At 48.0% G+C, this 72,089-nt stretch overlaps 1 protein-coding gene and 1 pseudogene across 1 annotated transcript; both read right to left on the reverse strand.

The window, feature by feature from the left end:
• Positions 1–22,600: 22,600 nt before the first annotated feature.
• Positions 22,601–31,602, reverse strand: LOC149362439 (neprilysin-1-like). The gene is made up of 4 exons (XM_089568305.1): positions 31,432–31,602; positions 26,849–27,127; positions 24,926–25,279; positions 22,601–23,647 (listed from the first exon to the last, which is right to left on the reverse strand). Exons 1-4 carry the CDS (start codon positions 31,600–31,602, stop codon positions 22,601–22,603), a joined length of 1,851 nt encoding a protein of 616 aa, XP_089424431.1.
• A 1,899-nt stretch (positions 31,603–33,501) lies between these two features.
• LOC149362440 (uncharacterized) lies at positions 33,502–39,132 on the reverse strand (annotated as a pseudogene).
• Between the last annotated feature and the right edge of the window lie 32,957 nt (positions 39,133–72,089).

Raw genomic sequence — 72,089 nt, forward strand, 5'->3', positions numbered from 1 at the left:
ATAGACATGCGTCCCTAAAAGCTGTGGGGTGTATCTTGTGTAGTTTATGCAAGTTTAAGAAGCTGCCTGTCTGTAACCTCCGCAGATCGGTGGCCTCTTCAGTGTTTAGTTTCCTGTGTTAACGATGGAGGCCTTGACAAACGATTGCATTAGAGGGTCGTGTCGATTTATAGTTGGGTCGAATGAACTAAATACGACCTCCGCAGTTGGTCATCGCTCGCTGACTGCCGGAAGCGACGCGCGGCACACACAGCACACCCGGCACGACCGAGTCACCGAGCGACGCGACGGGGCTTTCTTTCATGCGCGCTCGCCCACGCCGTCTTTAAGTGGCACGTGTCTGCCAAGGGTCTCCCCCGATCGAAAACAATGGAAATAATGCCCGACTCGCGGCGGCGGTGGCAACAAGGATTCCAACGAGGCCGATCCCACGCGCTTCGCGAGGGCCACAACAACGGCTGAGGGAAGAGTGTTCCTGCTGGCCAACTCAGCTGCTGCCGCCTCAGGGCTGGCGTGGGTCGGGCCGGAAGAGGGCGGGCGGAGCGGCACCGCTTGGTCATCGGGACAGTCCATACACTGGGCGCGCTTCGCTAGGCCGACGCTTAATGAGTCGGTGGTGACGGCGCCCTCGGGTCCATGGTTGCGTGCTGGCAATCACTGAGAGAGCGGAGCACAAAAGGAATGTCTCACCCGTGAGAAGGCGAAAGTGGGGGTGTTACGAGAGTTTGCGGAAAGTGACGAACCGCGAAGCAATTTGCAAGACGCTTATGATGTGTGATTGTAGAGGGGTACTGTGACGCACCGGTGGTGGGGAAGCTAGTCTATTTCGTCAGAGCCCGCGTTGTGAATGCACATCGCATCCAAGCCTTTCTCTGCTTCACGGAAGTGCTACATTATTAAGCGTAGTGCAAGTTGACTGCGGCATATACCCCGAAACAATCTGTGATTCCGTGTAGCCCTCTCTGTCTCACGCGGGGGTTCCATGCGGAGGTTTCTGAAAATGTGATGCTGACAAAGGAGACAACAGTAATCATCGGCCTTACGTGGGTGTGCCTTTTGCTGGCGTCGCTGCAATCAGCCGCGGAACTATTCCTCGGAGGACATCGTTTAAGTCGCTGAGGCTTTCGCTTTGCAGCAATCCCTTGTCATATAGCCCTGGGAGCACTTTGTTTGTTTCGCCTTTCTGTATCCTGAACGTGCAACACATTCTAGTTGTAAAGGAAAAATACTTTCTCCTGAATTTACAACGGCATGCCGCCCAAAATGTGCTGGCGTTATCGCGTGTATATCGGTAAATAGCATCATTTTTAAATAAAGCCACGGTTAGGTAGCAGCCCCCTTTCACTGATGCTTCATTAATTTCAGTTACCCTCAGTTGTGCTTGACAGAGAAGGAAAAAGTAAGAAAGCAAGGAATCAGATTCAATGGCAGACAACAGCAGCGATACGTTAGCAGATAAAAGCGAAAAATAAAAGAACGTACAAAAGAAGTTTTGCTCTATCCAAAGCATAACGATCATTCGGGCGACGCTGCATTGCCTTTGAGCAAGCTGATAAGAATGGTGTGCTGCCAAAGCAAATCAAAGCTACACATTCAAGGTGCCGATGTTAATCGAAGGCGGACAGCCGTCACTACGAGGACAAGCGCAGTATCCAAATAAGGGTTCTTATTTTTTAAAATTCAGTTTTTCTCTTTCGTTTGTTTGGTCCTCTGCCATTGGTCACTTATCCCGGTGAGTTAGGTTATGGAGAAGGACGTCGCACTGGTCACGGAGAAGCACCCCCATAATGCTACTCAGCTGTACAAACGAACCACACGCCCATGCATCACTGGCGGACCGGCGCTGTAATGAATGACAGAGCACGATAAGGTCTTTGACAAACCCGATGAGCTTTCCCAAGCTACTTCTCTCTCCGGGAAGAAATTGCTTCGGGGGGGGGGGGGGGGGGGGGGGGGAGGGGGTTGTGCGACCGACTGGCGTAGCATGCTCTCCGTGACACGAAGGAGGCTAACAGTGGTGCCGCCTTAAGACCAGCCATGCATGCCTGGGATTATTCGTGTGCCTCTTAACCTCCCGTTGATTTCTTGACGGTTGATGTTGTGATTAAACGAAAAGGAAACGAAATGAGCGGTAACAGAGTACGGCTCCTAGGGGTTCTTTTCTGAAATGGAGCCTACTGTTAATTGGCTTTCTCGTTTGGTTTGGTTTATGGGGGTTTAACATCCCAAAGCTACTCAGGCTATGAGGGGCGCCGTAGTGAAGGGCTCCGGAAATTTCGACCACCTGGGGTTCTTTACCGTGCACTGACATCGCACAGTACACGGGCCTCTAGAATTTCGCCTCCATCGAAATTCGACCGCCATGGTCGGGATCACGAGATTTTCTCTTTACTCCTTGGAGTGTATTAAGGAGGCGATGAGGGTAATTGAAGTTGACCTGTATGGATAGATTACCGCTTTCTAACGACACAAACGAAACTTTTACTGAAAACGGAGCTTACATAAGACAGAAAAGTAAAAAGAAAGACGAAATAAAGGTATCGCCGCCACCGGCGAAATTTCGTAAGTAATAAACTCCGGTGCGTTGACGCAGTTTTCCTGGCGCGGGTCTCAGAGGCTAGGCTACGCCGGTATTCACTTCAAAATGGTAATCACGAAGTAATTTTCGTTGTGGACGTCACCAGTTTTATTCGAGGGGAGAACAATAAGTCGACGGAGTTGTCCTCAGCGGGGGGCTTGCGTTGTCGTAGTTGGGTTCGAACACTGGTTGTCGCACGCGTGGTGTCGCAAAGCGCCATGACTGAGAGAGAAGTGTCTGCTGTTTGTACTTACGCAGCAGATGAAATAGGAGGTATTTACTCTATTGTAAATGGCAGAGAGGATGCACTTGGTTGTGATATCAGTCATGGAAACAATACATATCCTATATGGCAGCTTACGCAGCTAACTTTCGCCTCTACTGACAGTGAAGAGCTTGCTATGCAGAGAACCCACTTAATGCTGCATTACCTTCACTTGATTTCTTTGTTATGGTTTTATTATGTTCCTGCGGTGTATTCGGAATTCTACTGCCGAAGTCATTTCGTGATTTTAAGGGAGGGAAAAAGTAATTGCTACTGACAGAGGCGCGAAAAATGCATTTGGCGATTAGGAACGTTTAGCGTTTACAGGCGTGGCATGAACTTTGTTCTTTGCCCTATAAAACTGTAAAATCCTAATCAAGCACAGGAAATCGGGAAAAGCGATTCTAGTTTGCACCGTTGCCAGCATGCGCCTCATGAGGACACCAAAATCACAGCGGGAATTTCAAATGCTCAGGGCATTCCGTTGATTTTCTATGGCAGTCGGAAATGATGGATGTCCGCACAGGATGCATTTTGAGGTTGGGTAAGAATCTGTTTAGTAAAAAAAGATCAATTTTGAGATTTTGCGATCATCTTCTAGAAAATTGGCTTTGCGTTTCGGAAAATATCTTACGCTTGGGTTATAACGATTTCAAAATAATTTCTTTGCCTTTTCTCGTCGTCACGTCGACCGGAAGAGCGGTTGCACCTCGACGCGGGCCCTTCGTTTCAGACACTGGCAAAAATTCAATGCTCTGAAATTTTTGATGAGAAACTTGGCCTATTTGGACTTTGGCCCTGTTCGTAGTACATTTTTATCCGCTAGGGCTTCTCCTGGAGCTCTTCTGCCAAGGAAGTTTTGGTGCATAAAACAGTTTTCAGAGACTTAACCGGAATTTATCTCAAAACAACATTTTTGGATGTTTCTGTACGTTTTTCTCGGGAACTATGTGGCATAAGCAAACTGAATTTTTCACATATATTAATTAGCGGCTTTTACATAACTGGAACTAGAATCAATAGCCTAGCTGCATTTTTATTTTTCTGATTACAGATAAAAAAAACATTCATATGTGGCAGTTTTATTCCATCGACGAAGATAAAAAAACACATGATCAATCTACCTTTTGTTGGAAGCGCATAATTTTAGTTCGACTTGTGTAGAGCGTTGGTTGCTACTTTCGTACAGCACTGCAACACTCTACGGTTAGTACATTTTGAGCACAAGGTACATTAGAGGAAAAATAAAAAAATAGAAAAGAAAATTCAAAACTAGTTTTGAGCTCTAATGCAAGCTTCGTCTACCTAAGATTCCTCGCAAATTTTATAGCCTTAGATTTTATTACGGCTGGTGTACAGGCAACTTTTCAAACTAATTTCCATTGCTGGACCATTGCTGGATGCTGCATATTTGTGAACGTAACGGTTTCCTTCGACCGTTGTTGCGGAAAAATTGACCTTCTGCTCCCCCCTAAATTCAAGGGGTAAGAATAATGCTATATGTTGCTCTGATAGTAGGCGGTACGGGGGCTCTTTTTCTTGACAACTTCCTCATCTCAAAAGTTAGCTCAATTCAAAAGACGGATGTGGCATGTGCGCCTCTATAATCCAGCTGCGCGAAGCCCCCTTGGAACCTGTTGCAACTCTACAGAGAGCGCGTTCCATACTTATAAAGGCAGCGCTGTCGGACGAAGTACAAGGGCAAGCAGTGGACACAACGGCGCTCAATGAACTTTATTTTCGAAGGAAACTGAACCAAACCTTTTGTACTGTGGCAGGAAATTCACATGCAAAAGAAGGCAGAGATGAAACGAGGCAATACCGTGTGAGAGTCGCCACCTATTTAATAGTTACACAGAAAGAGACAGGTCTGAAAGATCAAAAGGGCATGGACAATTTAAGCAGTCTCTGCGCTTTGTATCAAAGACTGCGCTCGACTGTGCCCACATGATTTGAGCAGCGTGTATGGATTAGACTATGTTTTTCTTGCTTTATTTAGAATGTGGTGAACCGTTAGGTAAGGCTGGTGTAAGGTATCGGTAGCGTTCGCGGGGGTCATAGGAACGCGGCTGGGAGCGCTCAAAGCGAAGCGTCCCCTTCTCGGAACGCGGCCGCTCGCGAACGCGCCAGGAAGTACGGGTGTCCACCCGCCCCGCGGTACCGATTCGCGCACGTGCTGGCACGAATGTCTATTTGTGTTTGTTTTTATTTTGTGGTGGAGAGAGTGCTTTACCTTGTTGAAGCCGGAGGGCTGGCCATGCCCTTGAAGAACCAATGATGTTAACAGCACAACATGATTGGAAGCCACGAAATGTGGGCCGGGCCTTTAGGGCTTTAAAACCGGGCCCCGGAGCTGGAAGCGGGGTTCTGGGCTAAGGTGAGATGCAACGCATCTTCGGCAACGCCGAGTAGGGGCTTCCCCTAGTATTAGCCAGTTCCGCCTTTTTGTTGTTTTGTATATTTGTGCCGTTACTTTGTCTCGAGTGCCTGAACTTGCATCTATTGTAAATTGCTGTACATAAACTGTACATAAGTTTTCCCTTTATCCCTGCGTCTCGAATCATCGAGAGACCGTCTCTGACGGGGCACCCCTGGTGCGAAGAGCTTCAGTCTTCGAGTTAGATAAACCGTCTCTGGCGGTGCACCCCTGGTGCAAGGAGAGTGAAAGAACCTGTGTGAAACTTTACTGCTGGCTTGTTGGCCCTTTGACCCGATGATCCAGCAAACTCGCTGGGACGAAAAGTGCAACTTCAATTAAAGAAAGCGGATGCAGCCATTTTCTGGTATTTCATGTGTTAAAACAAGCGGAGATAAAGATTCTGTGAAAACCTTGTTAGTTAGTTATTCTGGCTGCCTTTTTACTACTCTTTAACTAAATAATTACTGCCGTCTTCTAAGTCGTAAAAGCCAGACTTTGCTATGTTTTACTACGTAAAATCGCTGTCAGTACGTGGTTAGTAACCATTGCTTTAAGGCTGAAAACAAGTCGTAGAAATAAGTGGCACATGCTGTTGTGTGAATAAAATGGTTTAGTAATCAGTTCTGCACCATTGTGTGGTTAGTAGACTAACCTGTTTCAACAATTGCTGTTTCATAAAAAAAACGCTGGTATCCGAACTCAACGGGCAAGAGCCGTTGGCGCGTAACTGAGACTCAGATTTACTGAGTATATAAGACTGAGAAAGATTTACCCGTGCACTCGCAGTGGGCGTGTCGCACTTGTGTGACGCTTTCTGATTCCTGGTTTTCTTGCATCCTGAACCTTTGTGTGCGCCCGGTTATTTTTTTCACGCAATTCGCGACATGTATAAGCCTAAGTATGCCATTTACGGCGAGCACTCTCGGGCACTGGTTATATTTAACGTATCGTTCTTTTTTTTTATTTTTCCAGTGCACACTAATTTTACAAGCTGCGGCAACATATCGTAATATGAACTTATGAACATATGCGGTAAGAGCTACTACCCATTTTCTTGATGAATATTGCTACGTTTTGTTCATGAGTGCAGTGTTATTCAGTACCTTCTTTTGGTGGTAACTTTCACTAGTTCTACTTTGACTACATTTAGTTGCTAATAAGGTAGTGGTTTGTGTGACAGGTATTCAGTTAGTAGTTTCCCAGTACATTATCCGACCATTTTCTTAAAAATGCAGACAGCAGAAGCACGTAAGTGCCGAGGATTGCAAGGTACGAACATCCCTAGCAGCCATGGGTGTTCGTCATGGAAAGCACTGCTAAGGACGAACGTCTCTGATCATGCACAGGGAACAGGATCACACGCTGACTTCATGCTAGCTGCACTGCACAAGCTGTTCGAAAAGTTACTCTCGGGCTAACCGTGCCTGATCATGAAGGTGCGTCCGCATACTTCCTGCGTGATGCCATGTTCTGCATGCGCATAGCACAGAATATGGTGGCTACCGTATGCATTGGCAAGCGCGGGCGTTTAGTCGTGAATAAAACTGATCCTACTTTTGCCGAAGCTAGGTTAAGCAAATGATGCTTTCTTGCACCGAACCACCGTCACACAGTTTCCATGACAGACCGCAAGGCGTGTGCAGGGGCTTAGGCTACGCCGGCTCTAAACTAGCTTGGAGCAAGCAGACTGGCTTTCGATCAAAAGTTGTCATTTTCCTTTCGGCGCTCAGTCCTAAACGCAATTACAGCAGTGAAAGTCAAAAGCGTCCGGTGCCTTGAAGGGCACTCGCTGCACCTTCCACCGGTGCCACAGCTTCCCCATCACCTCGAGGCTCTCCGCGCACGAAGGACGACCCCGTTTTTAGCGTGGTCGCCGTTCGTGCGTGCGCGGTGAAATCGCAGTAGTTCCGCTCGCCGCGAGGGAGGGCGCAATTAGAAGCGCCTCCACGGCTCGCTCTGAGTCCCCGCATTCACCGTCGGCGCCTTTGGGTGCGCACGCAGCCTCGAAGACAGACAGAGGGAAGTCCGCGGCTGGTCCCTGCTCCCGTTTCGCTCTCCGTTATGCGTACGCGGGGCGCGCACCGCCAGAGGCGGAAGTGCGCTCCCTACTCGGTGTATGTGCGCGTGGCTTTACGCCGCCAGAGAGTGCATGTTTGTGTTTGCCTGTCTTGCTCCAAGTGTATCACTTTGTGTACGCGCTAGTATCGGTACGCGCGCAGTGGCCACGACATGGATCGGTAGCTCGTCGCGCTCTCAGAGCTGCGCGCATACGCCTTCGGCGAGGTCGCGGGTTTGGCTGTCGTCCTGAGCAACGTCCGTGGAGCAAGAGGGGAACCGAGAATGGCCCTCGTGTGAAGTATGCGAAGGCAGACTCTCTTCACCAACGTTATCGGCACGGTGGGGAGCGCAAAAGTTGCATGGAAGGCCAGGTTTAAAAAACAAACACACTGAAAGAACGTCTACCGTCGTCTTCCAGGGATTTCGCACTGCAAAATGGCGGGAAAATAAGCAGGGCAACTGTACCTTGCAGCGATGCAAACATCTTCGCAAGGGAAAACTGCGCATTGGGTGGGGGGAGTCCGACGATAGACGAGCGAACCGTTTAAAACAATAAGGTCAGAGGAAGCTTGCGAAGCCGGTAGGCCACGAAACGTACCTTTATGAGGCTGCGATACCTGTCCACTTAGTTTCTGAGGTGTGGCGGTGAGCACTGCAGACGGCTTTAAGAGTTCAGCACTTTTACATCCTTACTTTTTCTGAGCGATGTTCGTTGCCTAATATAACCTTTACAGACCAACAGCGTGTTTACAAATATAGGGACTCTTGCAGGCACCGGCGGCGGCCAGGGGTATCGCTTGTGCCGTCGTCTGCTATGGTGCGCGGTTGGCTTTCGTCCGCTTATGATGCCGTTTGAGAACTTTTCATGTGGAGCTGCGTACGCTTCGTAGTTTAAGCGACTTTATTAGTGAGCAAATGTAGGGCATGCGGCAGCAGGTCGGACTCTAAAGAAACCTTGTGTGAATGCGAGAAACACCCAGACGGTAGAGCGCTTGTTGGGGGTATGTACGGCTTCATAACATATTTATCATAGCCTTTTTGAAAACATGGCTTCTAAGTGACATGCATACTTTGCCGCACTCTTCTAAGCACTCGGCAACTGTTAAAGAATGGCCATAGTGAAGCAAGCAAAATTTTTCGGAATGTACTGTTTACATGTGTTTCTGGTCACACTCTCGCCCGGCACCCCCAAAAGGGACCGTCTACCATGCACGCGCATCGCGGCGTTTAAAGACTACGTCGCCTTTTAATTTTTTTTAAAAAGCTTCTAGAAGAAGCGATCATGTCTGAATACCTGTAGTTAGCAGAGCGTAATAGAATTCAAGCGCATGAGACACTCCAACGTATGCAAAGTGCAAGTGACGCAGGAAGCAAAGTTTCGTCCTTTTCATAAATTAAAAGAAAAAATCTCTGCGCCCAACGAATGATTTCATTGCTGGAAAAATCAAGCCCTATAACAATTGTTAAAACGTATACGTCAGCCCAAGGGAAGGATTCGAAAAACATAGAACTAGAAAATTGTTGTTCAAACAGCATCTCAGTTATGCGTTCAAGACGAGAGAAGGAATCCCAGGGATCTTAGATTAGGGGAACGAAACATTTTATAATGGTAGCACGTAAAGGAATAGCGCAAACGTTGCCTACTACAGACGCAATGGTGCTTCGAGGTCAATGAACAAACGTGTTTTGACCCCGTATACTAAAGACACGACTCTGTGCGTTTCTGCGACTACATACAAAGGAAGCAATTACGTCTGAGGACACGCACAAGGTTGCAGTGCAATGCGGCAGACATACAATAGAGTACAACAAGTTCATGTATCTTGTGTTACACCGAAACGTTCGGAGGGTATCGTCGATCTATCGAATGATCTCACAAGCGCACAGGCAAAGGAGAGGTCAAGAAATGGACACAATAGAGACGTCTGTCGAGAGTCCAGCGTATTTTCCCCTTTGTATGAACGACTCAGATAAGTTATTAAAATATGCATGGTGTTCTAGCTATTGAAGGTATACAATGAACAAATTTCGCGATTAGGATGGCTGGGCTATAGAAATGCGGATTCGATGAACCCATGGGCAGGTTCATGGGCGAACAGAGGGGGCAGCGGAAGCGGTCGATGAACGAGTGGAAGTTCCTTAGAGGGAGGTTACAAAGCCTCACCGCGTGGGGTCATCTTTGCTGGCACACATCGTGCGGCAGAGGGTGAGGGAGAACGCCCTGGTCGTACATGGAGTCGTCAAGATTAGGAAGGTGCAGCACGTCGGCGAAGTAGTCAACGCTAGAGGTGATGGCGCGCTTGTAAGCACGGCCGAAGGACTCCAGCGAGGGCACGTGAGGAAATAACTCGACCCGCTGGGCAGTGCCGCTTACCGAAGAACCGAAGCCCTCGACCAAATCAACGGACTCGAGGTCGCACTACAGCTACCTCATGTAAGCGACATCAGGTGCGAGCACCTTCTTGAGAGCCTTGTTCACTGCACTCAGAGAGTGTATTAAATGTAAAGGCCCTATTTCGTTTCAAAATACTGCGGGTGTATTCATAGAGGATATTTAACCCTTTTACAGTTTTACTTACAATCCACCTTTGTAACATTTTACGAGCAGTGTTTTCTGTAGAAAGCTGGCATATGTATAGGCTCTTGTGTTGCACCTGTTTTGTGTAATATTTTTTTCACAAATGGATCAAGTTTTGCTCCAGGTCTTACCGGCTAGCAGCGTTTTTAAAGTGTTCAGATATGTGGATGATTTTTTAATAATTTTACTAAGGACGGAAGTTTCAACTTCGACGAAAGTGTGCAAGGTGTTTTATGCTTATTTCGACAACATGGAAATGGCTTAAGTTTTACTTGTGAAATACCCGAAGGTGTTGCTTTACAGTTTTTAGATCTTAATATTGAGTTTTGTGAGGAACAGGTTTGTGGGGCGTATGCTCCGCGGCATCTGCCATATGACTCGGCTCATCCCAAGCTAATAAAAAGGGGGATTGCTTCAGTTTGCCTCGAATCTGCCCTCAGAAAATCATGCTCTCACAACATGCGCCCAAGTTTTCAAAACCAATTGGCCAGGCTGTCTTCAGCTGGGTTCCCTGGTTCACTCGTAACGACTATCGCTGAAAGGCTGCTACAGAAGATGAAGAGAAAGGCTGTGAGAGCAGCGGAAGATGTCCCTCGAGAAGAGGTGATGCGACCTGTCGTGGTGCCCTACGTGCACAAGTTAGCCCACAACTTGAAAAAGGACGCGAGAAGACATGGTGTGCCGCTTGTTTTTTCAGCCCCTGAAAAGCTCGGAAGCTTTTGCTCTCGTATTGAAAGGGGACGTAAAGAAGAGAGAGGGTGTGGCAGCAAACATGTGCGATCTTTCATGAGGTGCGCCGGAGGAGTTGCCTATGAAATTCCCCTCCCGTGCGGCCTCTCCTATATAGGACAAACTGGGCGTTGCGTTAACGATCGAATCAGGGAACACGAAAGAAACGTTGAGCAAAATAAAGAAGGCCCAAAAATGCCTAAGCATATTAGGTCCTGCACGTCATGCTCTTGTGAGCCATGTTTTTCCGGTGCACGAATTCTCTCAAAAATCAAAGATACAAAAGCTAGGGAATTAATCGAAGCTTTTTTTATTGCAGAGAAAGGAAGCATGTGTGTCAGCGATACGTCCAAATCTTTGTACAGATATAAGGCTGAGAACAATTTTTTCACCCGTTCGCTATCATACCAACTTTGAAGATGATAGTATTCCTTGCATCTAAAACAGCATATATTTGTGCGTGTTACCTTCGAATAAGTGACGTTGTGAGTGGCGCTTCGTTCCGTCTTTCTTCCTTGTGTTGTGTCTTTTTTTCACGCCTGTAACCAAAGATGTTCATCTTAAGGATACGCAACCTGACCACGTGACTTCACTTTTACTGACTGGCAACATGGATGCGTTCGTGAAGAGAAACTGAAGCAGCTGGCGAGCACAGGGGTTCAGGTTTCTCCTAGAAAATTCCAGTGAAACGGTGCTATAATTCATAGTCATCGCCATCATTATCGTCAGTCCGACTGCGCCGACTGCAGGGCAACGCCCTCTCTCAATACCACTCCAATTAATCCTGTGCTGTGCAAGCTGCGGCTACCCTATCCCCGCCAACTTTTTAATCTCATCCGCCCACCTAACTTTCTGCCGCACCCTTCTACGCTTGCCTTCTCTTGGAATCCACTCCGTTACCCTTAAGGACCATCGGTTATATTGCCTTCGAATTAGATGCGCTGTCCAAGCCCATTTCTTCCTCTTGATTTCGACCAGGATGTCATTAACCCGAGTTTGTTCCCTTACCCACTCTGCCCGCTTCCTGTCTGTTAACGTTACACCTATTATTTTGATTTCCATAGCTCGCTGTGCTATCCTATCGTTAGCGTCCACGTTTCTGCCCTATAGGTGAGTATCGGTAAGATACAGCTGTTAAACACTTTTCTTTTGAGGGATATTGATAAACTGCCATTCATGATCTAAGAGTACCCGCCAAATGCGCTCCACTCTATTCTTATTCCTCTAGTTATTTCTCTTTTGTGATTCGTATCTGCGGTCATTGCCTGCCGTAAGTAGATATTTTCTGGAGCCTTTCACTACGGCGTCCCTCATAGCCTGAGCCGCTCTGGGACGTTATACCCCCGTAAACCATCCACCTAAGTAGTCGTAGTCCCGTACCGCTTCCAGCCAAGGGCGTCCGCAGAATTTTTTGCAGGGGGGGGGCCCGTTGGTGCCCCGGGGGGGGTATGTTCTTAGCAAAAAGGCGCTATTTGCGGAGTAAATTTATTTATTTATATATAAATAAAAATTAAACAAAATGCACACATGAAAGAAAAATTGCAAACAGCAAATTAAAGCGCGGCTAGGAGAGGTACATTGGAGTTTATCAACGAAGAAACAACTAAAATTAATAAAAAATGCAAAAAGATGCTATATCACTTCGTGGAGAAGAGTGCTCAGTCTTCCTGCATACGGGTTCTCGACTCACCCGGATTGATGACCAGCACACAGCACAATATGTTCGCAAACACGCAACTACAGTCACTCAGTCAGTCTTCCTTGAACAGCAACTGTAGGCGCCTCGGATTTTTCTGGGCGAATTGCGTAATTACACGTGTGATAAATTCACTTCTGTGCTTCATTACACGCTCTCGGTGCACACTCATCATACACATTGATTGGAAAAACTGTTGAACGCGTACGTTGAAAACAAAAGATGACTATATATACAACGAAAACTTATTTACAAGATAAATGCACGCTCGCAGCTTCATACACCTCGCTCCATCTTGCTTGCGCATCCGCACAGTCGAGCAACCCCACACACACTGCTCGCCGCTCGTCGTTTTCTCGTCCGCTGTCTTGGTTGTTCTCAGCTTCGCTGACAACCGGCCACTAAAAACACCCAAGCACAAACACAGAGGGGCGCACACGTGCGAGGGCTTACTTGCCGCAGTATTCCCGAATGCGCACTTTGGGGGTGAAAGGAACGCCGCGCAACTTCCGAGGGGAAGGGACACTCGCCACTCCGGTCGGAAAATTTGTTTTTGTGTTTTTATGGGGTTCAGAGCCCCAAAATGACTCAGGCTATGAGGGATGGAGTAGTACAGAGTTCCGGGTAATGTCGACCACCTGGGTCTCTTTACCATGCACTGACACGCACAGTACATGGGCGCTGTTGTGATTTGAGGCCCAGCCAGAGGTGACAGGCGAGCCAGGCAGGCGCCATCGGGCTGCGTTGACCAAAGGCGCTGGTTTTCACAGAAGACGCAAAGAACGCTGGTGTGGGGGCGCCTCGGGAGACTGCGTCGCCGTGAACAAAAGCAGCTAATCCCCTTTGCCGGAGATTCTGAAAGCGGCGCTTCTACCGAACTGCGCTACACGTGGATCGGAGGAGACAGCGAGCGGCGGCGGCGCCAACTCATCGCCCGCTTGCCCCTGAGCAGCCCGACAAAACGGGGGTGGACACGGCTGATTTGTCCTTCCCTCCTTAAGAATTCATCGGTGACCGGCGGAACGACATAGGCGAAAACAAGATGCCCCGTGCACTGTCTGCCTCCGTGTCGCTATCTCTCTAGAGATCAAAGAAACAGACACCCATCTCAAGGCGGCTCGAAACACATGCTCGCCGGTGCCGCTGTATGTCTGGAACAGGTCGCCCTTCAGTAGAGCTAACGATGGCGTGGTTTGAAAACGGCGGAACCACGCACGCCCGGACGCGGCATTTCGCAGATGTGACCATGCGGGGCTGCTTTTACCCTTTTGACTGAGCGCACCACCGCCCCTGGTGTGCGGCCATCACTCACGGTTCGAGTGAGTGATTTTCCAGGGGGGTGCAACCGCCCCCCCCTTGCCCCCCCCCTCCGGACGCCCATGCTTCCAGCATATCGCTACCAATTGCAAACTGGTGTTCCCTTGCTAGACAGTTGAACATTACTTTGGCTTTCTGCACATTAATTGTCACGCCCACAGTACTGCTCCGCCTGTCTAATTCATTGATCATGTTTTGCGGTTCGTCATCTGAAGCAGTATTAATCCAAGTGTTCGGAAGCACGTTAGAGATTGGAAGGGAAGCGTTACATGCCTGGATGTCGATAGTTGAAACACCGAGGTGGCAAGAGCAGACCCCACGCATGTGAAGCTGCAAGCGGAGACGGACGTTGCCCTTCATCTTTGTTTTTTGTTTGTCGTTCTCTATGGTCATGCTTTCTTTTAATGCCATTGCATTTGGAGTGCCACGAGGGCTAAAGCTGTCCGGCGGCATCAGTATCCAGTGTCTGTGTTAAGCCTTCACCTGCTTGGTGGTGTTTTCGGGGATTTCGCTGTCTCCACCTGCCGCCTGTCAACCATCACCCTGGCCTCTTGTAACTCTTCCTTTCCCCCTCTCCAACAGTAGGGGTGAAATGGGAAACACCGGTCGAAGGATAAGTCAGAAAAAAAGAAAACAACTAAGAAGAAAATGAGTCAGACAACAGAAGCGCTTCATACAAGATATACAGCCTGCCAAAGAACTATGTGCAAAAATGAAGCTTGCGGGAGCTACTCCTTCAAGTATTGCTCGGCTTCCAATGGAGGGGTGCATCGCTTAAACCACTGCGCTGGTAATCGTGTGAGGACTCGCTGCGATCTATGATGGTTTATGGGCTACGGGGTTATAACGTCCCAAAGCGGCTCAGGCTATCAGGGACGCCGTAATGAAGGGCTCCGGAAATTTCGACCACCTGGGGTTCATTAACCTGCACTGACATCGCACAGTACACGGACCTCTAGAAGTTCGCCGCCATCGAAATTCAGCCGCCGCGGCCGGGATCGAACCCGCGTCTTTCGGGCCAGCAGCCGAGCTCCGTAACCACTGAGCCACTGCGGCGGGTACAATAAAATTGATTGCCCCTAATTGTTTTTAGGTTTCTTCCTAATTGTCTTTGTGAGCTCCGTCATGATCTCCGCTGCTGATAAGTCACCATGAAGGTAGATGAGGGCAACTTATAACGCCTGCTTATGGCACTCATTTCTAAGAGGACCGATGCCTTTAGGGACAAGTCGGCCGGTCTTCCTACCGACCTGGCGTCTGGCGTTTGAAACCGAGATAAATGACAGCCTCAGACATTCACTTCAGGTAAACGGCGGATGCTGGTACGATAAATTTTAGAAGCTGTTACAACGAAGAATATAAGTTTTGGACTTCAGACAGAACTCTTACTTGAGATTTTTCTTCAGCTCTCGCTTTGTTTGCAGTTGTCCTACGAAGAACGCGTTAATAAGAGTTCTACTCTGTATGTATTCTAAGAAAAATGTTTCGTTTGGCGTACAGAAAAGGGTACAGCTGGGTTGCGTAGTTTCGTTCTACTGTATTTCACTGCACATAGGTATTTACCGCAGCAGATGCATGATATAGCTATTTCCTTCACAATCGCCCTGCTTTGGAACTTTGAGTTGGATTGCTATTTTCCGGGAAGCTTTGGGCGCAGATCTACTCACGGCTTCTGAAGCTACTAATTCGTGCTCGAAAACATCGATGGCACTCGTCACTGCTTGCACTTTGAAAAACGCCTGTTGCTGCCTTTCTAATTCAAGCTGTAGTTCTGAACTTTGCGAAAATAAATAGCCATAAAAACTGACACCCAGTGACCACCGGGGAGCCATGCATGATGTCCACTGGTTACACCTGATGCTAGTTTCGTGTTTTCGTCTGAGCTGTAGTGACAGCAGCCGTTTCATACATGTGAGATCAGGGGCGCTATGCCGGAAGGCCCGAGTTTGGCGCTTACCCGAGTTTCATCCGAGTTTGCGATGACGGCAGTCAGTAAACGAAGATAGCGCGGAACGTGCGCAGGCAGCGGACAATAAAATGTAGAGATAAAGCCACGTAAAGGCGATACAAGCGCACCCTGCGCGCCTGTTTCACACTTCAAACACAATACACCGCGCAATACCAGGCCGCAGCGCTACCTGAAGTTATCAGCGCCATATCAGCAATCGCGAAATCGTGACTTCTCTGCTATCTATCTGCACACTCGCCGCTAGCTGTTTGACACGCCTTTTCGGGCGCGTCAAAGGTGTGTCTTCTCTTTCAGGCTCTCTCTGTCTCTCCATTTCCGAAGACGAACAGTGCGCACTAGGTGCACTCTTGTATCAACCCTTTCTCTTCTCTCGAATACGTTAAAAGGCAACAGATAATATTACGAACATTATCTTCATTTCTAAATGTATTTTAAAATCTGAATCCAATGGAGCGTTGTTGAAAAGCATAGCTTTAGGAAATTAACAAAGATTTGACACTTTCTGCCGCTAGTGGCGATAGTGAGGCCATTGCTTGCAGCGTGGCTTGCATACGAACTAGAGCGGCAGCCCACCGTGCCGAAAACGAGAGAGCTCCTGCGCTGACACGCCGCCGGTAGCGCTGCCTTCCACTGGAAAGACTGGGCAACTACTACACGCTGAATCTGTCTTATTTTTCGGCCATTGAGATAATATATTTTTTTGTGCCGTATATCAAAATATAACAGTCATGCATCTTTTGGCTTGCATAATACACAAAAGCAAAAAACTGAACTGCACTGCACCCCCGCGTCACTGCTGCTCTCTGCAGTGACCTCAGGTGGTATTCTCCGCTGCTACGGCCGCTGCCGCACGCCGCTATGGCCAACCATTGCTTTTAGTGCGCTCTTGGCGAATCTTAACGGTAGAAATTGGCCTGGCGAGCGGCTGTGATGCGGTGTGAGAAAAAAAATTGCTGTTTGGCTGTATTTAATGATTCATTACGTATGCCTGTTGTGTGTGACGCCTCTTTAGTGCACTGCGGATGGGAAGAGCGTGCTACACAGTGACACAACTCATCCTATGTAATCAGACGCTGACTAAAAGCTGTGAAGGTGGTGGCGCGTGTATGTGCGTAGTATTTGTTTACGTCGCGCACTTCAAGGTTTTGCGAACTGGTTTTATCACTAACGTCGATCGCCGTTGTATACCGCAGTGATATCGCAATAATATCGTTCGGACAGATGAGGGATCCTGTTTGTAATAATGGAATCGGACTTATAACAGAGAAAGGTGTTACGGTTGTGAAGTACGCAGTGCTTGCGTGCTGGAAATTACAAACTCTTTATTGCACTGGGTCTGGAGCAGCGACCGTTTGTCCATCCGGAATGTGTTTGACACATTGATGCTGAGCTTTATCACCGATGAAAGGACGGCCAAGCCAAACACCTGTGATGCGATGTTGTTGGAGTAGGACGTGCTCCAAGCACCGGTTCGTCGTCTTGCTCCGTGTTTGACGACTTGCAAGCAGGTGTGACGCGCCTTCAGCGTTGTGCTGTGTCCTACGTGGTTGCATCAGGCTATAGTGTTGTGCAATCTTGGTATGCGAGCGAAGAAACCGGCGGCTGCCGTCACCTTGCGTGTCCTTCGCAGAGGTGCTTAGATTAATCAGCGATGACGTCCGTTTTGCCTGTTATATTTCGGTGGTCAACATCGTCGATGTCTGTCAGCAATCAGCACAGCCGCGCAGCATACCTGTAGCCGGCAGTGATGTTGGGAGTGGCCCACCCATAGCGCGTACGCCTATAATTTATGTACGGCACGCCGGGGGCGTGACCAATGGTTTTGACTGACAGGTGAACTCGGAGCTAAACTCGTGTACGGTGAAGTGCCCCGAATTCATCTCGGGACTGTCATGGCGGCAGCAGCAGCCTGGGCCATCGCTTCCTCTGACGGCAAATGTCAGTACGGCCGGCTGGACCCGTTTACTGCCATGGCCGACGACGAATTCCAGCGACATTTTCGCCTCTCCAAAACATCGGTACGATGGTTGTGTCGAGTTAGGCGACGACCAACGCCTGCGGAGAGTGCGTACCGGACCTCATTCGCTTTCGGTTAAAGAGCAAGTCCTCTGCGCCCTCCGGTTCTTCGCGGCCGGGAGCTTCCAGGGGAGCGTCGGAGTAGACCGTTTTATTGGACGCCACCAAAGCACTGTGAGCCGCTGTGTGAGGGACGCCTCCGACGCCCTTATCGACGCGGCTGTGCAGAACCGGTAGCTCGCTTCGCCTACGACTGCGGCCGAGCGTGCGTATGTTAAGGAGCGTTTCCTTCTGCGCAGCGGCATCACAGACGTCGTGGGATGCGTCCACGCGACCTACATTGGCGTAAAGGCCCCTTCGAAGTCGAGCCCTGGCATGGTGAAGGCCAACTATTTCACGAGGAAGGCACATTATGCATTGAACACAATGGTTGTAAGAATGCTCTGTTTTTGCTTTCATGCATGTTATGGTTAATGGAATGTTCTCCCATTTATTAGTGATAGTGGTCCGTGTACTGTGCAGTGTCAGTGGATGTTAAGGAACCCCATATGGTCGAAGTTATTGGCGGCCCTTCACCATGGCATGCCTCATCGCTTGAGTTACATTGGGGCATTGAACGTCAAAAACAGCTTCCGTTTATCAGTAACTGAGCAGTTTTACACACAGTGTAGATAATTTTTTGTTTTATCTCATGTTTGCGGATGTAATAAGTGCATGGATTTTTCCAGCTATTTCATGCATGCATTTTAATGTGTTTTTAAACGGTAGCATTTGTGTCACTTCGCAGATTTCATTCCTATGCAATATTCATAGTCGCAATAAATGTTTCACTTTGGCTGAAGTGGAAAAGCTCCTGCCGGAAGCACTGGCGTCAGTAAGCCAGGAAAACTGGCAAAACTGTTGTGCTCATGTGGACCAAGTTGAGGCTGAAGCATGGCAGCGCGATATGATTGTTGACGCTGAAATTGAACAGGTTGTCTTCCGCATTTCTGACTCGTGCAACTCCTCCTCTGATGAGTCGAGCACTGATTCCACTGATGAAGATTTGAGTGGCATCGAGGAACTTGTCTGACTTCGAATTGATGTGTAATACACATGCTGCCGAGGAAAGAGAGATGACTCATCGGCTTGCTGTGATCACCTTTGTGCGTGTGTGGGTGGAAATGTGAAATATGTGTGCATGTGGGTGTGTGTGTTGATCAGTCTACCGAGTTAATTTTAACATTTCCATCAAAAATTGTAACATTTTTATCAAATCATTGCATCATTGCAATTCATTGCATCAAATTGTATCGGGCAGTAACTTGTAGTGTAGGAGGTGAGGTGGTCGTGTTAATAGTGTCTGTATAGAAGTAGAATTTGTAAGGGAGTGCAAATAGTACTTTTTCCAATTAGAATACGTATACTGGTACTCGTCGTCAATGTGCGCAGTTTTTGGAAGATTAATTACAGAAAAATACAGTGGAGCATATTCAAGCGGTGTGTCAATTATTCGAAAAGTATCTGAAAATTTGAGAGCAAATTGGATTCATTTAAAATAATTTTCAACATATACTGTTTGATTCGTTCGACTAACTGAACAGAAATTTATTCAATTATGCTGTCCAAAAACTTGAAACATTCACAAACCCCTAGGCATTGTCCTCATTTTGTGTGTGAGGGTTGGGAATGGTATGTATGGTTGTCTGAGCTTCATGTCCTGAAAAGGAATTCCTGGTTTGGTGTTGTCTTGCATTACTGTCAATCTCTGGTCGTTTTGACATGTTATGCAGTGCCGGTGTTGAGGTAGCCAGTACTTATGTTTTGTCCTTAATTTTTCGGAAGTGTGAATGATTTCAAGCTGGCTCTTGCTCAGTTGAGTGTGAATTTGTTTCGAGTCATGTCTTTGTTAGTACATAGGTCGGGTTTTTGTTTCATCAAACAGTGTTGTTCAATGGCTCCACATTTTTTGTTTTCATTTTTGGAGCACTTGACTGATTGTGTGTTGGTGTACAACCACTGCACGTGTCCTTTAATTTGTATGCACTGTGATCCATGCCACTGGCTGTTTCCAGAAAAAGCTATTTCTCGCAAACACTGCGGGGTCAGCATTCTTTATTGTCCTATCTCATTGATTGTTTGCTCTTTCGAAATATTTTTTCCTAGCCTTGTACAACTTTTTCTGCATTCTTACTTGACGCTCCCACAGCCTGGAACTCTTTTTACCTGGCTGCATGAAAATCCTGCCTGAGCAGCTTCGGCTCTTCTGGGAGACCAGGGAAATCGAGCCAAGCTGACTCTTGAGGCAGTACTATTTTCTGTCACTGTGTGAATCAACACTATGTTCAAAATTTTAGCACCTAACTCGGGAAAACAGGCCATATCGAGGTGGTGTGCGTAAAAATAATTTGACCGATCAGTTTAAATACACTGCTCTTTTGACGCACATAATAGCCAAGTTATAGAGCTTTCTTCGATGACAAAGGAAAACGCGCTTTGCTTAAGAACGAAAGATATCTTAACAAAAACAAAAGAATTGCAGATATGCATAAGAATGTGACACATTTACAGTCAGAAAAAAGGCGATTAAGAAGTCTAGAACATCTTTTCTGCGCTCCTGCATGATAAACCAGCATTCTAAATTAACAGACATCTTCCTTCTGAACTTCGCGATCAGTAAAAAAATAATTGTTCTCGCCAAGTCCTTCGGACTACTCTACAGCACAGTGCCAAAGTCGGTCCCAGACTCTTTTGGCGAAGACTGGATCAGCCGCTAACCGTTTGCACAGAACAATTCATAACATGCCAGGTACCTTAAGAGAGGCCCACAAAAAAGTGGGCTCCTCGGCAACGGCGAAATCGAAAGTTGCAGACGGCCACTTGTTAATCGGGCCACTGCAGAGCACTCACCACTGTGATAATTAATTAAACCCGACGAATGAATGTCATCTTTCGCACAAACCTCTCGCTTGCATCTAAAAAGTATAGTCACAATGCAGCAGAATTGGGAAGAAAACCGCCACTGCTGACCAAAAGCCGGTGCGAGCTCATTGACAACGAATTTCGGACAGCTCACATTAACGCGGTATGCATCAAATGAACAGATGCATGCAGTTCATTTCAGAACACGGCATAATATTCAAGCGATTCTGAACAAAACGAGTTTTCTCATTCAAGTCACGCGAAATTCAACTTCTGATGAAAAAAAAAAATGTGCGAAAAAAATAGTTTCACCATGCGCGATTTGAACCCATGCACTCCGATTGCCTGTCGACTCTTCGGAGCGACGCGTTAGACCACATGGCCACAGAACGGCGCAGAGTAATACACCTCCCTTTATTTTATTTTGCGGACTACTTCCGTAGCCTTCACAGCGTTGCACGTGTACCTAGTCGCCATTAGCAGTCAGCTGATGACGGGACCGTTGCGTTGGTGGCGGTCCCTCGCGGTACAAAGCAAAAATTGATAATGCATGAATCGCTCTAAAGCGTTTTAAATTCAAATCTTGCACACTATAAAATGCTTATAAAGGTGTACTAAGTGCATTATAAAATTCAACAAACCTCGTTTGTCTAACTGCACACGCAATGCACTTGGTGGAGCGACACACAAATGAAAAATGCACCGGCGGTTGGCTCACGTGACCCGATCTTTTTAGACCGCCCAAGAAGCCCATGAGGTGGCGCCGATGTGATGATAAAGCACGGAATATATCCAGATAACCCAATGAAGTTGGAGGCGTGACGAGGGTGGGATTGTGTCTTACTACCATTAGTTCACTCATCTGAGGGCGTCGCCAGAGCTCGGGAAGATTCCGAGTTTCAGCAAACTCGGGCCTTCCAGCATAGCGCCCCAGGCGAGAAAAGCCACAGCGAAAACGTTGGCTCACAAAAAGTACTAATAGCAGGGTTTCTTATTCGCAGGTTCATGCAAGGGTAATACAAACGTCGTGTAACGCTGAGCATGGATGGCGTCATTTTCTAGTAACGATTATCGCCTGGCTCCATAGGATTTGCTTGCGCCAAGCGCAGCATCACACAATGATCTTAGTCGGAAGCACAATTCGCGCTACACTACGGTCGTGTATACCTGCCCAGTTGTGACCTTACCCAAGCACGGCTAGAGCGCTGGACAATTTGAGGTATATACACAGACGGAGATGCTCATAGGTTCCCATATATGCTGCCGGGGGCAGTATTTGGTGCCCTGTCTTTGATTAAATGGGTATTACTGAGAGCACACTATACATGTCAAACACCAGGGCAGTAGTTCGGGTGCATGACAGTTGTCCAGAATAAACACACTAAGTAGCAGGAGTACCAAAGCTGCGTTGGTATGCACTGTAGAAGCGAAGCCTGAAGCACTGCGTTAAGGGCATGCGATGTAGTCCGGAGTGCCTACATAGGCACAGGCTTCACTGCTACAAAGATGGCGGTGATGTCCAAAGGCACGACAAATATGGAGCATGCACTCAAAATAAAGCTCTAAAATGAGCCGCAGGTCTACTTTTGATACATGTAGGAAGTGCGACGAATTCAGAGGAATTTTTGGCCTACCCAATGAACACGAAATAAATTAAGAGCGTGAAAAAAACAGACACATCTGTGTGTAGCTCATTCCCGATGAGACATGGAACCAAAGCGAACAAGATACGTACACACTGTTTTCTAAGCTAGACATTTAGGCGATTAGGTAAAATGGCTAGAAGTTTAGCGCACTAGCATAAGACACACACAGAGTAAGAAGTAGTTTACAAAGGTGCCGTATAGGTTCGTCTAATAGACGCCATAAAATGAGAGGAAATAGCGGACATGAATATGAATACCGTTTCCACTGTTGCTCTTACACCACATGGCAGCTCAGTGTGAGTGTACTGATGCAAAGTACAGCAGTGCTTGCTAACATTGGTTGTTCCCACAAAGCCGAAGTTGCCACGATAAAGGTGGACACTTGGGCGGATAGCATTTCGTGGGACAAGTCGGGCGGTCGGCTGAGGTCACTTCGGGTACTCCGATGCATTAGCCCAGCTCTCTGTCAGCATCCACCTCACCCCCGTCGAGTGGCCGGTGGACTGCTCGAAGAAGGTGCACTTCTCTGCAGGGTTCATGGGCGAGCCGACGGGGCAGTGGAACGCCTCGGCGAACGGCGCGAAGTGCATGAGTGGTAGGTTGCAGGCCTTCGCAGCCTCATCCGCGGACTCCTTGGGGGCGCAGAGAACGTAGCAGTAGGTGAGGAAGAAGACTTGATCCGCCGTCGACTCCTCCAAGTAGGGAAGCTGCAGCATCTTTGTCGTCTCGTTGCCGTGCGATGCTTGTCGGTACGCGGAGAAGGCCGTCTCAATGGCTGGAACGTGCGGGAACAGTCCCGTCGGGGTCGCGGCTAACCACAAGTGCTTTGTGCGATGGCTCCCAGGCAGGCTTGCGTCTTCCGAGCCGTTGCGGGTGGTAGCGACCGGCAGTGTCCTTCCGGAAGGGACGTGGACGGGGCACAGCAGCCTCTTCTGATAATCGGGAGACGCCTCGGGACCCCACCAGGGGCTGTCATGTCCCTTCGAATCCAGGGTACTGCCGATTGGGTCGAACGAGCGGCACATCTCACGGGCCACATAGGATCCGACACCGCCGAAATTCATGGCCGATATGCCGTCGGCAGTGAAGGCGGGAGCCTCCAGTGCGTCCAGTGATAAGTGAATTACGTTCGTGTAGTACACGTAGGACGCGAGCGCGGAGGAGCGCTCTGCGAGCCGTCGCCGGTAGACGTCTTCGTAGGTGGCGCTGGCTACGTAGCCGTGCAGCGTCTGGCTCGCGTGGAGGAATCGCTCGATGAAGCTGTGGTTGTTGCTGTGGGGGGAGAAAGCCTCGTACAGCAAGCGCAGACCATTCGCGTCGAAGAAGTCCTCCGTGGGGAAGACGTCCCGTTTCATGGCGTCCAGTTTGCGGATCGCTTCGTCCTTGGAGTCACTGGACGCCCAGCTCAGGCTCGCGATGCTGGCCTTGGCCACATCGGTGAGCTTCGAGAAAACGTCGTCTACTCGCCCGCGAACCTGAAAGCAGGAGTAAATGACGGGCATTTTAATGTATTGCACGAACGAAAGACTAGTAATGTATCGCTGCTGTTGTGTTTCCGTGCGTTGTCGGCTAACTTATTCTGAGCTCGAACGGAAAAAACTCAGCTGATGTTCTCTGGAAGAATGTCTTGCACTGGAACAGTACCAGATTGTTTCTTCAAGGCGCGATATAATGGTTACAACGGATAGACCAAATGGCGAAAAAATGGCAACATGAGTGAAACACACCGGAACGCCCACAAAAGATCGACCTTGTACTCCAGTGCAACAGTTAGGAGAAAAACACTTCAGCGCGCAGAGAACAAAACTGACGCCACCCAATGCGGCTAAGATCCTTAGGTGCTTTGGTAGCAGTTCTGGGGCTAGTTGGTGTGTTGATCGTCTGAGTTCAAACTGCGTGATAACGAACGTGGACAAAAGAGGAAACTGGTAAGGTGCGACATATACTCCTGTCTGAAGAGAATCTTGAGCTAGTTGCTTTTGCATCCTGAAGTTAACAGCGCAGGACGCAGACGGGGACACGGAGACGAAGGCACAACAAGTCCAGTATGTGCAGTTCTCGCGCAGTTTCCACTGAGGTGCGTGGAGGTTTCCCTGACACTTGGACTGTGCAGCTTGCTGTTGACAGCTCAAGAGATCCTGCATCACTGCAAGGAAGCCGCGCTATCATCAATAAAAGGACAACCCGCACATATATGTGGGCTCATTCACGCAAATACGGATCTAATTTCGTGGTGCTTACTGCTACAGACGACCTAAAAGAGCAATATCTGCTGAAAGAAATGAGATTTCGGTTAGTGTGATTATGGGTGTGAGAACGATAACAGATCCTAGCCGCCAGATCACAAAACTATGAGATTGTGTCGATGCTCGACCGTCCTGCACGTTTTGGATTGTGATAAAAAGGGGTGTCCTGTGCTGGTGCATTCTGATAAGACCACCAAGTGCCACCAACGGCGTTTCCCTCTGCTCCATTCTTATCCTAAGGAAGTGCGTAGACGTGGAGCTGCAATTTATCAAAGGAAGAAACCAAAATATTTAGCATCTCGAACAGAAGAAATGCCCATCAGTCTGGCACTGAGAGCATCCAGAGAGGTATGTCAGTAGGCCACACGTTGAGCTTGGCACATTGTATCGAATAGCGCATCGCTGTACCAACAGCGAATACATTACCACAGCCATCTCCAAAGATTCGCTTTCGAAGTGTGGCAGGGCAGAGAGTTCCTGGTTTCCTAAAGCTGTTGACATCCTCACCTCGGCCGTGTACCGTGCGGTCAAATGCTTGGCGGCGCTGAGCAGGCCAAGGCGGGAGTCGACGAATTGCAGGCAGGCCGCGCGTTTGCCTTCGAGCGCCCTTTGGTTTGTGCCGAACACGATGAGGGGCGCGTCAGCCACGACCCACAGGTACGTCTGGACCAAGACCCACGCGACGGCGTCAAGCAGTGTCTCCGCACTGTCCGCGTAGTCAGACAGCAGTTTGTCGATCTCGGTCAGGAGCTGCATGCTGTGTACAATCACTGTGTCGTCCGAAGTCAGCTGGACCAGGCCACCTAGGTGCCTGTTCAGCAGGTCCTCCCAGAGGCCATGGTCCCACAGCGACGGCGTCATCTTCATTGAAAAAGAGAAGGAAACGAGATGAAGACGAAAATCTCATTCGCCCACCTGACTTTCTGCCGCCCCCTGCTACGCTTGCCTTCTCTTGGAATCCACTCCGTTACCCTTAAGGACCAGTGGTTGTCTTGACTTCGCATTACATGCCTTGCCCAAGCCCACTTCTTCCTCTTGATTTCAACTAGGGTATCATTAACGCGCGTTTGCTCTCTCACCCACTCCGCCCGCTTACGATCTCTTAACGTTACACCTATAATTTTTCATTCGTTCCATAGCTCGCTACGTTGTCCTTGACTTAAGCCGAACTCTTTTCGTTAGCCTCCACGTTTCTGCCCAATAGGTGAGTACCGGTCAGATACAGTTGTTGTAAACTTTTCTCTTCAGGGATATTGGTAAACTGCCATTCATGATCTGAGGGAACCTGCCATATGCGCTCCACCCCATTCTTATTCTTAAAGTTATTTCCTGCTCATGCTTCATGCTTCAATATGAAGCATTTAGAGTGACGTTCCGCGGGAGATAATTAATATTTAGAGGGATTTACTGAAGTGATATCATCGAGCCAAAGCACCAGTCGCTCGTGAGAAACGCTCTTCCTTGGGACACCGCTGTTTCGATACAAACATACGGAGGAGTGAATGGCACTCCCGGAGGGCATATAATCTTTACGCTGATAAGAGTTTTAACTGTTTCCGAGAAACTGCGACCATGAGGAGACAGTTTCCTCTCAAACGTATGTGCGCAAGTGCATCCCTTCATGTGGTACATCACTTTCTTCCTACCGCTCGGAGAAACCTCGATTTACTTTCAGCAGTGTTAACAACGAAGTATCTTGCGAGAAATGTCCACCACAGATGACAGTATAGCTTTGCTGTTTTTTACAGGGAAATAAAGTTGTTGTTGTTGTTAGCCTTTGAAAGATAGCATGTACCCACACTGGGGGATCGGCCAAGAATCGGGAGGCAAAGGTTGCTATTCTCCTGTACATTCTAAGGGCAAAAAAAAAAAACAGCACACAGGAGAGCAACACCGGGGGAGTCTACTACAAGGAGGGCAGGGAGTGAAAAAAGATATGAGTTTGGATTGAAGAGAGAGAGAGAGCGAAAGAGAGAAAAAAAGAAGTGAATAATTCAAAATATAATAAAACACAGAAAAGAAAATACTGTAAGCTTTAGCAAACCAGTCGATGGGATTCCAGCAAGAAATTTTGAGCAGCGTCACAAACGGACCCGTGGCTGAACCCGAGCGTGGTGGCGCCAAATGATAGCAAGAGTGGGCTGCTCAAACTAAGGCCAAGGTGCTGTAAGGGCAACTCCAGCAGTCTTCTTCTCAAAGAGGGGAAACGACGACAGTGGAGCCAAAAGTAGAGCCATCCTCCAACTCCTTTTGTCCATACCGGGAGCACTGCGCAGGCGCACATGTGAAGGACGCGTTTCTCTCTTTAGGCAATTCATCGGAGTACGCAGCTGCTGGAGAAAGTACAGCAGCTAGTTAACCCATTTTGAGACAATACCAGTTTTGAGAGTACGTATACAAGCCAGATCCTTAAGCGGAGCATGGGCCGACCTTGTCGAGGTCGCGCAGAGAGAACCACGCCTGGGAGCCGGGAGCACCCGCCCATAGCACCAGCAAGAGGCGCTGCTCGGTGTCGAGGAGTTCAGTGACGTTGTAGACGTCGTCGGCGGAGGATGCGTTGAGCAGCCGGCGATGGTCGCTCACATAGCGCTCGTACTGGTTCTGCTGGATGCGCTCTTCGCGGTACTCCTGCCAGGGGGCGTCCATGTCACCTTGCGACAGCACCACCCACGACGGTTGGTCGCTTTTTTCGCCAATGTGCACGCGCACCTGCATGAAAGCAGAGCGGTGCGTCGTTTACAAATTTACCGAAAGGTTCAACTCATTAGCGTTAACGGTTCCATTCGGCGCAATACCCGGCGTTTGTGGGCGTTGTGACTGTCCTGATTGGTCGAGGTAGTCGTGAAATCACAGTCAAGCAATTAAAGGAAGAATTGGCCGGCGCTTGGTCAAGTACTGGAATGGAGCCCTCTGTCTTTTGGGCAACAATGCGCAGACGCTGCCTCTACGCCACCAAGGAACGCTATCGCGTAAGAGTCCTAAAGTGAAAAAAAAAACTGTCCCTCCAAGTGTTTTAAAATGAAACCCAGTCGAAAAACGCACAAAAAAAGTTTCTGTCGTCGCAACATATTTTTGTAGCATTTTTGATCATAAAATTGGAACAACGACAGAAATCTTTGCAGTAACAAAGGAATTTTCTGTAGTTATTACGGAAAATTACTGCACAAAAACAGACTGCAGTGAAGTACCGTAGAAATATATTACAGTACTACAGAAAAATCTGTCGTTACTACATTAGGACAAAACATAATGCAGTACTTTGGGCACCGTTCGTTCGTCTTTTAAGACTGGGATACAGCAACAAAAAGAGGGCTGCTTCTGCACCGTTTGAATTGAATGCTAATCTCGGCAAATGCAGAGCGATTTCTGGCTCCAGTGGGCTGTGAATTAGAACCGGTGCTTAAAATAAAAGACCAAAATGGACAAAAAGGCTCATATTAGAGGCTATTTGATTTTTGTTCTTGTTCGTAATGTTTCCCGCTGCCCTGCTGCAGTCATTGCATGGAACTCCGGGCCAGTCAAGCTGTCGCTGAGCAGCTTTTTCCCTTCTTTCCCCCGCAATCGTTGTGCCTCCTTGTTTGTGGAAATGAAGCAGATCTATAGCTTTCAGTGCAAATGAGAAAAGGTAAACATATTTGGCGCATTTGTGGATCGTGCATATTCCATTAAAGGGCAACTGCAGCACTTTTTTGAAAATTTCGCGATATTCAAGGATTCTAATCTATATAGGCTGTAGGTAAAGCATGCCAAGTGTTATTGCACTACCGTATAAAATAGTGACGTAATCGAGGATTGAATTTTGCGCTTCTCCTCAATGCACCAAAGGAGTGCAGAGAAACACAGCGTGACGTCACGGAAGGTATAATTTCAAATTACCGCTGTCGTCAGCCACACCCTGCCCTGACACGTTGGACGCTGCCAAACAACTCTCGGCAGGGTTTGCCGTCGGTGGCGTTGGTTTTTTTCCTTCAAAGCAGGCGCTTTTGCCTTGGAAATGTACCGATACCTTCGATGACGTCATCATGCGCCCCCAACTTAGCGTTGTGCGCTGCGGAGAAGCTTGAAGGGCGTCCGGATTTTAATCGGTGATTACTTCACTATTTCAAGTGCTAGCCCAAAAATACTTCGCATGCTTTACTTGCAACTTTCACACATTCGACCCTCTTAAGCTCGTTGAATTCTAAAACCTATGCAGTTTCCCTTTAAGAGCGCAAAAAATTTCTTTGACATGCATTTAGTATATTTCTGTTCTCTTCTGTTCTCAAGGGTCTGCCCGCCCAAAAGAGTGACAGTAGCTTGTATTGATGCATAAGGCTTAAAAGCAAGTCGGTACCTTCCGCGCAACCAAAGATTTAATAATCTGAAGAAATGCATGAAATATTTAACGAGCTGATCAAACCGTCCAGTTATATTTGGATGAAAAAATGAAAGGCGGCGCAACGAGGACACAAACAAGAGAGGGACACCACATGCGCACTGTGGTGTCCCTTTCTTGTTTGCGTCAGTGGTGTCCCTTTCTTGTTAATGTCTTTGTTGCGCCGCCTTTCATTTCATCACGGACCTACTCGCCCCTCAGGCCGTTATTATTATATTTGCATGCTTATGCGGTATTTGATTTATGCAACAGAATTTCTTTCAAAGGTGTGAACTGCCCAAGATTACGAGTATCAGGTATTAGCAACCACCTACGTGTATTTGAAATAATTGTGCTTTGTTCAGGTGAAAAATATACGGGTAAACATATCGAACAGCACACATAAGCTTACTCAACCTTTAGTCACCAGCTAAAACTGACCATATATTTGCCCCGAGTATTTTCATTTAAGGTGTTCGAATGTTACCTTCGCAATGCACTGCAAAGATAATTTTCTAATAAGGCACTGGTAGGTGAGCACTGTTAACATTGTGATCGAAACAATGCGGAAAGGAGAAATTATTTTGCACAGGAACTGACCAAGCTTACGACATTTAAAAGACGAAGTTAAAAAAATACTGAATTTAGGAAACCAAATTTTGATTTTGAGGATTTTGAAAATTACCAGCGAGGACAGGATTTTCCAAATTTAAAACATCACATTTAGAAAAGTGGCAGCTCTGTAACGAAAAAGTATTAAAATATGGGAACCACACCATCTGAAGAAAATCTAGCTGACGAAATGACTCCCTGATGTGATTGTCTTGCGCATTACTAGACAGGACTGAACGTCATAAGCATACATCATTATCGGATTGATTCCGCGCAAAGATTGTTATTTTCCTTCAGGAACTGTACGATTATAGTAAAAATGTCAACTTTGTTACATGCCTCTGTTTTTCTCGGCACTTTGCAGAAATTCGGTAGGGATATCGCAATATGCATTGCTGCAAATGAAATATATTTCGCCGGAATCCGAGCAGCGATTGCATAATGAGATGATACCTGGGCGCCCTGCTTGTCTGCATCGCAAGTGGTGATTTGAGTGGAACTAAAGGTCATTTTCGTACACAAGCCCTGAAGCGTTGCTAAGTGCTTACACGCACACACGCACGCACACACACACAACACACACACACAACACACACACACACACACACAACACACACACACACACACACGCACACACACACACACACGCACACACACACACACACACATCACACACACACACATCACACACACACACATCACACGCACACGCACACACACACACACACACACACACACACACACACACACACACACACACACACACACACACACACACACACACACACACACACACACACACACACAAAAAGTTTCTTTTTCATTCCCGGCAGGCTTAATGCCGAAAACTAGAATGAACTCAAGCGTCTCAAGTACAGGCGGAATTTTAGACTAAGAGGAAAATTTTTCGACCGCAACTTCGAGAACTCTGCCACAGTATACAGAATTAACGATATACAGAATATTGCTTACCGATCAGCCAGCAGTACTATGTGTAAATCCGGCTTACTTTTAATTAGTAAACAACGTTACGAAACGCACGGTGTTTCACCTAAGGCTGTGATATTTTTTATTGTTGGCTTTTTGGGTTTGAAGCGCGCTTTTCTATGCATAACATTGTCAACGGTGTAGTGCATCACAATACAGCTAAGCCGCACGAACTGGCAAGTTTACTGTTAAGTACCAGGTTGACTGGCAGGTACTTCAATGCGGTGCAGCGGTGACGCGAACGGCATTTCCGAAATTTTAAAAATTGATACGGATATTACATACGATAGGCTACAGGTCTTTCAATAAATAAGACGCTTAACAGTTAGCACCTGCCATTCAGCCTAGCAGTTAATAGTTAACTTGCCAGTTAGTACGCCTTAGCTGCATTCTGATGCGCTACACCCATAACTTTACTATGCCGAAAAAAGCGTTCTTGTAACTCAAAAATCCAATTTTAAAATACTGCTGACTTAGGTGAAGCACCCTGTAGAGCTACTTGTCTTTAACGGTGTCTTTCCCACTGTCAGTGTTACCGTTATTGACTAATCTGTTCAGGAACTTTTCTATTGTGCCACAGCTGTGAAGCTTTTGCTTCCTGTCTTATCTACAAGCAGTCGTTCGACACTCAACTGCCTTTTACAGTGGGCACTTGTCCCGTGATTGCTCTCCCGCGTCTCGATGTTAGCACCTACAAACATGCTCCGACTCATGGAAATCAGTTGCATAAAGCCATAGTACAAACAGTCCACCGGACTTAGGTCCTGTAAAAGGCACTTAAAGGCCTTTGGAAAGTGTCGGCAAGAAGACACTCGAGTCCAGACTACCTCGCCTGGGAGTGGGAATTTCCTTTTCACCAGAAATAAGCACCCGCCGAAGGCTTCTTCGAAGGTGCACTTTTCGAGGCAAGGCATTTTTGAAAAATGAAAAATTAAGTACTTGATTTGGGTAGAAAACCTCCAGTAGTGCGTCGGTAAGTCTGAGTTTAGTTCGTCATAAAAACGTTGTCATCGTCACGTTGTCTGCGCGTATTTCTCTGGGAGCGCGCAGTGTTTCGCACCTTGAAGAGAACGTTGATGTTCCAGCTGAGGGCAAGGTTTAGCAACACACTGAACGGGTGCGGCGGCGCCTTGTATGGGCTTCGCGTGCTGGGCCAGGACAGCCCAAGGGAGCCCATCCAGGAACGAAACACCGCGATGCTGTGGTGTGCTATGCCCGACTTGGGCGCCATACAGCTGGCAAAGAAGCTTGCCGCCATGCTGATGGTCTGCCCGTCCGCAGCGCTCTCCACATCCCTGAAGAAAGGCGGAGGGGAGGGCGTTAAGGGCAATACCCCACACGACTGCGGACTGGATGCGCTGTAAACACCCTGATTGAGTTTAATGCGGCAACTTGATATATGAGGCAGTGTTAATTCTTGATTTGCCGAGTATCTGTTGTTCACGCTCTCTAGTGTGTTTAGTTAAATATAAATATTTCTACACGAATGACTATGAATGTGTGCATTGCTAGATACAATACGAGGACAATGAAATGCTCTCAAAGGATATGGCGATCCCATCATTTGGATGACGGGATTACTGGACCGAACATGTTTGTGTGTACTAGTGCGATGATTCTACCTGTGGAAACATTGATTCCGGTTGGATGCTTCAAAACGTACCTCCATTCCTCAATTTAACTGGTGTATGCCAAGCCGACAATGGCTTCATGAAGCATAAGCCGGCAAGGGCAGAGAGAGACAGACGGGAGAGGAGGGTCTTTAACGAACAGCTCTGTGCACACCAGAACCTCAAGAGACTAGCTCTTGAGTAATTCCAAGTTGTCATACGACAACCTGAGCAGTTTTCTTGCGCACCGACCACTAGGAAAACGCGTATGAACTTACTCGACGAAGGTAGCTTTAGGCTATTGCTCGAATTTTTTGCATAATCCAGTAACGTATGGCGCAATAATGCCGGCGAGCTCATTCACTAGTTAACGCTTTAACCTCAGCCGAACCAGAGCCCTCGCTTAAGTAGCAAGAGCCTGCGCGCTACCCCAAACTCAGGTGCATAGACTTCTGATCCCTTGGCCCAAACCCTCGGAGGACGGTGGGAGACTCACCCTTCGCCGCACCATAAAAGAGGTCTACCTCGAATTCCGCCTCGACAAACGCCTTTACCCTCCCCCTCATCCATCACTCACGGTGCCGTAGGCTCGCCTTCTTCGGCGCATTCAAATGAATGCATTCATCGCCCCGTCTCGCCTCTTTCTCTATCGCTATCGATCGGACCCTTCCTGCCCCAACTGCCCGTGTATCTATGCAGACCTGGCCCATTGCCTCTTCTATTGCCCAGCTGCTCAGCAGTCGGGTTCTTGCCCCCCACCTTCTTTATCCATCACCACCTGGCTCGACTGGCTTGGCGCTGAAGGGGAGGAAGAACAGCGACAGGCGGTCGACATGCTCGGCCTGTAAATTATGGCTGAATAAAGGTCTTCTGCCACCACTTCTGACGAGCATTCCTTCAAGAACAAATGCCTAAGAAGACAACCACCTCAATATACGTGTTACGAGGCACCTAGGAGGAAAGTGACTACAAGTGCGGCTAGGAGGATTATCTTGACACTTCGAAGCATTTTAGGCAAGAAATCATCCCCTCGTTGTAGTGTGTCTCGCGTTTACCAGGAGGCGAAAGTGCGATACCACAGCTAACTTCGACGTATCATGTAAGTTCCCTACAAATGTATTTTTCGTAACACGGCCACAGTTTTAGATTTCGTTCCAAACCATTTATTACGCATGCATGGCCCGCTTGCCTGATGACGTCTGCGGCGACGTATCATGTAAGTTCCCTACAAATGTGTTTTTCGTAACACGGCCACAGTTTTAGATTTCGTTCCAAACCATTTATTACGCATGCATGGCCCGCTTGCCTGATGACGTCGGCGGCGACGTCACGGCGCAGCTTGCGCGCGAAGGGCAGCGCCGAGACGCGCTTCCAGTTTCCGCATGCGTGGGCAAAGAAGTCGTGGCACGGGTCTGCGCCCGCGTCCATGGCGAGTGAGAGGCGGCGGCCATGCTGGCGGCATCCTTCGGTGTTGCACGTGGCCGCCCGGTCACTGAAGAACGCCCGCGTGGTGCTCAGCATCATGACGCCGACGAAGAGCAGCAGGAGGGCGGAGGCTACTCCCATGACGCACCTCGTGAACATCTTGCTTTGGGCCGGTTGCTCGGACTTGCGCTGCGCAATGCATATGTCGAGTCCCGCAGTTGTCCAATGCTCTGACCAGGCTGAAATTTTAAGGCGACAGCCTTCAATGGCTCATCGTTGTCGACAGAAGGTTGTCAGCAGAGGTGTCACGCTTTTCTAGTCGGACCAGAAAGGAATCTTTTTGCACGATGGGATTCGAACCACCATCCTTCCGTTCCGCAGCCGAGCGTGCTAATGGCTACGCTGCTTCCTGCCTACGCATGTGTAGTTCTTCTTGTCTAGGACGCTGGAGAGTGTTTGCAGAAAGGTGTCCAATCAGACGGATGCCTTCCAAACGCCCTCCAGTGTCTCCAAGCATTTAAGATTCACGAACTATTGTGTACTTAACATCTTAACCACACATCAGTGACACAAGCAGCAACACTGCGCTAAACGCTTTCGCTTCACCGGACTTTCGATCAACAAAGTATCCCGCTGAATTTTTATCTCGGCTCATTAAAATATGGCAAGAGTATTTTCACGCAAAGAATCAAAAAGCACTCACAGAACGGAAGGAACATAAGAGGCGCCCGGAGGACGAAACGCGAAAGATGTATACACTGTGGGCAAGAAAGGACTAGGATGGATGTAGGAATTATGCCGATCGCCGATTAACGATATTGCCATAACCATTAGTCCTTGAAAGGCCAGCCGCTATTCCTTAAGGGACTAAAGGCAAAGCGATCGCCAGCTACAGCTGGTTGCTCCATGGATTCTCTTGAAGCGTTAAGTGCGGAGCACCCAAAGCCACCCTCAATCATATTATTTTCGAATGCTGCGCGGTCAAACCCACGGAGCATTAGCGACTCTCCAACCTAGAGCAGTGGGAGACTGCGTTGTCCAACTCTGACCTGGAGGTACAATTGCGTGCGACGGGCAGGGCGGAGAATTTGGGATAAATGTCCGGATTAATAAAAGTTCCTGTTTTCCATTGCCTTCAGCCTACTACTTGCCTTTTGTTGAGCGAGAGATGGGGGGGGGGGGGGGTAGCGGGGGGGGGGGGGGGTAGCGGGCAGAATTCGAGTCTACTGTTCTGTATTGGAAAGTAATTTCATGCTACGAGACCATCCTCTCTCTAGCCGATCGGTGATCCGAATCACCCACGGCCCGCCTATAAATTCTTGGTCTTATGGTTGGCTTTTTCGGTTATCTCACTGTCGCAGTGAGCTGGAACCTATGCACGTTTAATTGTTCGTATTTTGACGCATTAATTTGGATAGAATTTTTAATGCGGTACTGCATACTGACGCCTTTTCAAAGCTCGTATTGCCGTTTTACAGTCGTTTATTATGATTTTGGAATTGGTTGCAGCAATAACCATAGCTATTAAAGCTTCTCCTTCTGATGGATGTACCTTATTTCTAACTGAGGCGCTATTGAACAGCTTTCATGTGTGATCGGCTAGCACTATACGGAAAGCATTTTGGTTGGCGTGTTTTCATTATCGACGCTTACTGCGTTGGGTTTAGAGAAGGATTTTTGGACCGCATTAGCTCAAGCCCTCCTCCCGCCCTCATTATGCTCCGGATGCACGCTTTAAGGTACAGGCGTGTCTTATAACTGTTTCTGTATATGATTTAGAATGTTTTAATAGAGCTGATGAGTGTTGTGAAAGCATATGATGCCGTTTAACAGAAATCGGTCGTTATTCAGAAAAGTCTTTAGTACTGGAAGGTTAAATGAGCTTTAGTAGCTCTTGAATCGTGTTATGGATTCCTAGCTGCAGAAATCTTTCTGTCCTATGGTAGTAAGGAAGATATAATGGCACTTTATGGGCATTACGGATTACCCAGTTTGTCCTCTACTTGCTTGCTCTTTCCACTTAAGGTGACGAGTATATGATGCTTCTTAACATACCTCGCTTAGCGGGAGTTAAAAGACAAGATCCACAAGTCGTTAGTGAAGTACCCGTGATCCGTATTGTTCTTCGGCCAATTTTTACTGTGAAATTCCTCACTTCCTTTAAATACCGCTTTCCCAGGATCACCGTCCTGTCTTCACATCTGCCATTCCAAATGCGGCAGACCATGGTTATGACCGAAATCAATGCAGGAAATCGATACCAATGGTACTTTAAATGTACTTTTCCGCCAGGGACCATATCTAAGACCATGAGATGCAGAGCAGTAACGCCCGTTAAGCGCACGGCAGGAGCTGTTGTCCTGCCATAGGCCATAACTACGTTCTTCTCGCTCGCATGGCACTTCAGCTTTACCCGCATATAGGTCGCCAGGTGCTTCCATATATTCAACAACTACATTAGGGTCACTGTCCCTACAGTCGGCGAGATGACGCTCTCAATGCGGGCGCTCAGCAATGGCGACGAATTTAAGATGAACTGTCACGGTAGATTTCCCGCTCACCTGTGACTCCGGAGAAGTCTCCTTACGGCGTTTTCGCCAGTTAACGGGAAGCCTAGCGATCACTATGTCCGAGGCCGGCGTGAGGGACGCGCGCCAGGCGCCGAGACGCGAAGACTTGACCACTGGTCCTCCGGCTTTGCCTTGCTCGCGATGGACGCCGCCGGGGCTGGTGCGCTCCACGGAAGCCCTCCTTGCGTAAGACCTGCCCTGGACCACCAGCGTGGGTGGAATTCCATCAAGCCCTGGGGATGAACTGCCGCTGTCCAGCGCCTTGATTCCGGGCAGTCGTACATCCGCCGGACCGACGGACGGCGTTTCGATCTGCACTTCCTGGGGGCACTCAGCGTCATCGGTATCAGTTTGGTTGAGTGCCGACGTTGGTTCGTTGGCAGCAGGTAACAGGCATTCGAGTGCTGTAGGCTTCAGGGCCTGAGGCTGGACTGTTGAAGGCCCAGGACCTGGTCACAAGGCGAATTCAGGTAAATATGTACGTTCCCAGTCTCCAGGTGACACACATGATGGTTGTTGATCATTCTAGCTCGGCAGGAGAAAGGGTGAGTAAAGTGATGACAGTGGCTCTCCGTTTATTGGAATCGAATTTGATCGTGAGCGGTTTACAGCAAACTTTATGTCACGAGCCAAAGCAAAACGTCTTTCGACGGCAGCAACCATGGCCAACAGCGACCGGCCAGAATGTAGTTAAGCCAGAACCGGCGTCTTTGCAGCCATGTTGCATGCGTGGCTATAGCGCGAGCGCTAGAAATGAGGACGCGCCACAGCATGTGCTTCTGTACTTGTGCTGCTATACTTACCTGAGAGGACGTAAATAGCTAAAGTGATAAATTTACGAAAACATTTCGGATAAAAATTAAAATTGTAAGGGCAATTTGAAAGAAGTTTGGAGAAACAGCGCAGTATTGGAATGACGCGAGTGAGATAAAGATATATCGGAGAGATTCCTATGTGAGCAGCAATCGTTTACCGATGCCTTACCGAAGCATGCAAGGCATACCAAGTTTCTGTCATTGGCATCAACAAAAGTCGCTTCGCGAATTCTGACTCCAATAACTGTCGCCTGCTGCAGGGAAATCACTATGAATGGATGCGTTTGACTCTAGAGTCATGCCAAGCAGCTGGTTGTTAGAAGTGTCTCCAAGAGCTTCAGCACGTGACACATGGCGGCAACAGGCGAGAGCTGTATTGACCTTTTATATTCCCCTCCTCTGATGTATGTTTCATTGAAAGATAAAGTATACCCATTTGGCCAATACGCCAGGAACACTACAGTCTAGCGTTTAAGCAATGAGCCCCCTCAAACTTAAGGTAACCGCAGCCATACATGCAGCCATACAGCAATACTCCCTACGCCTCCGACGGCTGCGTTCCAGTGCCAGACTTTGGAGCCTTCTATAGACCTTTTACATAATTGCGATACATGAGGTGCTCCAAAGCATTGCATGCGTCGGTACTGGCCACACAGAGAACAATTAGACAATATGGGTCAATTTCCGCCCGTACGGTTACTGCGTATCTTGCTTAGTGAAATGCACTCTGGTTGGCTGTTCTTTGCAACAAGTGGAAAGGGTTGAGTACAGACAGTTGGAAAAAAAACGGGGTACAGTGTTAAAAAAATTATCTCATGATCAGAGCTGTTAAGGAAACGTTTGAACCCCAATATTTAATCCCAACATTAAATCGCAACAACACTGAATCCCAACATTGAATCCCAGTGAAAGCCCAACATTGAACCGTTGACCATGGAGGGTCAAGGATTGCTTTATCGAGCCTTTCTTGAACAAAAGCTGCAGACGAGAATACTAAAAATCCCGCAATTGTTTCACAATTGTTAACTTGGTAAGCATGCCTTCTTTCTTTGCACATGAACGCTCGGATGCGTAGAGTCGGTTTATGCCTCGTTTACCGCATGGGCCAGGAGGCGCAGTCGAATCCACGACGTCGGGGGCTGGGTCCCCGGCCGTCGCATCGGCGCCTTTACCGTGCCGGTGCCGCCTGGTGCCGACTTCGGGACTTGGCTCCCTGCCGTGAATGCCGCTACTGGTGGTCGTGACTTCAACCGACTCGCTGGTGGTTCGGTGGCGCTGCAGCGTCCTGTCTCCCTTGGGGTTCTTGGGGGAACGTCGGCGACTGTGCTTCTTTTTGCGGGCCCCTCCTCCACCGCTGGACCCGTGAACTTCGGCGGCGTCTTTGCGCCGCCGCTTCCCGGTGGAAAGCCCACCGGAGGTGACCACTGGCACCGTGCAGTCGTCGCCTTTGGTCGCCCTGCGGTCGGTGGCACCTTCTGGAGAAGTCGCCTGGAAGGCACACGGGAAGCGCCAAGCGTCATTGCGGCGTTAGAACGGAATACGGTTTGGTTTGGTTTGGTTAATGGGGTTTAACGTCCCAAAGCAACTAAGGCTATGAGAGACACCGTAGTGGAGGGCTCCGGAAATTTCGACCACCTGGGGTTCTTTAACGTGCACTGACATCGCACAGTACACGGGCCTCTAGATTTTCTCCTCCAAAGAAATTCAGCCGCCTCGGACGGGATCGAACCCGCGTCTTTCAGAGAACAGAATACGGAAAACTATAAAATACGTGTGGCTGGTTCATAGAGGTCATTATAGAACAGAATACGGAAAACTATATATAATGACCTCTATGAACCAGCCACACGTATTTTAACTTAAAATGCGTTATCGTACCAGTGCCTCTTGATAAGTATAGCGGTGAGTGGTTATTCAGCGCAGAAACGAAGCACACCGGATGAGCGCTAAACTAGCAACAGAGTGCTAGTTCACCGCAAAGCGACAAACAGTTGCGTCACAATTTTTGTACGAATGTTGTCCGAAAGACTGCCACAGTATGGATGTCAGCCAGTGGACAGTATATATATAGAAAAACGATAATTATAGAATTGCCTGAACTGGCTGCGCTCGGTTTGCTGGGTGCGTCATACGGCCACTTCATGACGCCACCCATTTTTCTTGCCATCGCAGGTATTTTCTGCACCTTCTTCGAGTGCACACACTAACACACACAAACCGTTGGCTTTTATCTTAATGGGACTAGTAATGCTTTCACATTAAAAAAAGTATGAAGTGTAGCCCCACTCACTTCTGGCCTATCCACGTCGTCAGCGGCTTTCGGCTGCCGCTGGTGCGACATGGTGGCTGATGAGGTGGAGCGCCAAGGGACGGGTGGCGCTCAGTTCTTGCGATCACAGCTTTCCCTGAAAATGCGCCTGAGGTAAAGGAAAGTGCCAACACAGAGATTGCAGGCGTCTGCATTGCGGAAGAACCTGTCGGACTTGAACCGTTCTAGGCGTAGATTTGACCCATCTATCCTAACATTGTTCCTTGGAAGTTTATTGGTCGATGATTGCGTTGGCGCAAGCACACCATTCTGGCTCACTGCTAGGTTAGATTTGACAAGACACGACTAGTGTCTGCTGGGTGAATGGCACACCCTGTTCTATACGACCGCCCACCTCTTGCATTGTTCAGGAACATCTCTTGTACGCATCGGCTAGAACTGTTCACAGGCTTGCAGGAATGCATGAGTAAGAACAAAAATGAAGATATGTTACTTGTCCTATTTTTTTTCTCAATGAGAGTACGGAAACATTTATTCTGTACCAAACGGCCACTAGAATGACGGCCATAGAAGACAGGAAGCTGCTACTGTACCGAAGCCTAAGTACGCTCTGATGGCGACAGCTGAGGCGAGCATATTTCTGCTCTAGATTCATTTACTGACTGTCGTGATTTGCAGCAGCCCTGCTGCACCGATGTGCAGCGGCAAAGCTGTGCGTACATTCATCACCGCAAGGAACGTGATGGGGCATGATGAATGAGCCTTCCTTTCTTTGCTGAACGCGTATTTTCTATAAAGGTAAAAGCTACGAAATTGATGTCGGCTGCTCGAATCCAGACAGACACGTGCTTGGAGGTTCTCGACAGTGGTGGCATCAATTAACTACGTCGTGACTCACGCTGGCAAGGCTGTGTGCTGGGCCACGTTACTAAAAACGGTTACTAAACGAAATCAAAAGCTGCCTGAACAAATTATAATTATTTTGGCGATAGTAAAGGGCCGGCTCAGATGAAATTACACTTTCTTTGCTTCAAATAGTCAGTCAAACCGCGAGCGCCCTGATATGACAAGCGCAAAGCGCCAATAATACGGGCGGCGTTTCAAGTATCTCCTATAAACTATTTTGCATTAGTTGTCACGTAAAGCCCCACCTCGATGGACACTTCCGAGGCGTACACGCGAAGCGCCTACGCGCACGGACGTACGCTGGAGCCTGTCTGCGCATGCGCAAGGCGCGACGCGCGAGCAGGTGCCAGCGGGGCGCAGATATCTGTGCATGTCAGATATCGGCGCCTGCGCACGGGCGCTCGCGCGCGCGTCGGAAGCGGGGTCCGGTTTACAACAATGGCAGGACCGCGGCGCTCTCGGGGACTCTTTTCTTCCCTGCTTGAAGCTCTTTCAGCCTCCCCCCCCCCCGTTTTCTTGGAATACTTGACGCTCCCCAACCGTCTTCCGTTCACGGCTTGACATGAAGCCAGCACCAGGAGCATGGAGGTACATGCCAGTTTTCGACGCCCGTCGCGGCGCGTGCTGGGCGCGCAGGCGCTTCGCGTGTACGCCTCGGAAGTGTCCATCGAGGTGGGGCGTAAGAGGCTAGGACAAGTAAATTACTGTTGTTCTCATACGTCCCTTCCTTGTTCCCTTGGTTGCTTTACAGTCAGTGATGCAACGTCTGGGTAGCCAGTATTCTGCGATGAGCACAGGCATTGACGAATGCGCCTCATGAACTTCATTAATCAGCTGCCTTGCAAACAGCTCGCGAAATCAATTCACTCGTAACCACAGCGTAGACTTCTGAAGCCGGGGCGACATTGGCAGCGTTGAGTAAGGTAGTTTCGATCGCAACGCTTACAGCGGCTAGTAACTAGACGCCTTAACGCGGGAAGGGGGCCTCGCACACTTGTGCTTACGGGCAACTATCGAAACCAACGTAGCATGGAGAGGCTCCGAACAAAGCGAATTTCCTGCGCTCACCGACACTTGTGGGCTGCTCCGTGAGAGCGTTGGATGTCCTGGGCAGAGCTTTCTAGCACTTCTACGCAAGATGGGTCGGCCTGGTCCTCTTCGAAGTCGAGCAGCGATCGTCTCGCGTCTGCCAGGGTTCGCTGAAGCTTCTTCTTTGCTTTTCACGTGGCACGAGGCACGGAAGACGTTCGTGATATTCTTCTTTACTCCGACTAGAACTGCTACACCTGATCGATAAAATAAAGGCACGTAACCCTATTTCAGTGCCAAAATAAAAAAAATGACGAGAATAGCGTCAGCCAATAATAAAAATAAAATGTTATTGGAGTGTGTCAAGCACATTTTTCTTTTTAGCAGAATTTGTTGCCCCATGGCGAAAAGTGACTGGTTACTAGAAAGAAGACGCACCCATGCTAAATCCCCATGAGCCTACCGCAAGGAGATGAGAACAGATTTCCTTTTCAAGTGCACTCAGAAGTGCATTCTCTCAATATTTTTTCTGACCCTATTGTATGATTCTGCAATTTTATTTTGTTTTCGCCATATCACGCATGCATGCTTGGGCTGGGCATGTAATGCGAAGGCAAGATAACGGATGGTTGTGCAGCTAACGGACTGGATACCGAGAGAAGGCAGCGTAACAGTGGGCCGGTATAAAGTTAGATGGGCAGATGAAATCAAAACGTTTCGGAGATAGTGTGGCCGCCCCTGCCACAGGACAGGCTTAACTGGAAGATATGGGAGCAGACTTTGTCCTGCAGTGGGTGTAGTCAGGCTGATGATGATGATGTTTACAGACTTAGCTTGCGTTTAAATCTCGAATATAATTTCCTTCGGCACCCATTGTCATATCCTGGCCAATCCCAACTCGTCGATACGTTCCTATTCATAAGAGGCCAAGAAAAACAACTGGCGAATGACGCGAAAGGTCCACTAGTCGGCCGCTTACAAGACCGTGGCTTACAAGACTTAAGATGGTTTCAAATTGGGCTACTTGGTTGTAAACGTGGCCATACATAATCGCGCATTTCAAATGACGCAAACAACGCAGGAACGACACAAACACTGGTGCACAATTTTGTATGACCATGTTACATGACTTGCAAGGCACTACAGCACAGCTGCGATACCCTGAGCGACAGATATATCTGGCGCATCCGTGAACCACAGTGACCTGAATACTATTGCACGGGCAAACCGAACACCGAACTGGATGCGCCCTTTGAGGTAAACTACCTCAAAACGGCACTTGCTAAGATGAAAAGGGGCACGGCACCGGTCCGAGTGAAGATCACGGTAAAGCTTCTTGCTAATCTTCCCGATTAAGCATGCGTGCACCTCCTCGACTATATCAACACCATATGGGAGGGTAACCACTCTCCAAATACTGCAAAACCGCCATAGTCATTTTCCTATCTAACACCTGAGGATGACGAATACGGTCCCTACCTCATGGACACGATAATCGCACCGCAAGGTGCGGTCTTCACGCCGCTGCTTTTTGGCACCGCCATGATGTACCTTTCGAGAGAGTTGGCTCGGATACCGGGCATCGAAATGCGTTGTGTGCTGATGACATTTCAACAATGAACACACAGGGGAACCTGGCAGAAACGAAGGGCTGTCTTCAACAGGCCGCCTCCGTCGCCGACTGTTAAGGCTCATTCACACTTGCGAGTCGCAAAGGGCGTGCGACTCGCAGTCGCTTGCGACCAAGTAGCAGCTCGACAACACCGTTGTTCACACTTGCAAGCGCGACCAGCGGGTCGCCTTCTCGTTAGATTCTCGTTTGAAGCGAAAACTCTCGCGAATGACGTTGTTCGCGCGTTTTCGAGAGTTTCGTCTGTTTTGGCCGCGCCTCCTGTACTCGCGCTCGATAGTCTACACTGCTATTCGCAATGTAATACAACTACCCGAGCGAAGATTAGGTTGTCGTGACGGTTTTGATGTGCACCGAGGTCGTACAAGCGTCACGAAGACAGAGGCGCGCTTCTCTGTAGGGCCGGCCTACCAGCTTGCAGTATGTCGGCCGCCGCGGCGTCACAAAAATGCGCAAAGATTGCTTGTTCGCGTTCATACCAAGCCCTTGGGTACAGGAATGTAAAAAATGAATCATTTTTGAAGATCGCTGGCCAGTACCGAGTTGCTGGTAGAAGGGATAACAGCGACAAAAGCAAATTTCTTCCCAGAGCCGCTTTGCTGCTGCTGCTCCATGCGGCTCGACTGTTGTCTGCTAGCTCCGCTGCTGAAGGCGTCGCAGAAGTCGAGCATGTCTTGATATTATTATGATACAAGGTCCGCAATAAAGTGGTGACGAAAGAAGCATCTTAATTACTAGCGCTGGCCAGGATCCGAAGCGCCCTCAGTTGCGACATCGATATGAAACCGGCTAGGCTTAGCGACGACTACGGCAGCCCGCTGGGAGCAGCGCAGGTCGTCGCCCGGCGCGCCCGCGAGCGGTGTCGTTGCCGGAAGCTTGGCTCGCTCGCTGATTGGTTCAGAGGTTTGCGACTCGCAGTCGCGAGGCTGAAAAAATCGAGCACCGAGCGACTGGCCCGCGACTGTCGCTTTTCGACCAGGGCGACCGTTTGCGACTGTCGCTTTTCGACCAAAACAGTCGCGCGACCTCTGCGACTCGCAAGTGTGAACGGGCCTTTATGCGTCGGCGTACAGGCTCCAGTGCGTCCCAGCTCAGTCCAAATTTGTCCACATCAAAGCCAAGCGTAAAGACAAGACACGCATCTGCCTGGTCCTACCAGGAGGACCTATTCGTGAGGCAAAGGAAATCAGAATCCTCGGTCTGTACATACACAATCGCCTCAAAACTGACACAGCTATCGCCAAGCTCAGGAAGACTGGTGAACCGGTTGAACGGATGATGCACCGCGTATTGAATAAGCGTGGTGGACTGCTGAGTAGGAATGTGCGTCGGCTTTCCCAGGCCTTCGTCACCAGCAGAGTCCTGTACTCCGTCCCATATCTCCGGCTAACAAAACACGATGCCGAGCGCATAGACGAGTGATACGGAAGGTCACTATATGGGCTCTGGACCTCCCAATCACCACCTACAATGCACGTTTTACCGCCCTTGCCGTGATCAAATCGTTCCAGGACCTCACGGAGGCCCATTTCGTAAATCAGTATACTGGGCTTGTATACTGGGTAGACGCCTTCAGGTCGGCACCTTCTCGCTCGCCTCTATATACAACACGACCAGGAAAGAGAGGGGATGCTTAGGGTACCGGAGCTGTGGACACGTAACCGTCACGTACAAAAATATGCACACGAAGCTAGGCCAGGGAAGACGGGAAGCGCGCGCTCGGCGGCTTGAAACACAGTACGGCAGTAGCTCGGGGGATACTACGCGGAGGTTACCGGACCGGTAACGAGGGGGTAGTACACGGCAGTCGTACTCCACAGCGAAACGTAGGTAAATGGCCTCTCCTTTACGGCCTCCTCCTCAACACAGGTGGAGGAAGACCCCATCGCATATGTGCCAGTAGCGGCATCGATGGCCGCTACTGGCACATATATAACTGGTTCAAAGTATAGGTATCAATTCAGGTGCTACACGCTACTGGTGCTACTCTTTTGGTCAATTTGACCTTCTGTGCAGACAGACGCATCGTTTACAAACGTTAAGTAGTAAGAACTAATGCTCTTAAAACAACATGCCACCGGTGGAATCCGAACCCACGAACTCCGAATTTCGCGTTCGATGCTCTACTCACTTGAGTTAGTTCATGTGTACTACGGAAAAGAGATATTTCCTGGTTATCTACTAGTACTCGTCTCGTGCGCCAAACGAGACAGCCTATCCTAGAGGACTTGCCAACTTCGTTACTCTGTCTGGAGCGTCTGTATCCTTCGACAACTTGCCCTTCTCTTTATTGAAACCTGTCCGAATAAGAGACCGTCGGCTGCTTTTTAGTTAAGGTGTCTGACGTGCATTGCTGGTCCATTCTACCCACTTAATTTGAGCAAGTAGTGTCATTGTCTGAGTTGGGCTGTGAGCTGGTTGCTTATGCTGTCAGAACGAGTCTAGCTCAGCCCTGGGCTGACCGGTGCTTAACAACCCGGAGTATTTCGGAGAGCTGCGGGCTGAGGCGCCAATTTGCAGATATTCATGGTGTTCATTGTGACGGTTGGGCAAATTTTTTATTTTACGCAACTTTGTGACCTTTAAGGCGTGTATATGGCTGGAGTGTCCAGAAAAATTGTCGTTGCATGTAGCTATGCATCCGAGCCCACCTCGCCGGACACTGCACCGATGAACGACGACAGTGGCGTTTTATCCTGCTTTGTATCCTGTGCTGGGGCGTGCGAGCGAGTGTCGGGGCTCGGTTAGCTCTCCGGTAAACTGGGCGCATACTTCCGTGGCTGCATGTGGAGAGTCTGAGGACTGAGGGAGTTTCCGCGGTACACTGTATCTGAACTGGGTACAAAATACTAAAGCGCCATTTTACGGCCTCTGCTGCCATGCGTCAATAAGCAGATTATTGGAATGCGTCAGGTTACAGATGCACTTGTGAAGCGGGGCTTTAAATTTAAGGATTTGTTTCTGTACACCGGAGTCGTATACCTTTAAATCTAAGATGTGATTTCTGTGAAGAAGTATGTAAGCTTTAAAATTTGCAAATGAATGAAAACATAACAACGTCGAGCCATGTATACATAGAAGATGAAGGTAAACGACCAATAAAAGTATACATAAATGCTGCGTGATTTGAAGTGTAGGTTGAGTATTCTCCTATTTTTTTTTTGGGACAGAGAATAAGGAGAACCGTGCTTCGTGGGCACATTGCTTGAATTGCCCCAAGACACACTTTGGTACAGGCAAGGTCATTGATAGTGCTTTTAATGCTCAACACGAAAAAAGAAGATGAAAAAACGAACAAAAAAGAACTTAAATTAAAGTGTCAGGCAAAAAGTTATGCAGGGGTTAGGATCACCGTTGTTCATTGCATTAACTTTTCATTCAATTCTTGTTTTCGTTTCTATGTTCACCCCTTTTCTTGTGACTACCACGAGACTGTACTCGCTTGTCGGAGGTTTCTTTCCTGCTTTCGGTCAATTATTTACCCGATTCTCCCGATACTTGTCTGATGAAAAAACGTGTGTATTCGCCATCCGACGCGAAAACGAAACATCAACGAGAAACCTGAAAGCAATGTCATTATTTGGGAGAAAGGCTGGAGTGCAGGCGAATCCTATTGATGGAATCATAAATTACTGTGTCCGTACGAAAAAAAAGGGCTATTTCCACGTTAAAGCGACGCGCATGCGCAGAAAACACTCAGTACGGCCCTACACGTTTTTATGAGACGGTAATAAAGTGAGGGAACCTCATCCATGTAAAACGAGCGATAACAATTTCTGGCCTAAGTGTAGCAGAGTTAGCAGAGTTGAGATAACTCTGACAGAATGTATGGCATTACGTCTGAATACTTTGAGGAATTTCATTCGTCCAGTAGCCTGCTAATGTGCACATGCCAAATGAGGGTGAAAGGGAAAATGTTTGTTTCTGTACCTTAATTGTGCTACCGGATGGTGAGTCGAGAGTCCGACGTGAGGGGCAACATAAACGCATTGAGAACGGCCCGTCTAGAACTCCACAGGTCGTCTTTTTGAAAGATGCACAGTCAAGTTAGGGCTGGTGCTGCCTTATTTAGATCAGTCGCTCTAAATGAGGCAACGATTTGGAGAACTCGCGCTGCGCCATTTCGTCGTCGGGTTCTTCAGGGTCTGTTCACTCCTCGAGGCGGTTGGGACAGCTGCTTTTAGAGCGGATGTACGGCCAGGGAAGTAAGCAGACGGAAAGACGCACACCTGGAACGGAAGCTTAAAGCGCATAGTCAGGAAACGCCTGCTCCAAACACACATGCGGCCGCTGTCGGCCTGACGATAGGCTCGTGTCTCGTTCGAGGAAGCGTCGACTGCCTCGGCTGCCACATGCAGGCGACGGGCTGCTACGCCGCCTCCAACCGCCGCTGTCACACAGCTCAACGGAAAGTACGGCATCGAGTTCCACGAGCGCATCGAGGCCTGCGACGGCTGCGACGTCTTCACCTGTCACGGGCAGCTCGTTTACCGTATCGAATCTGGACCAGGAATAGGTGACGGCGTCCCATCTAAAGGCAGTGTCCATGCATGTGGCTACGACGCTCGCTTGTGCATTCCAAGCAAACGCAACAACAAAATTGGTAGCAGCCGTAATAACTGACGGGAGATAAAAATAAAGCGGCGCTAAGGAGGCCACACGGAGTCTCCGCGACGCCGGACCTGACAGCACGCTTCGGACCTCCTTCGAAGGAGTTGCGGGACACAGGAGGCTGTAGACCTGGCAGCGAAGACGGCAGCGAGCTACTGTGGACGTCGTCGTGAGCTCACGGCATCCCGTAATCGTCCACTTAGACGCGTGGGAATTACAGCAATTAGGAGACCCGCGGGGTGCCTGGACGCGAGAGTTGCCCGCTCCGCCCCCTTGCCTTTGGCTGTGACCTTTCTCGCTGCCCAATTGAGAGAAAGGGGGGGGGGGATGGGGGAGACAGACGTTGCGGCAGACGCGTCACTGTAGTAGCGGAGGACCTCGCGTGCCCCCCTCCCTTTCGGCGCCGATGTCGGCGGACAGGTCGTGATTTCGGGGCGAGCTCTGAGCGAGGCGTTGATCGGCGGGGTCGGGGGTGGCACGCTTTCGCTTTCGGCCGTCGCTTGCGCTCGACGCGCTGGTGATGCGTGCTCCGCGCCTTGCGTGAGAGGATTGTTGTGAACGGATGGTCGCCTCCGGCGCTGGACATCGCATCACATGTACAGTGACATTTCAAGTGGCCAAGCGTTTTCACGAAGTTTGAGAAATGGATAAACCTATTATACGCAAGAAATCGCAGAGCTTACTACAAACAGGGATTGAATTCTTTATCTTGTATATACCGTGTATAAAATTGCACTGGCATTTTGCCCTCTAGCCATCACAAATATGTTACTAGCCTCCTGCCTGTGGCCTGTGTGACGAATCGCGCTTCTGTGTAGTGGACGGAAGTAGGTATTGAAAGCAGGTATTCAGTGATACTAACAAGTCGGTACGAACGACTTTCTAAACCTTCATAGTTCCATTCTTATACTCTCTCTATGGAGAGCCTTCACAATTTCCTGCTGTCAAAGGACAGCTATGAAGAAACACGCCCGAGTGGCACTTCTTATGTACTTATAAATTACATTTTTATTCAGCGTAGATTCAGAGGACACTGTGGGCGACCTAATCGATGGAGATATAACAGAACAGTCTCCCGCGTGTTTCTCGCCTCTGTTTCAAGGAAACATATACATTTGCATGTTATTCTGCGTCCCTATTGAATAGCAACCTGTTGCTAGAAAATACTCCTGCGATTTGCTGACAGTACTCTTCTCTGGCAAAAGTACCAACGAAAAAGCAGCGGAAAATAAAGAACAACTTCCGTAAATAGATAATTGTCGAAAAATTAATGTTGAATTCTTTCGAATAGAATTCACAACGCTTCCCTCACTTACAATAAATACAGAAGCTTTGCAACACTAAGAATAAGCAACAGTGACGCTGCCAACATTGAATTATGCCGTTACATTAGCGGTACCCTAAAATCATCATTGCAATGCAGGAAACACATCCGAAAATATCTGCAAGAAGCTAAGCGACTCATGTTTGATTCTTTGTACAGCTTGTCAGCGTTTTCCATTAACAGCGCAAAGAACAAAGCACTTTAGCATATTTTACTTTAATTTGCCGTAAGCACGAAGCGCTGATCATTTTAACTCTTTCCTTACCCCTTCTAAGCACCGGTCAACGGTGACCTGTTGAAATCTACCAGTTCCCTTTGGGAATTGTTGCTCCGTCGGCTGTATAGTCTAAGGAGTCAGCTTTCATTATAACAGTAATTAGTAGCAATATCACTAAGCTTTGAATTTTGGTGCTGGTCTGAGGAGCACACTTCGCAACTTTAACCTATGGCATAATCTCCGAACGGCTTCAGTGTCGCGATTTTGCTGCGCCCTTAGATACTGCTTCGAAATGCTACTAGTAGCATTGAGCCTCAGCTTGATGTCAGATCACACTATCAGATCAAGACCAAATATGTAGCTCAGAACAATCAGCAACTGTCAACTGGAAAGCTTTGTTTTCTGTTTGCGGCTGGCTTGCCGATTTTTATGCCGATTAAGGCCCCGTTTCACATGCTGCGAACTTCACCGCCCTACACTGCGAATTATTTCTCTCTGCGAACAAATCTAAACCACACGGAATCCGTCCGCAAGCCGTCTGCGGCCAGACCGGCGGCCTACTGCAGCCGTATACCGAATGATTTCGCAGTTTCGGGCGGTGTGAAATTCGCAGCATGTGAAACGGGCCTAAGATGTCGGAGGGATGTTCAAATTAATATGGTCGTCACTTTCTCTTTCTGTATTAAAACGCCACCATATGCGGCCGCCATCTTCAGATGGTGCCGTTTTTAAGGCGGAAGGCTTTAATGTCTCATCGTTGTAAGCAGGAGTTGTCGACAGACATGTCACGCTTTTCAATTGGTCTAAGTGGTCGAGACGTCACAGAGCGCGAATTTCAAACGGGGCCAATTGTACTTTGGCTAGTAACCATGCAACCATTTATAGGTACGGTATAGTGATGCTCCAAGTAAGTGGGACTGATGTTAGTTAATTGCTTAATTAACCAAGTAGCCTAATTAACCTTTCTAGTCAGACCAGATAAATAAATAAAACCGAGTAGGAAATTGGTCGAGTTGGGGAATCGAACCATGGGTCTCTGAAGTGCGAGACCAGCACGCTAACCACTCCGCCATGCCATCTCGATGGTTTGGAATGAACAAAGGCGCGTCTAGTGAATACGGTCTCTTCGCTCACTCCCATCTTCCTCCCTTCCCTTTACGGCGAAGTTCAGGTGTCCACCGAGATATGCGCGACAGATACATTTCCTTTCCTCAAAAACCAATTTACGGACGAGCAAGGCGTAGAGCCGAATGGGCGATGACGCTCTGTGGACTCCCTGGTAGCGTTGCAAGACGCTGTCGCGTTCCACACTCAGAGGCGAAGCTTAACATCTTAACCACACATGAGTGACACAAGCAGTACCACCGCGCTTAAGGCTTCCGACTCACCGCACTTTAGGCCAACAAAGCGTCCCCTTGAATTTTTTTTTTCAGATAAAGCATCCTGCATCCAGTGATAGCGTTGCGCAGTGAATCCATTGACACACCGTGGCGCGAAGCCAAACGTACGACGAGATCGAACGACGGGCCGGGGTTTTTGTTAGCAGAGGCAAAAAGATCGGTGTCAACATGAACAAGTTTGCTTTAATGCTCAGTAAGCGCGATGAGCTTTATGCTAAAGCCAGAGACTCCTGAAAGAAATTCAAAACGGCGGACGCGTGTCATTTGATGCCCTGCTCATTTACGAGCGCGTTGTCAGTTCCTGCGAATGCATTTCTACCGAAATTAATCCACTATGTCCAGAAAGAAGCCACTGGATCGCTCTTCGGACATGTTGAGCTGTGTCTTTCCCTTTTTAGCATTTGTTCCCCCAGTGGCACGCGAACCTTATGTAGAGGTGATTTTTTTTCGTGACTAAATATTTTTGAGGTAAATGTTTTTTTTTACTGCGTTTCCTTTAGTAAAATATATTCCAAACATTGTGTGAATTTGATAAATATCAGCCAATTTTTTTCATGATATTCGTCCATCCTTGGAATGTTTGCTGTCGGTTTGACTGGATATTAGCATTACTAGTTTGCTGCTTTTCTTTGAATGCTGGTAATTCAGAAAGGCATTTATGTTAGCTGGTGCATGTCCTCTTTTTAGGACGTCGAAAAAAAATGAACTGTAATACTTTCAAGAATTAGCAAGTTCCCATAAGGGAGCAAATGTTTTTTTTTCCTAGCTCAAAGTATTATGTCAGAAGATTAAAACATTAAGTCGCTTTAGGCAGTTAGACAAGAAACGCTTTTCTTGTTTCTAAAATTTCAAATTATTTGTTATTCTTGCAATGCAAACATAAAGGTATGTTTATTTGCTATTACTTCTATTAAAGTTTGCATTTGAAGATTTAGGTAGCACATTACTGCTCAATATTTTTGTTGAAAATGCGTGTATGAAATAGCACTCATTTATCTTCATTTCAAGACATATGCACTGCATATATAATACTAGGTACGTACATATAAATACAAAATAATTAAAGGAATGAATAAGAAACGCTAACTTTTCGCCCCGCACGAAGAAAAGAATTTTCGAAAAAAATTTGTGCTATGGACAGACAATGCAGTGGAGGTGTCTTATAATGAATGTTTTTAACGCGGAGACACGCTAACCAGCTTAACTAGTCCCTTCGTACTCAACAATTCTGGACAAAAGAATTTTCGAGCGGGAAACCGTGTATGAACTTAATTTTTTAATATAAGTTAAGATTTAACTATAACAATCAATATATCCGCAGATCAACCACGTATGTCATGCATTTCTGTTTCTATTAACGTTTTTGCTATCGCGAAAAGTATTCTGCATTGTTTTCTATGGTAGTCTGAACTGTTCGATGTGATTGATGAAAACAATTTAAAAGAAATACTTTGCTAAATTTCAGAATGATGGACCATTACATTCAATATTTCCGTACGAGTGGCTTGCAGGTTCGTAATTTTCAAAACTTTTCACCGAGAAAGTTCCACATGTGATGTCATTTCGTGCTAATTGCTACAATCTACTAAAATAAACGCAAGGAGACAAGAACAAAAAATAAAAAAATTTATTTGTAAGTAGCAACAGATTAATCCTTAAATATATTGGCAAGAACATGAAAACGGTTCAATACTGTAACATGTTTATCAATATTCAGTTAATCACTTCAGTTATATCAGGCCTAATGAGCCCTTTCTCTCAAATACGAGAGTTCATCAAGCCTTTGTGCCCTTGTTAATTCTGGTTAAATGCAGCTGTAGTTAACCACATTTGAATAATACAGCATTTGGCCTCTGCATCGACGTTCATGCTCAGCATTTTTTACTCTTCTTTAGTCCCGAATGAGAGGTCAGCATAATATTCTACGTAAAATTCGCGCAGACATTTCCAACAGCTAAAGACTGTAGCGTGATAAAAACCAAAAAACGAAGCAGCAAGTCTCCCTCACAAAAGGCCCTCCAACCAACAACCAATGGCGTCTACGTATGGTCCCAAAGTCGCCATCAGCCACCTTGCTTCTGTTGGCGTGACACAAGAAGGTCGGCTGCGACGTCATGACAGTCGTTCGATGCGATCGATTGGAGGGCGTCCTTGCCTGCACCTTCTTCCAAGCTCCTCTATATAAGATGGATAACCTAGCCTCTTGCCTAGAATATTCTACGCTACATGTTTGAATTAGACGTTTATTTTACCACAAAAAACAAAAAAATGTTGCAAGAGATGTGTTAGGGAAGGTGGGAAAAAAGCTACACATTAGTAGCTTGACTACCCCACCTCCCAATAGCTGACAGTGGACGCTTTGACAAAGATGAGTAGCACAGATACACGCAACAAATATCAGAAGTGCGATGCTAGTTAGCAAACAATAGACATCAAATGCAAACAACTCTATAACATAAGGAATTGGAATAAACAGCGAAGCATTAGCAAGAATTATACAAAAAGTGAATAAAAGTCAAGTTTAGAAAGTGCACGCAATTCCTCTATTGTGAGGTGGTATTTATTTGAAATCATTGGAATGCTGGACTGAACCATATAACCATGTGGTTATATAATCCGTGTGCTCTTGTAAGTACATGGACGCTGCGGTGTTCACCAGGTGAGGTCGCACCTCTGTTTTTGTTCAAGTAAGATGGGCTCCGGTAGCAGTTAATGCTTCCTGTCGAGTCTACCATCTCAGAGTGCTACTTCTTCTTTTTTTTCTTTTTATTCGAGGTGTACCAGGATAACCTGCGAAATCATGCTTACACGCAGTGCTCTCTATAAGCGCTCGAGTTTGCTGCGTGTCCAGGCACTGTTCTGTAAACTTTTGTTTTGATGAAAGTAATAAAACATTGATTGATTAATTGATATACACAGTATGTGCTCACGAAGACGTGGCTACTATTTACTGTTATCCAAGTGTGCAATTTATCGTTATTCATGTGCTCTCGTATGGACGGAAAAAAGGTTATAGTGATAGGAGAAGCCGACACGGGAACGGCGGACGCGAGAAGACCAGGCACGAAGAGAGGGGACAAAGGAAAAACGGATAAGAGAAACTATAAATTACAACCTTAGAATGCACTTTTATGCACTAAAATCTATTGGAGAGTTAGCAGACTAGGTCGGCCGCAATCGCATAATGGCCTGTTGCAGTGCAGTATGCAGTGTGAATGATATAAAGCGAATTGTTAAGTCATATATTGACTTTCACTTATAATAGCGATGGGAATCGTGATGAGCCAAATAGTGATGAGAACTGCTCAGACATAAGAACCTGGCCCCAAGCAAATTTAGTGCAGATTTCGTTTCGTTTGCACCGGAGCACATCACTAGCGCTTCAGACTGTGTGATGGTGGATAGTTGGATAGTGGTGGATAGTGGTGAATAATTCAGACTGTGTATTGGGCTGACTCGCGCTTACAAAGCAGTGAACGACTGTGCGACGGCGATGGCAACAAATGCGGTCGGCGAAGAATCGAATCACTGCCGTTCTCGGTCGCGGTCAATTTAAAGGGGAGGAATATCTTTCGAGATAGAGCACGAAAACCACCCACTACCGTCTCGAATAATGTAGAAGCAGTTGCGCACAGCTGGAATCATTCAAGATAACTCTTATGACATTTTGCGCCACAAACGAAGTGGTTAAACCGCGTGCCAGAGTCATTAAGCATAAACAAACGAACATTGCAAAGCTTGGTGCCGGTATTCTGACAGAATTAATTACGGAAAAAGTAGATAGATTAGGAGCGAGGGTGTAGGCTTACGCTTTACACGTAGTTCAGTCTGGTAACGCCTTTCGTGAATACGCGGCTTTCTGAAGACAAAGCGACATTCCTAGGTTCATATCACTGCTCTGCTACAAACAAAAGCGCTTTCTTTTGGTTTCGTAAAAATTGTTGCATAGCCGCACAATCGCTCTAACAAGCGTAGATAGCACTGCTTGCAAAGAGAATTTAAGGAAAAAAAAAGGCCGAAAGCTGCCTTCAGTGTCATAAAAGAAAGAAGTGCATGTCTACGGGTGCGTTCGCCATCGGCCGAACGCTCGTTGACCGCGGAATTCGCTTTCGGCCGGCCGCGGATGAGGTATTCAGGCCGATCCACCGAGCTGCGTGCGTACTAGCCCACTCAGAATCGCACGCAAGCGACGCGAGCGCCGCAGGTTGCCGCTGAACAACTGGAATTACGCACGGAGCCAAGCGGGGCCCGTTAAGACGGGGACCCGTTCATTGCCGCCTCGGCATTCAAAAAAAAAAAAGGAACGACAAGTCTCGGCTCCGCATTTTCCTCCTCCTAGTGGATGAGGCGTTTCGAAGCCGGCTATAGCTGTACCGCAGGATACGGTCGTAAAATCGAGAAACGGCGCAGCCAACGGTCGTTTGGCGATGGAAGACGGCTGCGCGATCGTCGAGCTCAGCGACTTCGTCCCACTGGTTGGCTCGGGCAATGGTCTTCACTGCGCGCGCGCATCGCCTTTGCGATGTGTTCAGCAGTCTGACTTGCCTCACGTTCGTATCGCAGTTTTGCGAAGATCAGCTGTTCACATATCGGTCGTTAAATGCACAGAGTGTGTGCCATCTTTGCACAAATTGATATTGTTGGGAGTAGAAGATATCTCCTAGGAAATCATTGACAAATTCCGCAGAGAACGCCTAAAATGCGACATCGTAGCGGCACCGTCGCTAACAAAGTCGTTAGGAACAATGGCTGAAATTTTCTTTGAGGAATAAAGTAATTCCGCAGTTAATTTCCCATTGATCAAGACTTGAAGAGAAAATAAAAAAGTTAAAAAAATTCTCTTGAAGACTGCTGTCCTTCATTTGAATGGGGTGTGAAGGAAGGTACTTTCCCGTCACCTACGGAGGATGGGCGTAGAGGGCGAAACGTATGTCTCTTCAACATGCAAACGAGCGCTGTACACAAGACAGCGTTTGTTCTGTCTTTCCCTAACGTCTTTCTACGTCTCTCAAATTTATCCTTCCACATATGCCAACAAATGCCCGCTATGCGGTGAACACCCAACGCTTTACCACGTTACATGGGCCTGTCAGAAAATGCAGGCAGTGCCGATAAACAACACACCAACACCGGAGCAGTGGGAGGCTGCGCTGTCCAGCTCGAAGCCTGAAGAGCAGCTCAAGCTGATCGACAGGGCTTGCAAGACTGCAAAGGCCGCTGGGGCCCTGGACTGAGGGCTCCACCTACTCTTCGATAAAGAACACTTGTTGTACAATAAAGTTTTTCATTCATTCATTCATTCTACGTCTCTCATGAGACTCATTTGGTCACCAGACCATGCGCTGGCGGTTATTTAAAAGGCGGTTCTCGAGCTCCATGCATTCCGTCACCCTTCTAGTCGCTTTCACGCGTGTTTCGTATTCACCATATAAAGCATTCTATATAAAGCTCGTATTCTCGTTATAAAGCAAAGAACACTGGATTATGCAGTGCACATGTTCGGAATCGCCTATTTCGCAAGCCTAACTTGCCCATAAAGCGACCCACATAGTTAGCAGTAGTAGTAGTAGTGCTTAATGATCCAGTGAAAGTCATTGTGTAGAAACGTCGCTTCCGCTCAATGCCGCTTTTCTGTACTGTCAGTAAAACCGTAGCTGGCAGTAACAACCGTAGTAATACCGTAAGAAGCTGGGAGTGAAAGGATAAAGAGAGAAAGAGGTGCCGTAGTGGAGGACTCCGGAATAATTTTGACCACCTGGGGATCTTTAGCGTGCACTGACATCGCACAGTACACGGGCGCCTTTTGCAATTCCCCTTCATCGAAACGCAGCCGCCGCGGTCGGGTTTCAAACCTGGTTTCACATTTAGCACTGCAAGTATGTAAGACGCATTGAAGAGTGTGAGATAAGCTCTTTAATGAAAGGCAGATAATTTAACTGGCGTAGAAACAACGCTTATTCTGCGCATCGGAGATGGTTTTTGGCAGAGAAAGGCGGAGTGATTGTAATTCTGGTTTCGCAGAAAACAAGGTAGAGAAGTTCGAAACACTGTCGCATGAGGTTTAACTGATAATGCTGCGTCTTTTTTACTTTTTTTTGTGCCCCAAAACGCTATCAAACATGTGCTACTTTAAATACGAGATTAAATTCCTAATCAGGTTTACGGGTGAGAAGAGGAAACAGTAAGGTCGCCTTTTTCGACAAGCTGCCTTGCAGGGCAACTCCCCAGGCCTCGTGGTCTTAGTTTTTTTTAAAAATAGTGGTTGTTATTTGCTCTTTGCGGATAATAGAATTCCTCAGCACCATACGTGCATGTCATAATAATGCCTGGCTTTATAGAAACAGACTAGCGTAAAACTCATTGCACTTGAAATGGTCATGTCTGCCCAGTGATAATTGTTAACAAGTAGCGCCTGGTTTTCATATAATTCCTTCTAGATCGCGAAGATAAACTGTTTGCGAATGCGTGTGCGGCGCCTAATAACTGCACTGTCGTGGTCCTGCAAGCATTTCACTACTGCGCGGAATGCACCTCTTTCCGTGTTCTTGGTGTATTGTCGACACCAGAAAACTCATCAGCACTTACTGGCTCTTCTACCTGGTTTAACAGTTAACAGCGCTACTCAGGTATATTTTAGAGTAAAATATATGTCAAAAACACCTGAATGTACCGGTGAAACCACTTACGAAGCTTAGTGAACGACATGATGACGTGGTTGCGGGCATGCCAATCGTTGGCAGGATAGTTCGCGGCGCAGCCGCAGTGTGGCGTCGATTTCGTGGAACTGGCCACTTGTTTCAAGCAGGGAGAAAGAAATAGACGAGAGAGAGACTCTGTAATGAAGAGCAGAGAATTTAGCCGGCGTTTAAAAATCGCTGGCGTGCTACTCTGCGTAGGGAGGGGAATTTGGGAGATAAAGACAGAAGGAGAGCAGTGTGGAAGAGGAAAAAAAAACGAAGATAAAATGCGGCCATGAAATGGGTACTAAGGATGCAATGGCGAGTATTGATGTAACCTATGGAATGATGGAGTGCATAGTCGGACAAATGGGCTGACGAAGTTCACAGCATGAAGAATGCATGAAGGTAACGTGCAACTCAACGCAGCTCCACAGACACCGTTTCTCTATAATCGTTGCTAAGATTTGCGTCTTTCGAAGGAGAAAACCAGTTGCCATGAAGAGTTTGTAAACACAGAATAAATAAAGCTTGCTGCTTCAGTAAAGCCGAGATAGCGAACGCTGAGACGACGTCCGAAAAGCAAGCACTACGGTGTAGTGGCCAGAGGCTCTAAGCTGTTTCCGCTACATTCGTCGTCTTCAGTCCACCTCAAGTATAATACACGGTGACTTTTTTTGCTGCCCCTCGCTTAATTCCTTCCAGCACGCGCTGAAAACAGTTGTGCGCTTTTAGGTGCCACTTCTGCGAAAGAGCAACACATTAAACTGCTACGTACGACTTGTTGTTCACACTAGGACAAGGAAAGTGATAATATATATGGGTCCAATCGAAGTGTCACGGTTTTAATTCGGTTAAACCGATTATAGCGCGAAAGTACGGGCAGTATTAGTGTAGGAAGAAGACGGTGCGCAATGTACTGCGTGAAAGTGGCTTGCACTCTAACAAGAGACATACTTCGCTGCAGCGACACCCTAGTGCTGTCGCGCAGCGTCCTGCGAAGCTGAACTGTTTGCGCCGCTGCAGGTTCAACTCTCAGTCGTAAATATTCATGCCTTTTTTTTTTATCTAAACATGACGTCAAATTTTCTAGGTAACGGCATGACATCATTGTTGCTAGGTAATGACACAAAATCCAAAGATTGCAAGCCTCTTGGTCGCTTCATGGAGAGCGTACGGGTGCTTTCGCACTGAAAATGAGGTCTACCCTCAGTGCCAGAGAAACCTACAAACAAAGCTTGTGGCTGCGTCTCGATGATGATAGTATAACGACGCGTGACAGGATTTTCTAGTACCTTGTTGTTTGTTTTTTATACGTTCTTATTCCTCGTATACGTAAAGCCCTGTTTACCGCACGCAGTGCTTAAGGGGCTCGAGGGCACTCGCTTGGAAAAGAGCTGCCTTGCGTGGGAAGCGTTTCGAGGCGGCTGGCTATAGCCTAAAGACACGCACAGTGTACGTAGCCATGCCGGAGCTTTCGCAAATAACTCTTTACGACCCGGATGTTTTTGCGTACGCACCGTTTGCTTGCATAGCCGGAGAGAAAAGGCCGATTCAAGGACTGCCGCTACTGCAGCGGGCAGCCTTTAACCCCGGTGTGGTTTCCCTGGCGAAAGCCGCGGCAGGTGTAGGAGGTATTTTTGTTGGCGTTGATGGTAAATACCTGCAGAGAAATAAAGCTTGAAAGTGAGAAACTGTAGAAAGAAAATGAAGGTTGATTTGCGTAGTTGGACCAAATACGAATTAGTTGACCTAGAAGTTAGGTTTACCCTTCGGTTCCGGTGTTCCGGTGTTCCGGTTCAGACAAACACGCAACGGCTAATTCAGGGAATGGCCGCTATAAGTGCTACCCCACTAAAACTGAAGAAAGGGCGTGCGCGAGAACAGCGTTACTGAAAATTCAACAAAGGCTTATATAGGCCTTTGTAGTGCATTGCATCGCACTTGAATGATGACCCCCCTACGGTGCCTCAGCGGCTATGACATTCGGTTGCTGGGCACGAGGACACGAGTTCGAATCCCGGCCGCATATTGATCGAGGCAAAATGCTAAAGAAGCCCGCGTGTTACGACGTGTCGGCGCATCTTGCATCTTCACCCTTTCAGACATGGAATTTTTTATTTTTGAAATATTTTTACCCTGTATTTTGTGTGCAGGAGGTCCCACGACTAAGCAAGAAAGGTATAAAGTTCGCGGTGGAAGTATGTATTGATTTTAAGGTACGGCTCCAGAACTGAATGTCAGGGCTGAATGGGTGTAAAAAGTAGGAATTGAGCGCTTTGGGTACCGCGATGTACAGCAAAGAAGTGAATCAAAAAGCGTCTTTATCGCAATGCGGAGCAGCATAAACCAGTTCTTGTACTTTGTAAGGGATAGATGGATCTTGAATTTGCCGCATAAAATACCACTATTTTGCACGCACCTTTCCAGGGTTCATCATTTCTCCCCGCTGTTGTTGAATGGACAGGTCAGCGCTTCATCAGATAATAGTATGTCACATCAAGAACATGCGTGCTAGAAACTTGCACACTCTTCCTTGAAGGCTGTCCCACTTCTGTTCCGGATTCGTCCATCGTGCTTTAGAAAGCGCTCTGGTAACGCTGAGCTCAAACTCCTGCAGATCCAAGTGCTCAGCAGGCATGAGGTACAGGACATCAGTCTTGCGCATGTACTCAAGCCAGACATTCACGTTAAGAAGTTTTTAAAATGAAAGTCAATCTGCAATACAAGCGACATGAAATTCCATCTCGTCCGCAACTGTCATGCTAGCCTAGTCGTCCTTGCCGATGGGGAAAAGAGAATGCGCTGAGGAGCGCTTCGTATATCCGTTCTTGAGAAGCAGCAGCCGAAGATGCAGTATTGGCCCCATAGGAGGGGGAGGGGGTGCCATATGCGCTGCACGAGCGGCGGTGCGTGAGCTGCAACGGGCGCGGCCAGTCGCGCTCAGCTCGCTAGCGATGCTCACTGATTCGAGAGGTAGCGCACACGCACACAGAAAAATGAAAGCATAAGGCAAGAGTTTAACTAATGCGAAAGCACTGTATGGCTCATCAGTCAGAAAATCCGTCGTTCCGTGCTCGAGAAAAGGGCCGAAAGCCCACGTGATCTCATGACGTCATTGGCCGTGCCTACATCATCAAGGAAGAAAGAGAAATAAAAGTTCTTAAAGTTATTCTGAACTCAACTGACCTGAATAAAATTTCTTCCGAAAAGGGTTTCCAAAACAGGCCAGCGCGAACAGACCACCTTCGCAGGCAATTTCATAGAATACTGCGCCACCACCGCAGCACAACACCCCGCGTTCTAAACTGCCTGTCTTTCGCGTTGGTTTTGGGCATCGCCGTCTCCATCACCTTCCAATCGGGCGGCAGGAACGGTTCAGCTTCGCTGGCCACTGCATCAGAGTAGTACGCCACCGCCGCAGCGCAAAACCCCGCATGCATGCTTTCGCAATCACAGCACGTAAGTAGTCTTAAGTGCACACTTGCAACGGCGATTCGTCAGCATGTATGTTGTGTTTGCTCAGCACTAGCCCATGATTCGCGTTCCACGGTAGGAAAAATTTCCTTTTCCACTAACGAAATAGTTTATTGTTTTTCTAAATGACGCAGGAAAATGGATGTAAACAGTACAACAGACTTACCAATATAAGCGCATCTGCAAAAAATTAAGCGGAATATTGTGCTAGGACAGAGGACCTATCACCATTCAATGGTCGCCGGTAGCAGTCGCTGAGGTCTGGTGGCAGCTCTAATTCCTCCGTGTTCGTACCCTCTCCCCCGGAGTCTCACTCGGGAGGAGGAGGTATCTGTGCGCCGGATTCGGGCAGGAGCGGCTCTGACTCCTTCTGTGCGTCATCGGTGGCGTGACAAACGTTACAAAGTGACAGACAAGAGTCCCCATTGTGGTGCTGCGCCCGACCAGTGTGATGAAAAACACTTGCTGTGGTCTTGCCCGGCTACAGCTTCCGTGAGACGACGTTTCCTAAGAAAGGTTGGCCTGCGATGGGACGTTGCAGACGACTATCGCAAGTGAACTCAAAATAATCGCTTTATCGCGAACTTTTGCCGCTTTTTAAGCGAGGCTTGTTTGCACTCCTTTTTATAACTTTATTTCCTTTTTCATTATGCCTAATGGCAAACAGCTCGAAAAAAAAAAGTCAGGTGGAATCAAAAGCGTGTGGTTCAAAAAACGGGGTCAGCGAAACCGCTACGCAGCCAGTCATAAAACGTTGGCCGGTTATAAGCTCATGGAGAGACATTACGCAGGCCTTACGAACTGCTTAGCTGGAAAAAAAAGCAAGAATAGTGAAATATAATCTTGAAACATTATGTAAACTTCGACTTCGTTAACCCTGCCGTCCCTGTAGCTTCGTCTTCTTCCTTAGATTGTACAGTTTCGGAAAGTGACGAGACATTCGCCGGCGCGCAATCTTCTGTTCTGCGCATGCGCGAAAAAAAAAATTGGAGGAGACAATAAAGCTCCGCCTTAAGGGTAGGACGCAATAGCTTAATGGGTTTATTCCCATATATACCGAATTGGTGATTCATAGATCTCTGGAGGTCTTCATGCCACCCCTGGCGAAGTTGTGTATGTAGCAGTTCAGTGATGAGGCAGTGTCCTGCGATGACAGGTGCTGCCACCGGTAGGCCTTTGTGCGACCCTGGTTGCTCTTCCCGAGAGGCCAATCATTAATTTAACCGCCACCTGCCACAGTGGGCAGTTTGCTCACGATCCAGTGGGCAGGTTGTGATAACGCCACAAGGTCACGTGACCTAGCTGTCCCGTCTTGCCCCTAGGTTGCTTATCTGGAGATTTTTCTCGCTCAGGGTCAGCGACGACGCCGACTACGCCGACATGAGCTCCTTAAGGCTTAATATTGGAATGCTTCGGCGAACGGATAAGAAAACAATTAAAAGCCCCATTCCCGTTGCTGTTAAAACGGAAAAGCGCAAACAAACGACAAAGAGAGGAAAGTGCAACGCAGGCGCTCTGTTGTACGTTCCTCTCTTTGCCCTTTGTTTGCGCAGATCCCTTTCAGGCAATGTTAAACCAACGAGCCCGCAACAACACACCGTTGCCCTTGTGCTGCAACACATTAGCGTCGTGTATATGTGAGGGCGTAGGATAATGTTTCGAATAGGGTTTTCACTGATACTTTCTCTTGTCTTTTTCTTTAACGAAGCTTCAAAAGCACGCAAATGATTTATCATTGACTGTGGAGGATGTGTTCTCTTTAGGCTGCATGCTGAGATGCTGTTCAGCCAAAATCAGCGCGTAAGCCATTTACTCAAAACCAATTTTTCACTTTTTCCCCAACTTAACCAATAATTACCTGCACGCAAATCATTTACTGTTCCTCTATGTATGTGCGTTGCATTTCAGGTTACAGTCTGAATTGTTTTCGAGACAACTTCGCCCTTTAAAAATCTGAGACAATCCGGGAAGTGAAACCGAAAGCATGTGCTATGCGTCGTTGCGCACACGCAGAACCCAAGATCGCGCTATGGCGTATGTTAGGTCCGGAAATGGTAAAACAGGGATGCTGATAGGAGCAGGGATCGGGGAGGAGCTATCGAAATAAAAATGAGTTTTTTTGCTGTTGAGTTGTCATGTGGCTCCACCAGGGCGGAAATGGTTAAGGAACTGCACGCGGCGAAAATCAGCCAGTAGCACCCAACTACGGACTCTCTTTGCATTTCTGTCCTTTTATCTCCTCCTTCGAGATATTGAGATGTTCCCCATGAGCGAGACAAAAACTTGTACTTTCATTTCACTTTCATTATACTGCTAATTAATGCGGTACAAATAACCAAGCATTGTTTTGATCTATAGCCGGAGGCCACAGCTGAGGTTCCGAAAAAAAAGACACATGTAGAAAACTACAGAACACTGGTGGGAACTGAAAACTACAATACAGGCTAAAGCATAACACAAAATTGAGAAAAGATAGAACAAATGATAAGCATGACATACTACACATCAGTCAGCAAAATTCCTTGAAAGCAGAAAGCTCCTTTCCGTCCGTGATAACCATTCCGCCCCTTAACCGATGATGGTGTAGATTATGAAATGTATCACAAATGACAAAGCATTTCAATGAAGCAACAGCACAATTAGAATGACAAGGGCACTGTGACACCGTCTCGGAAAATGCCGGGGAGGTAGTAGCCTTCACTTGACACGCCGGTCACAGCAGTCGGCGGCAGTCTAGCTGTGTAGGCATGCGCGCAAGCCGGTGGCAGCGAAAGTCGAGCGCCTGCGAGTAGGCGCAAATAAAAAGCGTCTACGGCAGGACCCGAGAGCGTGATTTCCGCCTCAAAACGCATCCCACAAACGGCGCAGCCGGTGAGAGAGAGAAGGGGCATTTTTCACGCGCCGTGAAATCCGAGATCCGGTCCTCCGAGGCGCCTGTGCACGCAGGCCGTATAATTCCGGACGGAAATGCAGATTCCTCTTTTTTATTTTCTCTCTCTCCCTCTTTCTCTCCACTTCCTAGCAGCAGGCAGTATCGCGCATCGTGGGCTCGCGCTCTCAATTCAACCTCTCTTCCAGACAAGCAGTGCGTGGCGAGGTCACTCAGTCTCCGGGAAATTTCGCTGAACAAAGGGAACCAAAACGAAGGAAATAAAAGCGACGCCTGGAGTCGACGAAGGAATAAATAAAATGTCGCTCTCTCTTCTTTTGTTTAAAACTCTGCTTTTGTTTCAATCCTTTTTCGCAGAAAATTCAAACAACAATCGAGACGCACTGCTCTACACACTGGCCACCGATCGTCTATACACTCCTCCCCCGCTCACGGCACGATGGAGGGAGTGAAAGGATCCAAGGCTCTGATCGACCCCCGACTTCTATTGACTCTCGGGGCGCAAAGGGCGATCTATCGTCGGCCGCGGCCAAAGCGGTGGCATCGGAGCACAATCGTTTGGTCACGACTTCTTCCACCCCCACACCCATCGGCGAAGATCGTGAGCTGGATCAGGGGGGGCCACTCTTTGCTCGGCGCGGCGGCCCAGTCCTGCTCGCTCACTGCTCCACATCTCAACAGCTGCTCGCGCGTCGCTGCGCCTTTTGTTTGCCCCGTCGTTTCGACAGCTTCTCGAGGCTGGCGAAGGAGGAGGAGAAGGAGGTGCATGGAAAGGAGAGTGGCGGCCGCCTCTTTTTATACGAACCACCACGAGCACCGCAGCTGCCGACACCACCCAGCCGTGGCCGCGCCGTAGGCCTCGCGCAGAACAACCACCGGTTCTATGAGTGTCTCCGTGCAGAGCACGTGAGCGCAAGGCCCAGCCGGCCGGGGCCGTTTACGCAACGGGCCGGCGCTCCCGACGAAGAAAAGGAAGCCGCTTTGTTTCACGTCGCCGTCGTCCACTTCTTTTCACCGCGCAGGAGAAAGTCTTTTTTTTTCTTCTCGGTCTGCGCAGGCGGCGCCAATCCTGTTGCTTTCAGACTCGCCCTCGCAAGATGGCGACTCTCCTATCTTTTTGTCTTCTTCACAGCGGCGCGTAATGAAAGGAGACAGACGCACGGTCTGGCTTCGTTGGTCAGCCCAGTCACGCCCGCTTGTGGTCTGGTCCCGCGCGTGTGTAACGCGACTAGTTGGCGAAGTTCTCGAGGAATGCGCGCGCGACGTTCGAGCGGCGGGAGACCGGACGCCAGCTTTGGCAACGGTGCCTTCGGCTGCTTGCTGCCCCACTGGCCGCACGAGAATCCGGCTGAACGCCGGGAAAGAAAGAAGGAGAGAGATAGAGAGCGGAAGGAAAGATGACGAAGGGAAGGCGGCCGTACGTACTATAGCAAACCAGTCTCTCACGCAACGCGATGCAAGCTGTGGTCGGCACCAGTCCATGCACACCTAGCCTTGCTTCCCACCGTCTGTCGCTGGCTGCTATAACACGGCCTCCACGAGCATTTCTTTTTTCCCTTGGAGATCATAGTCGACCGTAATACTGGCGAGAACAATTCGGTTGCGGCAACACGTTACACAACGCGATGGGTTCTCTAATAAGAGGTTCCGGTGTTTTGCCCGTCTCAGAAATTTCGTGCGTGGCTCGTGTGCCCTGAAAAAAAAAAAGTTGATTACTGTTGTTTTGCACGTACGTTGTGTTTTCAATACTGAAGCTTCTAAAGTAGTTTGGTCAGCGTGATGTAGAGTGCTGTGCAGCAACACACTGCAGGGGCACGGATCCGTTGTGCAAGGCTGGTACCAACCTAGAAGTCTTCGCGTCCATAGACGTAAGATAAAGTCGGCGGAAGAGAAGGCCTATTTTCTCGGACGGGCCTATTGCGTGATATTGCCTTGTTTATTCCAGTCTTATTCCGCAGGTTTGAGACTGGCCTTTCTTCCCATCAGTTGATCCACAACAAAAGGTGTTGACCCCTGACCGTTAGTAGAGACAATCGGGGCAATCATAGGTGTCCTGTTCGGTCCTGTGTGCGGAGCCAGGAGATTTACCAAGTTTAAAATTCCTACAAATCTTTCATAGCGTTTCAGCCACGACGCATAAAGAAGACCATTTTGGATTCTTTCTCTTTCTTAAAGCAGTAGCCTACAGTGCAATGAGCAAACTGCGAGAGTGCAGCAACAGATGCCGGAATGCCTCCTCATCGCCCGGAAGATATACGCTAATTACATTGAGCGTTGTTTCCACTCTATCAATTCGCCGTGGCACCGCCAAATGGAACCTTCCAGGTTGGATCTGTTGGCGAAAAGTGCATGGAAAATGAGACTGCCGCTGCAGTGAGCCTTAAACCCCGTATTGGAATGTGGTTTACTTTGAATGCGAAGATGTGAGCAGGCAAAGCAGCTTTGATGGGAGGCATAGCGGCACTCTAGCATTTGCGAAGTTCGGTCTTAATGCCTCTACTCTCAAGACCGAATTACGTATTATGTTATATGCTGCCCAGATCACAAAGCGGCTTCTGCTCGGGTCTCTTAGGTGGACCGGACGAAATTGTCTTTTCTTCCTTCCTACAGTTCCCCGCACCTTCCCTCCTTCTGGCCAGCTGAGAGCTCGTCAGAAGCTTTTGAGCACGCTGGACCCAACCGCGTTTCTTTTCATCCTTCTTAATTATTAATCGTTATGGGGCTTTTCTGTCCTAGAAATAACCTTTTCCCGGCCGTCATTTGGGCTTTTTTTTTATTCTTACACATTCATTTTTCAGATTTTTTTTATATATCTTGACAGCCTTACAATAAAGGGAAGAACTGGTCAATATGGAGGGAGGCTCCCCGGCTTTGTTCGTGACACTGAGGTGGTCTGGACATTGTGACGGTGGAATACGGAGTACTGTCTGGAAGACTGCTAAGTAGCGGAACGCGCCACTAATGAAGTGTTGCTGCGGTGCAGCCTTGCTGCCGACAGTGTCACGCAAAGCTATTTAGCGGCTCGGGCTTATTAATCTCAAATTCAACCTTTTGGCGAATCGTAATTCATCGCATATTCACAATATTTTTATGATGCTGGTTAATTTCATGGTCTATGTTTTCGCTCGTTCTATTGGCATGCCATTCGATTAAGACCTGCAGTTAGAGCAGAGCCAGTACTTACTTTATCCGTAAATTTTTGGAAATCAGCTTTCTTCTCGTCTAGAACAAAAGGAATGCTGACAAATTGAACTAAGTTCAACATCTTATCTGGTTTAGTGGCCGCGATCCCTGAAAGGCCATTGGTTTGCCAGCTGGCTGAATGAGATAGTTCTTATATAAGCTGGCAGTTTTACTTTCCTCTAAGGAAGGGGATCTAGCAAACAGAGGTACTATTAGCAAATCACCCGTTTGACTTCTTGAAAAGGACTTTGGAAAAATTTTCACATTAAAAGGCGAAGACAGTAATTAAACCTTCGTGAAGGCCATGTGACTTAGGCACTTCCCATCCCATACGACTTTGTGTGAACACTGCTTGCTTAAGGAGTGCTGCGGCCGTGTTTTTCCCGACAGACGAATATCAGTCGTTGACCCTCTCGACGCCATGTGGTTGCGGTCTGAATCAGCCGTGTCCCAAAACAACTCCATTCATTCCAACACATGGACAAATCGCATTTCGAAATATTCTTCATCATAATCACCATCAACAGCAGCAACAGCAGTAGCCATTTACTGACGAATGAATACACCTCTGATTGATCACCAGTTAGGCCTGATCGCATTTCGAAATATTCTTCATCATAATCACCATCAACAGCAGCAACAGCAGTAGCCATTTACTGACGAATGAATACACCTCTGATTGATCACCAGTTAGGCCTGGTTTGCGCTAGAAGCCACCCGTGCTAATCCCCCATCGCCTGCTAATTACATCTCCTCGCTTGATTATTTGTTAATGCTGGGTACGCTTTTCATGCCCATGGTCAAACTCTGTAACCACAACAAAAACGTCTGTCGGCTTCTCTCCGACCTACACGTCCCACCCAAGTTCATTCTTCCTCATAATTTCTGTTTAGATGCCGTAAATTAGAGCTCGTCTTATAATCCGCGCTGCACTCTTTCCGCCTTGCAACGTGTTCACCGACGTTTCATTTGGGACCAAGTTTCTTCCCGTACAGGACCTGAAAAGCCGAGAGGTACGGCTTAAATTTTGTGGCTGTCGTTTCTTTGCCTTATGGAATGTCATTCGTAACCAGCCACTGCGAACCGGGGAGCGTACTCGCCAACTGCAGCCTGTACAGCCACAAGGCTTGAAACCACGGTCAATTGATCACGGTGACTGAAGATTGTCACAACGGCTGACCTAAAAGGGATAATTATTCCCTAAATAATGCTTAAAAGTGTATACCAACCTATTGTTACTGACCATGTAATATTTAGTTTAAATTCAAAACTGATATTCCAGCGGTGTGAATAATGTGTGTAAAAGTGTGCAGAAAATGTTTTGAAAATCTTAAACGGCGTTATATGCCACTAAGCATCACGATTTGCGACCTAAAAGGGAAAGAAAATAAAAAATGAAATAAAAAGAAAACAATAAAATTACACTACAGAAAGCGGAGTCGAACGGCCGACCTTCCATACGCAACACGTGCCCCTAATCCACTGCGCCATAGCGGCGATGTGAAGCCGTCGTTCTGAATGAATATTTATAACCAGCCTTAATGGTGGCTGCTACCTGCCGGTGGGCGGCGCTGTCATCGCTGGCTGTACCGGCTGCATTTGGCGAACACGCAACCGGGGAAAGCTTTCAGGGCGTTCAGTCTCCTTCTGGAAGCGAGAATGTAGTGAAGCTAGAATTAGAAACGTACGTTTTCAAGCATGTGCAGCCAATTGCGCACAGTGAAACGGGTTTCCGCTCGGACGTTTGACATCAGTGAGCAGAAAAAAGAAAATCTGTGTCGCTAATTAGGTCATGTGAGTCGACGGATTTTCGACTACGACGTCGACGGGTTTTCGACCGAACGAGCAGTACACGCTTCGCGTAAAATTCACTTATTAAGTTACGGTCGTCTGTGTTATTTCTCTCCTCCTTACTTTGGCCTTCCTTCAGGCCTCTTGGCGAAAAGAATTTTTCACCCAGGATAAATATATACGAGGCTGTGGTTAATCCAGGTAAACCCAGCGGGAAGCTCTTCCAAGTCGACTGCTGCCGCGTGTTCATTACCAGACTCCGCCTCATCACCACCGTCGCTGCACGACTATCGCACCGCTACGCGCTTCAATCGAGCGCGCACACGCGTTGATGATCCTCGCTCGCTCGCCATAACCTCTCGGGTCACTCTCACAGTCGACGGCGAAAGCGTGTCCAACCAGAGACGGCCGCCTCTTTAGTCTCGGTCAGCAGGTGCAAAACGTCGTCGGCCGCGTGGCATGAGCGATCGGCCTCCGGCGTCTCGGTCGCTTCTTCGTCAAGGTTGCCAACGCGAACACACTCTTTCTTCAGGCCTTAGCCGCCGGCCAGCGCCGGGCCGCGCGTGAGCACTCAATCTTAGCCACGCGCACGCCAGAACGCAGTCCTGGACGACGAGACAACCGCCGCACGGCCACGTGTTCGCTCACGACTCGGATATATACGATATACATCCCTATCGACGTCGCATGCATGCATATGAGAGCTCCGCGCACAAATCACGAGCGAAAGCCGACTCCGCGTTGCGCTCGGGCCAAAAGCGTGCCCGCGGCTCGTAACAAGACTGTAAGCACGCTGACGCACCGTACCAATCCGAAGCAGCAAAAGCCAGGAAAGAGTCAAGGCGCGCCGCTTCCCATCACTGAGTTCGTGCCACGTACCGGGCCTATTCCCCTCCGTCTTCTAGTGGTCTGTCTACGAGGGTTCCATTTTCTTTTTTTGCCTTCACCTCTTTTTCCGTGACGACGTCGACTCCATGGCCAAGTATATACCCTTGCTATTCTGCCCTTTGTTTGTGTACTGGTCCTGTCCACGGTCCTTACGGGTGCGGAGTGACGGCCGCGAACGGCGTTGAGAGAAGGAGCGTTGTTCCCAGCTGCTTGCCTCTCCTGCCCCAGCTGCTCACCAGATTCTTCCTCCCGCCGTGACGATCCTGACTCGGCCCCGATTCCCGCGATCGTGTGCGCTATCGATGCGTCGGCGCTATATTTTCGCCGCATCCTGACTTTGTTGTCGGCCGCGGGCGCAGCGGGGAGCATCGACGCCTGTGCCCGGTGAAGGCAGCGGCGTGATCGCTCTTCGGGAGTCCTGCCTCTTTACGGCGATCGCTGACGCTTGTTCAGGCTGCTGCTGATGTCTATATGCGGCGCGCGCGAGCGGTGTCCAAATATACTCGAGCTGCGCGAAGAGCCACGGATTAGGCGCGTGCACCCGTCAGCGTGGGTGATGAATGTTCGACGACCTCCCGTCGATCGGGGTTCCTTGTCCAGGGGTCGTTGGATGGAGTGAAAGAGGAAACGGCGCCTAAACTGCCTTGTTTCCAGCTGCGGTGACTTGAAGGCTGCCATGGCCGAACGTGTAATGACGTGCTGAGACGACGGGACTGTCGAGCTTTCTTTGTGGATTTTTGAAGCAATATTCAGCGCTTCCCGTCTATCCTGGCAGTCTCGCAGCCATTTTAGGCCGTAATTCACTGGTTTCGTCTTGGTAAGGTTACGCATGGAAATTGCATTAGGCGGCCTTCATGGTGGGGCCAGCGTTATGGGCGACAATGATATATTTGCACCCTGTGCTGTTCCGCAATTTTCGCTTCGCCACTGTGAAAGCTTGGAGATCTGCCAGAGTCTCCTCTCCATTCCCACTTTATAAGGCTAAAGTGGACTCCTTAAGATTCACGCGAAGACTGGCGGTGCACGTGCCATGCAGAGGGCATTCCTAGGACTTGTTGGAGATGCCTTAAGGTGCACTTTTCTTTTCCACGGGAAGCCAGACATCGGTCAATTCCGCTTTAAGGCTATAGGATGCTCAGTACCTTACTTGTAACGCAATGCATTGAAAGGTTCAGACCGTAAATAGGTTAGCATTCCATGCTAACTCTTCAAAAAGGATAACATACATGCTGGTCTTGGATGATGAAAGCCGAGAAGCTGGCTGGCGCCCTGGCACGACAAAGCCACTGTGCACGCACCTACCACCAACAATCAATGTGTGCCGACAACAATACCTTACTTTCAACAGTGTACAAATCAAAATCAAGATAATGTAGATACCAGCGGACAAAATAGTTCCAAGAGTTGCTCTCTAACAAATTGCTGCAATGTGGCTGCGGGTGCTGCCGACACCCTACCTTCCTGAACCACCCTCGCTTGAGCAGCGCATGCGTTCTTCCTTCTCTCAGAGCAATAAAATGCAATTTGGCCCCTGTTGGTCTAACACAATTGTAATGTGTTGTCCGAACATAATGGTCATCACCAGCCTAACAACGCCCACTGCAGTACAAAGACCTCTCCAACTACCTTCCAATTATTGTGGCGCCTTTTCTTTTTAACATTTTCATAAATGATATCACACAAATTGATCAGTCTGTAAGCTATGTAATCCACGCTGATGATACCAGCTTATTTATTGCAGATAGTGATATTGACTCTCTTTTCCACTGTGGCAACCAAGTTTTATCTTAGTTAACTGATTGGTCTTTTAGTAATGGACTAACCATTTATATTAAGAAAACAAAAGCTGTAGTTTTCAGATCAAAAGGTAAGATACTGGAACAAGGCCGTTATCTCTCCTTAAATGGAAAACCCATAGATATCGTGAGTAACTTCAAAACTCTTGGAATTATATTTTCCGAGCACATGCTGTGGGACTTGCAATTCGACTTCATAACAACTAAACTAGCTCGCACCACAGGTTTGCTTTATCGCCATCGCGACGTACTTCCATTTAACGTCAGACTTTTGCTATACCACAGACTTTTCATGTCCACTGTACGTTACTCTTTTCTCGTGTGGGGAAATAGTACATGTAAAAATATTGCTAAACTTGGTCGCGTTCAAAAGAAAATTGTAAGAATTATTACAAACTCACCTCCAACATGTTCATCTATTGCACTTCTTGAAGAACTTAACTTACTAAACATGGAACACTATTATGATTTATGTTTATGCAAGGCCGTAGTGAAAGATAAAAAACAAAGTAACTTCCTCTTGCAGTTAGCAAACATAGGTCACAACATTCACCCATATCACACACGGACACACAGAACTCTGGGAAGATCCCTCATCACGAACGAACTATGGAATGCAAATGTTGTGTAATGTAATTCCAAGACTGTTAAATAATCTTAATAAAGGCCATACAATGCATGAACATATTAGAAACCTTGACGTCTTGTAGAGTTGATTTTATTTATGGTATATGAATTCTGATGAATGCAGTTGATGTGTATATGTGTGTGTGAAAGTGGTGTGTATTATGTCGACATTTTTTTTACACGGCAATGGAAAATTGCCACTCTCTGGTTTGTCAAATTTGCATGTTACTACAGTAGTTATAGAGTTGTCATGTGTCTTGATAATAATTGTTATCTAATTACTCTAATAGCTTTACAAAATATGTAATTTCCTAATGTTTCGCGCATGTACTGTGTCTGCCCTTGTCCATATGTAACAGGGGGTGCGAGCTTGTCAAGCTGCCCGTAAGGCAGCTTTTTTCTCTCGCCCCCTCATGTCCTTGCAGTACGTGAAATCAATGAAATGAAATGAAATTAACTCTGTCCTGTGGCGGCTGCTGCCGCCGTACCCTAGCAAATTTCCGATTCTCGTCCGCCCACCTTACCTTCTGCCACCCCCTGCTGCGCTAGCCTTCTATTGCGTTCCCTTCCCTTACCCTAAGAG

This window comes from Amblyomma mixtum, chromosome 2 (genome assembly GCF_055824585.1).
Source record: "Amblyomma mixtum isolate Tamu chromosome 2, ASM5582458v1, whole genome shotgun sequence".
Taxonomy (NCBI): Eukaryota; Metazoa; Arthropoda; class Arachnida; order Ixodida; family Ixodidae; genus Amblyomma; species Amblyomma mixtum.

Bases quoted from the DNA above. Each gene is read 5' to 3' on its own strand.
- LOC149362439 (XM_089568305.1), bottom strand. From the start codon at position 31,602: ATGGCGCCCAAGTCGGGCATAGCACACCACAGCATCGCGGTGTTTCGT. The intron at 25,280-26,848 runs GTCGGCCCATGC...TTTTCAATGAAG, and splicing joins CTCTGCGCGACCTCGACAAG to ATGACGCCGTCGCTGTGGGA. The intron at 23,648-24,925 runs GTGAGGATGTCA...TCCTGCTTTCAG, and splicing joins CCGCACGGTACACGGCCGAG to GTTCGCGGGCGAGTAGACGA.